The 72,089-nt window shown below is 42.4% G+C and overlaps 2 protein-coding genes and 1 long non-coding RNA gene across 4 annotated transcripts; 2 read left to right on the top strand and 1 right to left on the bottom strand.

Moving 5' to 3' along the window:
- Positions 1–13,204: 13,204 nt before the first annotated feature.
- LOC139551338 (uncharacterized) lies at positions 13,205–16,990 on the top strand. Its single transcript, XM_071362832.1, has 5 exons — positions 13,205–13,879; positions 14,022–15,327; positions 15,460–15,513; positions 15,615–16,019; positions 16,127–16,990. Exons 2-5 carry the CDS (start codon positions 15,129–15,131, stop codon positions 16,987–16,989), a joined length of 1,521 nt encoding a protein of 506 aa, XP_071218933.1. The 5' UTR covers positions 13,205–13,879; positions 14,022–15,128; the 3' UTR covers position 16,990.
- A 6,668-nt stretch (positions 16,991–23,658) lies between these two features.
- Positions 23,659–25,095, top strand: LOC139551337 (uncharacterized). Its single transcript, XR_011670256.1, has 3 exons — positions 23,659–23,829; positions 23,964–24,434; positions 24,576–25,095. It is a non-coding gene; the product is annotated as an uncharacterized lncRNA (long non-coding RNA).
- A 2,923-nt stretch (positions 25,096–28,018) lies between these two features.
- On the bottom strand, positions 28,019–51,511 carry LOC139550678 (oxysterol-binding protein-related protein 1). Of its 2 annotated transcripts, XM_071361732.1 has the most exons (13): positions 51,034–51,511; positions 45,201–45,276; positions 43,846–43,980; positions 43,605–43,702; positions 43,224–43,406; positions 42,832–42,939; positions 42,528–42,617; positions 41,924–42,050; positions 41,104–41,220; positions 40,384–40,507; positions 40,183–40,273; positions 39,999–40,019; positions 28,019–29,526 (listed from the first exon to the last, which is right to left on the bottom strand). In XM_071361732.1, exons 1-13 carry the CDS (start codon positions 51,093–51,095, stop codon positions 29,424–29,426), a joined length of 1,335 nt encoding a protein of 444 aa, XP_071217833.1. In that variant the 5' UTR covers positions 51,096–51,511; the 3' UTR covers positions 28,019–29,423. The 2 variants fall into 2 exon arrangements, with proteins under 2 accessions (XP_071217833.1, XP_071217834.1); XM_071361733.1 differs by lacking the exon at positions 39,999–40,019 and having other exon boundaries at positions 51,034–51,509.
- Positions 51,512–72,089: the final 20,578 nt, after the last annotated feature.

The raw sequence follows: 72,089 nt of genomic DNA, 5'->3' as shown, positions 1-72,089 counted from the left end.
TGCCAGTGCCCACTGCCAGTTACCACCACCAACAACAAACAACACTGTCAACATCAGTGCCCATTGCCAGTCCAATGAAGGGGGATTTCAACTCCACAGTCGGACCTGCATCCCCCACTGAGCCAACGTACAGTCCCCCCAATCTAACTGGGACAACAGCTGGTTCAGAACCAAAGGTGACGGTCAAATCTCCCCCAAACATAATGTCAGAGAAAATGAAGAACATTCTGATCCGCCAAGGATCAGAGAATCCTGAGCTCACAATTCTGCCCAGCAACAGGCAGAGTGCCCTGGTTCGCCTGGCGGGTCAGTTAGAACCAGGAGATATCCCTTCTTCTGTACCCGTCCGTTTTAATGCCATCCCTGGGTATGGGTCACAACCTGTGACACAAGTAGTTTCACATCCAGCTGCTGCTCCTACTGCTACTCCAGGGGACCTCATCAAGGCCTCCAGTCCTCCCCCAATGACAACGTCCCTACCTCCAATCCCTGAGAGTGCGTCGGGCTGCACCAGCCACTGTACCATCAAGATAAAGCTGGACAACCCCAGTGCAGGGATAGTGGTGCTGCAGAAGGTCAGCCAGCCCGCCCAATTCTCCAGCCCCCCCTTTGCAGGCCACAGATCAGACGTGGTAGGGATGTTACCCTTCAGCCATCCACCTGGGGTCAAGGTCACAGTGGTCAACCCTGCCCCTGTGGGAATGGTACAGCAAAGATGCAGCAAGGTATTCAAAAGGGAAACAGTCAACTTGGTGAAAAACATATTGTATATTCATTCTATGTTAGCAGACTGGATGTTTTACAAGTATTGACAACTAGGGTCCATACAGCATTACCAGCACTAACATCATCTATTCTGCTATCCCTTTATTACACACACTAACTATATACACTGAGTATACAAAACATTAACAACACCTGGTCTTTCCATGACATAGACTGACCAGGTGAATCCAAGTGAAAGCTATAATCTCTCACTTGTAAAATCCAAGGATTTTTAAGCCTTGAGACAATTGAGACATGGATTGTGTATGTGTGCCATTCAAAGGGTGAATGGGCAGGACAGAATATTTAAGTGCCTTTGAACAGGGTATGGTAGTAGGTGCCAGGCACACCGGTTTGTTTCAAGAACTGCAATGCCACTGTGATGTTCACCCTCAACAGTTTCCTGTGTGTATCAAGAATGGTCCACCACCCAAAGGACATCCAGCCAACTTGACACAACTGTGGGAAGCATTGGAGTCAACATGGGCCAGCATACCTGTGGAACATTTGACACCTTGTAGTCCATGCCCTGACGAATTTAGGCTTTTCTGAGGGCATAAAAGGGGGGGGGGGGGGGTCATCAGTATTCCAGTGGAGCCCATTACAGTGTGCTTGTGGTTGCCAGACCTCAGACCCACGTGCCTGTATTTATGGGGCCACAGTGTCCTCCTCCTGGGGTTGTGATGGTAAGGGCCCCATGGAGTATGCCTGGCCAACTGTGAACCCCAACCTTCCCTACCACTGATAGGCCTATGTTGCAGAGGTACTCCACCTTAACTTCTTATTTAAAAAAAAAAAACGATATACCCCTCTGTTGTGGCACCACTATGAATACTTCCAGAAAGCAAAGATTTCCTTTTAGTAGCCTCCTCCACTGCAACTACCCTGGGAAAGATGCCCCTCCCCTTTTTGACTACCAGTATATTGTCTGTTAACTGCTTTGTAAATTAGGTATCATACAGTAATTCACTGTTTTAATGAGATGGATTGATGTTTTGGATAAACAAGGATCTGCATTCAGTAATGACCCTTGGTCTGTTTTCACAGGCAGACAGCTAAACTTTACTTGACCCTTTGGTGGATCTTCAATTGCTAATAAAACCACTCCTTGCAAACATACAGCTGCTGCTTTTCTTGCTGTGTTTTATAACTTAGGCATCAACTGACACTGTAAATCTTAAAATAAATAACTACTGTTATTCAATAAGAGGTCGGAGAAAATCTTTGAATGAAAAAGTCAATAAATCCAGAGGGTTTTATAGATTTAGATAGAGGGTGAAAATATTTCCAAAACAACAGGGTGTGTTATAAATGTGTTTGAATCTCATTTAATATCAATCACAATGCTGATAAAGCCAATGGAAACCGATAACCTAACACATCTGTCAGATATCGACGTTTTATCTACTGTATGTAAAATCAAGCATTATTATGACGTAGCCTAAGCACTGTATGTAACCCCCCAATTGTGACACCGACGTCAACGCCAACTTTTACGCGCAAACGGACTGTATATAACCAACAACAAAATACGGCATGTTTGCCATGTTTTGAGAACCGTCCTGTAAACACAGCGATGAGGTAAGTGTGAAACGAGTAATTTATAAGTCTATAATATGACCTACGCTAGTCTAAATGCATCTAGGCTGTGTGCGGAATGGAATCAAACCTGAAATATTTAGCTCTCCGCTCTTCTCTTCATCTCACCACAATAGAGATAAGCAATAGCAGGTGCATCACGATTGCATTGACTTTCACACAAGTGTCTCTGGTTGCGAAAATGAACCACCCGTTGACGCTTATCCTACCTTGGGGGTTGAAGAGCTGGCTAGTTGCCGTCAGTCGCGCGGTCCTACTGGAGGAGCCTCCAAATGTCCTGGCGTTCATAGCGTCTTACTGCGGCCAGCTTCTGCAATTGAAGAAAGGTGCAGTGCTTATAGGAAAATTAATTCACACTTCATTAACAAATTCCCCAAACAATGTTTAGTATATTCATATGAACTCTAAGCTACATAAACATTTATCTGTGCAGTTGAATTACATGTAATTAGTTATGGTTTATTGTGCAGAACATCCAAATCTTGATATTCAAGAGCTCTCATACATCTTCAGAGATTTAAGGGGTAAGTCCTTCCTTGTTCCACAAGTCCAAAATACCAAAATGTATACCCTACACTTTCCATAATATTCCATAATTCCACTGAAAAGATGCAATAGATTGGTAATGTAATGAGATGTGTTTTCTAACTCCCATCTCTCTGGTGGGTCTGGGGTTGTGTTGTGTTTGGTAGGAGGTCACACTAATGACTACCAGGGAACCATCTCCTTCACTGGTCTGGCAGAATCTGTTTTGAGTGAATGCTCTCACAAAATATCTGAGGAACGAGACAACGCAGCACCAGGTCTGTCTGCATCTGATACATCATCAAGCCATGTACACTGTGAGGAGCCTGGCCACCAGGCCATGGAGGATAATGCGGTCAGCAGTTCAGTGGTCCAGTCTGCTGTGTACCAGAAAGATCCGTCAGTCAGCGGCGTGGTCGACGTTGAGAACACTGCGCTGATCCGCACTTCCAGGGCTCCGTCCGAGCATGTGATTATAGTTCACTCCGAGTGTCTCCCTGAGACGCTCATCTTCCACAGCAAAGCCTTGCCTCCATCCAACGGATCCCACACAACATGTGACCTGTACCCTGCTCCTAGTCCTGTCCCTGGTGATGAGGAATGGGAGGAACCAGAGGGAGTGTCTAGTGTGGTCATGTTTTATAAGGTTCCCTTGTTTGAGGACCTGCCTCACCCACCGTCCATGGGGGAACTCCCCTCTGTTGCTGCTGTGGAGACTGTGACTGATGAGGATATATCCTCAAGCAGTGACACATTTCCCTCGCAGGAGAAAATGTCTGGCACTCAATCTGTTCAGGTCTTTTTCTCAGCAGCCTCGGAGGTAGAATCATCTGGTCAGATGAGAAATTCAACAAGCAGCTTTGAGGATCTGGCTGTGGACAAGATATCTGATGTGATTATACCTCAGAAGGCCCCTTCCTATAAAGAGCTGCCTCAGTCAACATCACCTATGAAGCAAACTTCAGTTGTTTCCCCTGAATGTTCGGGAAGTGATATTACTGCAAAAGCTCCATCTGAAACAGAACTAGTTGATGCAGCACAGAGCGTGTCCTCAGTCAGGATACCCAGTAGAGAGGAGAGTGTGGGGAGAACAGCAGAGACACCAGAGAGACACACATCTCCCAGAGTATCACCAAGAGCTTCTCCACAAACTTCTCTTGTATCAGGTACAACTGTCATCCATACACTGAAGAATGAGTGACTAATAAGCTACTAATAAGAAAGGTTTTAGGTAAAATTGGCAAAACTTCTAAGGTGAAATGCGCCAAATTCTGTATCTGCATCCACAGCTCATGTTGGTGAATCCAGTCTGCCTAGGATTCCCCCTGCACCATCAATGGACAGACACCCAGTTTCTCAAAGAGTTTCTCCACAATCCAGTCAGTCCAGGATTCCCCCTGCACCATCAATGGAGGAACTACTGGTGTGTCCATCTGCTTCTGTTGGTAGAATTTCACCAGCAGTTTCAAGATCTTCAAGAAGTAGTTTGTCAGAAAGAGCTTCTTCTGAAACAGTAGTAGGGAGAACAGCAGAGACACCAGAAAAACACACATCTCCCAGAGTATCTCCACAAGCGTCTTCTGCGATGATTGATGATCAGGTGACTAATCCGGAGACATCTGAAAGATTACTGACAACCTCAACTCTGCATTCAGAAGATTTAAAGTTTGGTGAGATTATGTACTTTAATCAACTCTTACATTGATTGATTTGATGGGGGTCTATGTTGATATTATAGTGTGTTTATAGATATTGGAATGAACCATGGCTTAAGCCTTACAATTGATATTATTGTTATAAGCATGCATTTCCTTTCACAACTTGACCCATGGAATCACACAAACTGAGGAGAGACAAGCGTCACCTGGAACTACACAAACTGAACTTTCAGCATTGCATAGAACTACACAAACTGAGAAGAGACCAGCAACCCACAGAACTACACAAACTGAAGTTTCAGCATTGCATGGAACTACACAAACTGAAGAGGGACCAGCGTCCTCCCGAACGTTACCCTCAGCCTCTCCTCTGCCTGGTAATTTTGGATATGGAAAAATTACTCAGCTCGTTATCTATTCTATTCTTTGTATTATAATCTGATATTATCAAATTCCATTTATCTGTTGGGGTACATATACATATAAAAAACATGAGCTGGCGCACACCCAGAGGAAATTATTTTATGTGGAGGTGCTGACTAACGGCGAACATAACATGTTTTAGGATTCTGATGTTCCATGGCAGCACCGCCTTGTATTGGGAAAACATAATACATTTGAGGAATTATACACAGAAAAACTAGACTCATGTATATGTACCACATAAGATATAAAAAAAAAAGAGTTGCACATTCCACATATAAACTCCCAGTAAATTATTGGGTAAATCACCAACGTTTCAGCATTACTGAAGAAGGCACTTTGATGACGAAACGTTGGCGATTTACCCAATAAATTACTGTGAGTTTATATATGGAGTGTGCAACTTTATTTTTATAGCTTATGTAGTACATATACATGAGTCTTTCTATGTATGATTCCTAAAATGTATTAGGTTTTCTCACTACAAGGCGGTGCTGCCATGGAGCATCAGAATCCTAAAATGTGTTATGCTTTTCTCATTACCAGGCGACGCTGCCATGGAGCATCAGAATCCTAAAACGTGTTATGTTTTCTCACTACAGACGGTGCTGCCATGGAACATCAGAATCCTACTGAGGATGTTACTGAAGTAGCAGAGTGGGTCAAACAAGACAACATAGAAACCAGCAAATCATCCGACTTGGTCAGTCCTCAACATGTAGAGAATGCAGCAATAACAGAATTGGTCAGTACTCAACATGTAGAGAATGCAGCAATACCAGAATTGGTCAGTCCTCAACATGTAGAGAATGCACCAATACCAGAATTGGTCAGTCCTCAACATGTAGAGAATGCACCAATACCAGAATTGGTCAGTACTCAACATGTAGAGAATGCACCAATATCAAGATTGGCTTGTCCACCACATGAAGCGGCATTAACATTTGAAAATCCTCAAGAGAGTGTTGAAACAGAAGAGAATGTCGAAACATCAAATGTGGAGGTAACTTCCACACCCCAGCCTGAAGACACTACCAATGCTCCACCCTGTCCTGGGCCAGAGACACCACAGATGATCCAGGAAGAATCAGCCACCCAGACACCAGAGGAGGAGTCTGTCCAGGAGGAACTAACCACCAAGACACCAGAGGAGTCTTTCCCAAGAGTCCCCACACCTCAGTTCCTCTTGCCAGTTCATACTGCAGAGGGCCGTCAGCAGAACCGAACCAAACCTGCTAACCTGATCAAGATGGCTGTCGCTGAGAGGAACCACCTGATCAAGAGACTTGCCAAGTCAGACCCACTGAAGAACAGATTGGGTAAGGCCCGCAGTTCACATTGCAAGGGACAGTACTTTGTGTTTGGTGAGGGCATGGTAAACTATGTTGAGGTGATACATTAATGGCCTCTGCATGTTGTCTATTTCAGATGGGTCTAAGTCTGCTACCGGAGTGAGAGAAGTGTCCCACGCCACCAAGTTGATGAAGCAAAGGTCCCAGACAGCCCCACAGCCCAACATCAAACGAATGTTGAGCCTAACAGGTTATTATATATCTGATAAGATAAAAGATTACTGGCCCTAAAAACGTACTGTATGATATTTGCTAGTATCATTGATATTTTATTATTGACACCTCTGAAACATGTATTTTCTATCCACCTCATTTCCGAACGTTGCTATGGGCACAGCCAAACAACAGAAGTGATGGATTTGACTTCTGCTTTACTTCCCTACTGCAGCGTGCTGGTCGCAAGCTTGCGAGAGTAAATTATTTGAATTATTTGATTATAAGTATAATTTATATTTATGTAATTCAAGTTCACTAATGTTAGCTAGCTCTGTTGTGATAATAACGTTAGTTGTGTTGTGCCAGAGGTAAGCCAATAAATATAACAATAACTACACTGAACAAAAATATATATGCAACATGCAACAATTTAAAATAATTTACTGAGTTAGTTCATATAAGGAAATCAGTCAATTGAAATACACTGAACAAAAATATAAGCACAAATGTAAAATGTTGGTCCCATGTTTCATGAGCTGAAAAAAAAGATATCCGAAATGTTCCATTGCACAAAAAGCGTATTTATCTCAAGTTTTGTGCACAATTTTTTTACATCCTTGTTAGTGAACATTTCTTCTTTGCCAAGATTATCCATCCACCTGACAGGTGTGGCATATCAAGAATCTGATTAAACAGCATGATCATTACACAGGTGCACCTTGTGCTGGGAACAATAAAAGGCCACTTTAGAACGTGCAGTTTTGTCACACAACACAGTGCCACAGATGTCTCAAGTTTTGAGGGAGCTTGCAATTGGCATGCTGACTTCAGGAATGTCCACCAGAGCTGTTGCCAGAGAATTTAATGTTAATTTCTCTACCATAAGCTGCCTCCAACGTTGTTTTAGATACAACTAATGGAACTGTGGGTTTGTACAACCGAAGCATTTATTTCAATTGACTGATTTCCTTATATGAACTGTAACTCGGTAAAGTCTTTGAAATTGTTGCATGTTGAGTTTATATTTCTGTTCAGTGTAAATACTGTTTTAGGGCTGTAGGCTAAATATGTACCTGTCAAAGTGCAAGAAAAAAAGTTAACAGTTATGAATGGCAGATCCAGCCTGCACTCTGTGGTCCCTGGGCAGACAAAGCTCCACTATTTATAAGTAGGCCTAGGTGTACGGTTTTAGAGAAGAAAATTATTAAAGCCTATCTGTGCTACAACAACACAGTGCAATGAGGAATTTATTATTGTTATCAAGTGCGTACACAATTGTTGTCCATAGGCTATAAACTGCAGTGACGTAGGCTAATTTAGAATAACCTCCCAAATGACCTAGGTAAAATTTTTTATAATGGATAAAATCCACTGCTTTTATTTTTTGGGAAATGTCTTCTTTTGTTTTGCTGTCAATCTTCAATAGATCTTACACAAAGAAACGTACACTATGACAATTATATATCAAAAACAACGAAATGTACATTTTTTAAAAGCCGTGTATTTCTGTGCATCCTCTGGTGATTCAGAATATATAATTTTCATAATCATGGCACGCTTTGTCTTAGAGCAATTGAAGATTGAAAGCAAAAATAATAATAAATACCAAAAATACAAACCGAATATCCAATATATAACACATTTTACCTTGGTGGTCAAACTCCTCTTTTGTTTCATGCCAAAATAACTGCATAGGCCTACATCCTAGGCTTGATTATGCAACTATTTGGATCCGTTTGTGTCTATTCTCGACAGTTTAGAAAGTCCAGAAAGGTACATTAGCAGGCCACTCATATGGTGTATTTTGTCAGGATGTACTGTATATAGCCAGCTGTTAAGATATGCCTGCTACTATAGGAAAATATGGACTTCTCCTTTCCAACCCCCCGCCCGTTCTTAATGCTGTTGCCTATCTTACATACCGAGGTAAAGTTGGTTTTATATTCACACATTTGGACATTCAACAGACATTCAACAGACATTCATTCGACATTCGCCAAAATCCATTTCAAAATGTAAAAATCCATAACTAATTCACTGTTTGTCACAGAATCATCAAACTAGATATGATTTATTCTATAAATGCTAGCATACTTTTACAACCTTTTGTTTTATATAAATCAATAACGTTTTCACTGATTATGGCATAATCATCAAACTAGGTATGATTTTTCTATAAATGTCCAGTATACTTTTACAATCTTTGCTTTGAGTAGAAATTTAAGTTTTGATTTGGTAGAAATGCATAAAATCTCCAATATTGCATTTAAAGATGAAGAAATCTGTCAAGATCGTCGTAAGAACATTCGGACCAAAGCGCAGCGTGAAATCGGTTCGACATTTTTATCATAAGTGAACCGCACAACAAAACAATAAAGAAATAAACTACACGTGACGCTATGGAGTGCTCACAGGCAACTACACATAAACAAGATCCCACAAAAAAAACTGTGGAGAAATGGCTGCCTAAATATGATCCCCAATCAGAGACAACGCTAAACAGCTACCTCTGATTGGGAACCATACCAGGCCAACATAGAAATTAAACAACCTAGATTACCCACCCTAGTCACACCCCGACCTAACCAAAATAGAGAATAAAAAGGCTCTCGATGGTCAGGGCGTGACAAAATCAATAACTAATTTAGTGATTGTCGCAGAAAAAAGTGAAAATATGCATTTATTTGCAACAACTTTAAAGAAATTTTAATTTCAAGTGCAATTTGTTCTATATGAAGTTAGACAATGTTCACATAAAGTTGTACAATGTTTACAATCTTAAATTGTATGCCAAATCAATGGTTGCATTTTTAGTGCAACAGATCCACATTTTAAAGTAGTTACAAGGCACAACAGTCATTTATTTATACACCTCTAATTTAACAGCAAAGAGGTCTCTTCCAATCATTTTCTTTTTTGGCTTTGTTGAAGTCCTTCTTTGTCATCCCCAGACAAGCTGAATGGTACCATCTCCTGAGGTAATAGATTCAACTGTTCAACACTTACAGCCAAATGTTTAATACCCCGGGTATTCTCAGAACACATTCTGGAAAGTCTACAGATTCAGTGGTCACTTTATTAGGTACAACACCTTTGCATCTGGAACAGCGTGAATTCAAAACTGTTGATGAAACTGGAAAAGGAGATAGACTGTTTAAGTCCAGTTGGAGTTTATTACAGTCAATACAAGTTTTGTAACTTTTCTGAGTTACAAAAGACCATCCCAGACTGTGCTGTCATTTTGCACATTCTAAAGTTCAAACAAACAGTAACAGAATAGCTGAATACTTCTCTTCATGCTTTAGTGTCTAGCAAGCCAAGACCACTGGACTTGGTGTATGTAGGAGCAATGTATTTTCGTGAATAGGGTGGTGAACCTAATAAAGTGGCAACTGAGTGTAGATATCACAAACAACTTATTTTGAGCAGTGTCTGTCTGTTATACATTTGATCAATGGGTATAATGGTAAATCTGATCCCCAAGGTCCTCATAGGCTCACTTGGATGTATAGAGTTGGAGGTAAAGAAAAAAAGATGAAACTAGGACATTAAAACACTGGCAGAATTCTTTCATCCACATCCATTCACATAAAACATGTATTTGAAAGTATAAATACCCCTTTTAAAACATATGTTTTAAAGTTTTGTAAATACTTATTTCTGCAAGGAATGTGAATTGAAAGAGATATGATAATACCTATGTAGGTGATGTAGTTTATCCACTAGTATAATGTGTGATAGTTGCACACCTCCCTGCTGAATTATGTAGAGCTGATTTGGGCCAGTTATTTTATTTTTTCTTCATGATCTTTTGTTAAAAACCAAATGTTTACTTCGGCTTTGTGCTAGCAGTTTAAGAGAGAAAGAGAGCAAATAGCACAGGGACAGCCTGGTTGAAGTCCTAGTTTTTAATAGTTAGTGCCAGTAGATTGCAGAGGAGTTCACATACAGTTCAGAGGCAAATCATAATGTATACATTCAGCCCAAAAACCAAACATGTACCGTCCACTTCTTATATTAGTGCTTTTTTTTGTTATCCACCCTCTGGTATCTTTCAATACCCATGCTAATATATATATACAGTATATACAGTGGGGAGAACAAGTATTTGATACACTGCCGATTTTGCAGGTTTTCCTACTTACAAAGCATGTAGAGGTCTGTCATTTTTATCATAGGTACACTTCAACTGTGAGAGACGGAATCTAAAACAAAAATCCAGAAAATCACATTGTATGATTTTTAAATAATTAATTTGCATTTTATTGCATGACATAAGTATTTGATCACCTACCAACCAGTAAGAATTCCGGCTCTCACAGACCTGTTAGTTTTTCTTTAAGAAGCCCTCCTGTTCTCCACTCATTACCTGTATTAACTGCACCTGTTTGAACTCGTTACCTGTATAAAAGACACCTGTCCACACACTCAATCAAACAGATTCCAACCTCTCCACAATGGCCAAGACCAGAGACCTGTGTAAGGACATCAGGGATAAAATTGTAGACCTGCACAAGGCTGGGATGGGCTACAGGACAATAGGCAAGCAGCTTGGTGAGAAGGAAACAACTGTTGGCGCAATTATTAGAAAATGGAAGAAGTTCAAGATGACGGTCAATCACCCTCGGTCTGGGGCTCCATGCAAGATTTCACCTCGTGGGGCATCAATGATCATGAGGAAGGTGAGGGATCAGCCCAGAACTACACGGCAGGACCTGGTCAATGACCTGAAGAGAGCTGGGACCACAGTCTCAAAGAAAACCATTAGTAACACACTACGCCGTCATGGATTAAAATCCTGCAGCGCACGCAAGGTCCCCCTGCTTAAGCCAGTGCATGTCCAGGCCCGTCTGAAGTTTGCCAATGACCATCTGGATGATCCAGAGGAGGAATGGGAGAAGGTCATGTGGTCTGATGAGACAAAAATAGAGCTTTTTGGTCTAACTCCACTCGCCGTGTTTGGAGGAAGAAGAAGTATGAGTACAACCCCAAGAACACCATCCCAACCGTGAAGCATGGAGGTGGAAACATCATTCTTTGGGGATGCTTTTCTGCAAAGGGGACAGGACGACTGCACCGTATTGAGGGGAGGATGGATGGGGCCATGTATCGCGAGATCTTGGCCAACAACCTCCTTCCCTCAGTAAGAGCATTGAAGATGGGTCGTGGCTGGGTCTTCCAGCATGACAACGACACGAAGCACACAGCCATGGCAACTAAGGAGTGGCTCCGTAAGAAGCATCTCAAGGTCCTGGAGTGGCCTAGCCAGTCTCCAGACCTGAACCCAATAGAAAATCTTTGGAGGGAGCTGAAAGTCCGTATTGCCCAGCGACAGCCCCGAAACCTGAAGGATCTGGAGAAGATCTGTAGGGAGGAGTGGGCCAAAATCCCTGCTGCAGTGTGTGCAAACCTAGTCAAGAACTACAGGAAACGTATGATCTCTGTAATTGCAAACAAAGGTTTCTGTACCAAATATTAAGTTCTGCTTTTCTGATGTATCAAATACTTATGTCATGCAATAAAATGCAAATTAATTACTTAAAAATCATACAATGTGATTTTCTGGATTTTTGTTTTAGATTCCGTCTCTCATAGTTGAAGTGTACCTATGATAAAAATTACAGACCTCTACATGCTTTGTAAGTAGGAAAACCTGCAAAATCGGCAGTGTATCAAATACTTGTTCTCCCCACTGTATGTACACTACCATTCAAAGGTTTGGGGTCACTTAGAAATGTCATTTTTTTGGTCCATTTAAAATAACATCAAATTGATCAGAAATAAAGTGTAGACATTGTTAATGTTGTAAATGACTATTGTAGCTGGAAACAGCAGATTTTGATGGAATATCTACATAGGTGCACAGAGGCCCATTATCAGCAACCATCACTCCTGTGTTCCAATGTCATGTTGTGTTAACTGATCCAAGTTTATAATTTTAAAAGGCTAATTGATCATTAGAAAACCATTTTTGCAAGTATGTTAGCACAGCTGAAAACTGTTGTTCTGATTAAAGAAGCAATAAAACTGGCCTTCTTTAGACTAGTTGAGTATCTGGGGCATCAGCATTTGTGGGTTTGATTACAGGCTCAAAATGGCCAGAGACAAATAACTTATTTCTGAAACTCGTCAGGATATTCTTGATCTGAGAAAAGAAGGCTATTCCATGCGAGAAATTGCCAAGAAACTGAAGATCTCGTACAACGCCATGTGCAACTCCCTTCACAGAACAGCACAAACTGGCCCTAACCAGAATAGAAAGATGAGTGGGAGGCCAACAAGTGCTCAGCATATGTGGGAACTCCTTCAAGACTGTTGGATAAGCATTCCTTATGAAGCTAGAGAGAATGCCAAGAGTGTGCAAAGTTGTCATTTGAAGAATAGAAAAATATGCAATATATTTAGATTTGTTCATCACCTTTTTGGTTACTACACAATTCCAGATGTATTATTTCATAGTTTTGATGTCTTCACTATTATTCTACAATGTAGAACATAGTAAAAATAAAGAAAAACCCTTGAATGAGTAGGTGTGTTCAAACTTGACTGGTACTGTCTATATATACATCTCACAAAAGTAGTGCACTGGGCCATTAATAGTCCTTTTGATTGTTCTATCATACACTCTTAGCATAACATAACCTTGCTGTGGTGGGGTTTGTTTTGGGAGCACCATGATTCATGTGATCTATTACCATCTTCCTATTTCAGCAACGGAGGAGCAGCAGAACTTCCAGGGCGTCCCCGTTGGAGAAGGATACATAACTCCAGATATGTTCCCTGATCGGGAAAGCTCTATCAGCAAAGTCTGGACCCTTTATCACCTCGCTCAGGAGACAGGAAACGTGTCTTTGCCTGTGTTGTCCCAGGCGTCGTTCATTGGTCGTGCAGACATCGAAAGTGTTGGTCCAGAGCATGTCGTGTTGTCAAAGAGGACCTCCAACTATTCAGGTCTAGACTCAGGTCAACTCACGGGTGGACCGACACAGGAACATTCAGGCCAGACTGCGCAGACTGTCCGTAAATTAGACACTCCCGACACTCAGCAAATCAAAATCCCCAACTATCTCCTTGTGGAACGTTCATCTGGAATCTCGGACATAGCTTCTTCCCAAGAGAGAAAGCCAGCAGATCAAGAGAGTTGTGTGGTCAGCAAGGGACGCTGTACTGGTTTCCTGTCCTTCTCTGTGCCAATTGACAGTTTCTGCGGAGCAGAGTGGAGCTGTCGACCGCAGTTCCTGCAGATCACAACCGACGATGGAGACGTAGTCTATTCCCCTTCGTTCATACAGGCTATCAACCCATGCAGACCTGGTGCAGATGAGGTCGCGGAGAGGACAGACACACGCCCGACAACTTCACCCGCCCACATGGAATGGTCTTTTAGAATCAGCATAAAAGGTAAAGAAATGTAATGCTATGCTGTCCTCGTGCAAAATAAGATCTACGTGAATACTATTTTGTTGAGTGCATTGATTACAGTATTGTAGTATGTTATTTTGTCGTCATGGTAACTTTATTTATAAATTTTCTTCCAAAACAGGACAGAGTGTGGGGGATGATGAAGTTAACCAAGATAAGTGATGGATCAAATTTCAGTTTTTCCATCCGCATTGAACTCTTGTAATAAATGCAATTCATCTGAAGACTTAACTTTTCTGTTTGTTTTTCAATTAATTGGGTGTATTTATTTGTAAACAGTAACATGACAACTTAAATTTGCATAAATTAAACATTTCCAGATTTGTTTCCCCTCTATTCAGTTGTGAAAATAACACTTTTCTCAAGTAGGCGTTTTTTATATGCTTTACATTTGCAAGTTTGACTGTAAAATACAAAATAATTTTGTTATAAGCCTAAGTTACCAATCTAGGTTTAGATCATTTGGCAAAAAACAAAGTATTAATAATTGACAACCTTGGGAAAAAGCGGTGGTGTTATATTACTTGCGGAGAAATCAGCACCAGGGACAGCGCCTATTTAGCTAGTGGAGTGATGTGCTAGGACGATTTTTTGGCTGCTGTCTAGTGCAGATTTCTGCCAGTGCTTTCTGTTTTTCTTCATCCGCCACTGAAACAAAATGTCTCAAAGGTTCATAACTGATTTTATAAAGGTAATTGATTGCCTGGCTATTTGATTAATTATTTTATGGATTTATGTTTTTTTTCTTCATTTTTTATATATTTGTTTATCCATAAGTTATAACTTTTGAGAACTTCAGAGCTTCTTGTAATATGAATTCTAATGTAGCGAAAGGCCATTCCATTCCAACCATTATGACTTAGTTACTTCAGAACATTGGTAGGTCCGCGATAGCAACGAAAGTCGACAACTCAGACAACTCAAAATGAGCCGCTATGACCAATAACCTGTAAACTGATCCTACTCTCATAGATCGACAGACAAATTTACAATTTGAAAATTCAAGGTAAGTTTTCATATGTCTCGATTGTTATATTTTGCTACAGAGCCATGATCAGTTGAATGAATCTGCCTCATGGGCGATCAATTGCTAGTCTGGGTAGTCACAGTACAAGTCTGTTTAGCTAGCTATCATTCCACTCATATGCTAAACTGTCATGATACGGAGAACAAGGAGTGGAATGTTAGCAACACAGATTTGTACCCAGGCTAATCCGTTGCTACTTTAATGCGATGTTGCATTTACTTTGCGTTTCTTCTTGTTACAGTCCGCCACACGGTCATGTCTAAACACGTCAAACCTCTCATCCCAAACGGCCTGATAACCATTCTGTCAGGCTTCAGTCGAGCATACCTAAGGAAGAGGCCAACTGACCTAGGGCTATTTGCCATGTACTACTGTATGGAACTGCGGAAATACAGAGATGGTATATTAGCTCACCATGGTCCCACAGAGACAAAAATATGACTGATTACGTAGTGTACAGTGCATTTTATTATGTGTTAAGCGTTCTGTAGAAATACATCTGAACAAGATTTCATTTTGTTTTGTAATGCAGAAATACCGACCTATTCACCAAACAAGCTGGTGAAAGAATTTCATAAACATAGAGGTAAGTCCACAGATGATGCACCCTGTATTCCTATAGTCGTTGATGCAAACAAAACACATACTTTTGCAGTCACATTCCCAAACATTTTTCCCCCCACCCAGCCGAGAGACTCTGTGACAATGCCTATGAAGAGGAACTGTTGAAGTATGGATACAAAGTGACCTCTAAGGAGGATGTGACTTTTAATGCCCTGGAGATCACCTCTCAGGACCTGCAAATACTAGGCAGTAGTGAGAGACAGATCAACAGACGGTACTCAACTACCACTAGCCCATGTGGAGAACAAGTGAACAATATTACAGCTCCATCCGCCATGGACCAGCAGGTGAACCAAACCCTGGGGGCTGCAGCTATGGAGCTAGGGGCACTGGTTGGCAACATTGTCCCCACAACATCATCAAGCCCTTTTCAACCAACCAACAATAACGCCAACACCCAACATGTGGCACTGTCATCCTCCAAGGCAGTAGCAGGTCTGGCATCCACTGAGAACAAGACTGGTGAAGGTATGTGTGCTCTAAGATTCTTAGGCCCAACTATGTATGGTAAAATCAAATCTGCTTTGCACTAGGGATCTAATGTGTACCTCTCCCTCCCACTGTTTTCCCCACAGTTGCTTCACAAGTCAAACCTGGCTCAGCAGAGATATTGGCCAGCAGCAGCTGCGAGGCCAGTATTTCTGGACAGGCCTGTGTTCCCCAGCATTACACACCCACCAGCCAGGAGGGGGGGTATGCCTGTGCCCCCATGCCCACAGTGATACCCTGCTACCCCAGATTTCCCCAGAATTACCCGACATACCCTCCACCACCACCCTACCTCCCAGGCTTTCATCCTTATTATTTGGACCTCATGTCTGGCCAATATGTGCAGCCGTCCTGCAGATGCCAGCGATATGGCAGAGGGGTATATCGTCCCCCTGGTCAGCCAGTGCTGCCCCAGTGCCACCATGCCGCTCCACTGCCAGTGCCTCAGTGCACTGACCAGCACCTCAGCCCTTCTGCAAGCTGCATTCAAGTGGCTCCAACCATGGGGCCCTCCTGCCCCTATGGAGTGCAGAGCCCTTTCTCACGGTGCATCCCTGTGCCTGTCCTCGCCAACCACTTTGGCTCCCTTTACTACAGGCCCAAGCAGAGACCCAGGATGGCCACAGGTGTGCCTGGCTGCAGGAGCGAGTGCCTACCCACATCCAGACGTCTCAACTGCACTTCCTGCAACGTGAGTGACAGCTCTAGCTATGGGCCAGAGCCCGCCGCCCAGGCCTCCTATCATGGTGGACATCGAGGACAGTGTGGGGGTGACGCCATCCATGGACCAGTCCCTGCCGGTGCACTAAGGTCCCTGTATGCCCCTGTGCCGTGCCCCTTTGGACTGCAGAGAAGGGATGCCCCGGCTCAGCGCCCATGCAGCGCCCCGACTAGGAGGGTTGTTCCATTGACCACGCAGAACCAGAATAGCCCGTTCCCATCTGCATAAGGGACAGGTTTGGAACTAGTTATTCTGTGAATGGATAGCTGCACATTTTTTGATTGAATTTAATCTTATTAAGTCTTCAGTTTGATACAATTTTGCCTTGAAGCTTTTGTTAATTGGTAGTATAATTAAACTAGTGGAAAGTCTTCGTCATGGATATATGAATTTGTAGACACAGAATATTGTTAATCAGAATAAAGATTTCTCCGGTGGCTAAACTGCTGTTATTTTTCTCTTTACAGAATGCCCAGACAGACTGAACGCAAAGTCCTACAACTTTATCATCGATTTTTATGATCAATAAAGTATTTTGCAGATTAGTTTTTAATTATCATTATTGTAGAACTGAAAATAAGTGTTGTATGCTTAAAAGAGTGCCAGTGAGAACGACTGTGCTTTATTATGCGTAATTACGTAAGCATTTTCTACTGCTGATATGTCGTGGCATGTTGAATATTTAATTTTGCTGAAATGGATTATAATATTGTTGAAATCTAGGCTGCACAAAATACGCAATTGTTACATTCCTTTTCAATTTGTCCAATACATTTTTATGAGGTTAGTATCATTGTGACGTCACGCAGCCGCGGAATTTTATATCATGGATTTGAATCAATCCAATATTGTAGTCCTCGATGTGGCTCAAGAGGAGTTACGCCTATCTGCAAAGGTATGTTTTCACTAATCTAAAAAATATGAATCAATTTCGAATAATCTGACTTGATAAAAGTCTTAACCAATTAAATTGGCTGCATCCATTTGATTGTACAGACAGTGTACACTAGGCTGAGCAGGGTAGCCTGTCTGATTATCAGGTAAACAACCACTGCAGCTAAACCATCAACGACATTTTCCCAGATGGCTTCCAGGAGTACGCCACACTTCAAGCCCCCGTTGACCATCATCATCCCATACGGGCTGAAGAGTTGGCTAGAATGTCTTTGCAGAGCCATATTAATTGAGGGACCAAGGCAGATACCGGAATTTATTGCCGCCTATTGCGTTGAGCTGCTGGAATTTAGAGAACGTGAGTGGTGTGGACTGATGTAGATGCAGTCATATACAGTGTTTGCAAAAAACCTAAAAGTAGTTGATGTTTAGCAACACACAAGTTATTTGAAGTAGCCGAACCGTTTTTTTAGTAGACCCTAATAACATTTAAAGATTGTTATTGTTATTGGATTTATAAATTCATGATATATAGGTCTACCCATTGATTTTTGAAGACCATAAATGCCTCATGAGCTTAGTTAAACTGTCATACCCCATCAGAACCCCAAATATAAGCGTGTTTTACTCCAATGTTTGTACACAGTGTAGATGTGAACAAACACTGGATAGCCTCAAAACATGCTTAAAACTATCATTGTAATATCATGGATGGTCAGACCTTGCATCCATAGCTCTGTCTGAATTTTTGAGAGTGGTTATATTTTTCCAAGTCCATCCTTCAGCCTTTTACCAAAACAGAGGCGGGGCAACCACTTTGTTATTGTTTCAACTGCGGATTCTAGCTACATTTTGAATTCATGTAGGCTAGGCCTATAGTCTCCAAGCTCATTCTAACATGTTAAAGGCTATCTCTTTAAAGTGGAACAGGCAATTAACTCTATTTTCTTTTGCTTCAGGTAATCCTTTGATGGATACCAAGGATGTTACACATCTGTACCAGGAGATACGGGGTAAGGAATATTCAGCCAGTCATAGTGCACAATGTTATCTTTAGCATTATCATTGCACATTCATTGCATTTAACAATTTCATTAAAGCCCAATGTTTAAAATCAACCCGCACATAAAATGCTTTCAAATATATACAGTTGAATGTTTCACACACATGGCTCACAATTTATGGAATTATTATTCTTTCAATAGAGGCAAATTACGTCAAAGACTGGATAGTATGCCCAGTGCCACAAGCTGCCATAGACTGCTGCCTGGCTGAGGAGACCCTGTCAGTCAGCCAGAGGACCAATCCAAGGTCGGCCCAGGGGTTCAAGGTCCCCTTCAGCGAGCCCATGGGTGGGCCAGATAAGCAGGTTCAGACTCTGAGCAGTCTCCCTGGAGAAACCCACCATAGAGCCCACCCTGGAGATGGACCTCAGTCCAGCCCAACCGACCTTGGAGGTCAACCCAGCCCAGCTGTGGAAGAGGAGGCCCAGGCCCGGCCAGGCTCTGCTGTGCAGTCAGTCGTGTTCCAGAGAGCTCCATCATTGGACAGTCTACTGGAGGCCAACCACTCTCAAGTCTTGATCAGCGCTCCAACCGATGACGTCATCATCGTCCACTCTGCGAACCTTCAGGAGACCATTGTCTTCCGAAGCGACAGTCGTCCATATTCAGGTGTATCTCCCCGAGGTAGTTTGACTAGGATTCCTTCGGTTGGTGAGGTTGTTAAGATTGGGGTGAATGACACAACAGAGGTGATGTCTGATGTGGTGGTGTTCCACCAAGTGCCCTCAGTGGAGAACCTGCCCTGCACGCCGTCTGCCTTGAGTAATATCTCTTTAGCTGCTGAGGAAACAGTGGATCAGTTGATGAGAAGCAGAGAATTCTTACTGGAGAATGTGGTGTCTGGCTCGCCGTCCATTAAGATGGTGGCTTCAGCTGCAGCTTTGCAGCAGGCAAACACAGAGAAAGTATCCTCCTCAGAGATAGTGGGAGTCGGCGCAGCACGGACAGTGTCCTCAGTCAGGATACCCAGTAGAGAGGAGAGTGTGGGGAGAACAGCAGAGACACTAAAGAGATACACATCTCCACAAATATCTCTTCTGTCAGGTATAATATTAATCTATACTCAAAAATGTATTGCCAGTTTGGTACAAACTGTTTAGGGACAATGTATTACAAGATGTATAGTAATGTTTAATTCCTTTGCAATTGCATCCTCTCTGTCCTCACAGCTCATTCTCCTGAATATCTGAAGGCTACATACAAGCCATCCACCTCCAGCCTTGCCAGGGTTTCCTCTGCACCTTGTGGTGAGAGAGAGGCAGCAGCAACAATTTCACCTAAATCCAGTCTGGCCAGTGTTTCCTCTGTCTCTACTGGTGAGAGAGCAGCAGAACCAGCCTGTAAAGAAGTATTTTCTAATGTGGAGGAGACTTACACATTACCATCAACAGAGGACCTACTGGTGTCTTCAACTGCTTCAGTTGGTAGAATTTCACCAGAGGTGTCTGCAATATATTCCAAAAGTGTTTTATCAGGAAGAGCTTTCTCTGAACCAGAAATAGTTGGTGCAGCACACAGAGTGTCCTTAGTCAGGATATCCAGTAGACAGGAGAGTGTGGGGAGAACACCAGATACACCAGAGAGATGCACATCTCCCAGAGTATCTCCACAAGCATCTTTTGTGTCAGGTAACGAACATTTCACAGTTCTGAAAAATGAAAGAAAATGCATTATAGATGTTCTGTATTCTCTGTTGATTTGAAAAGTAATGTCTGTGTTTTATAGACTCTCCAGTGATGTTTGAAGAAGAGGACTGGTGTGTAATCACCACTCACTCTGCTTCAGTGAAGAAAGCAGTCCAATTGGCCCACTCAGAAAATATCTCTCCTATTACTTCACCCAGCATAGACCTGGCCTGGGAGGAGCTTCTGCAGACATCAGCATCCTTCGTGGATAAAGTAGCCCTCAAGGCTTTAGACATTGTGAACCAAAAATTACAATGCTCAGGGATGGAAATATCTGAATTGGCCTCATCCAACCCTGTGGTTGTGTCTCAGTCTCTTAACACTCTCTCTTATAAGGATCTCTCTCACTCGCTTTCAGCTGTAGAGGAATTCTCTACTGCCTCAGCAAGACGCTCAGAAGGTGACATCACTGAAAGAGCTCCCTCTGAAACAGCAGTAGAGGGAGAAGCAATCTCTGTTAGGGAGATTACACCAGCAGTGTCTGCAAGGTGTTCTGCCAGTAATGTATCAGAAAGAATTCCCTTTGAAACAGTAGTTTTGGGAGCAGCAGTGCTATCAGAGTCACCAACTGCACTTGTCTTTGTGGGTGAGGCTTCACCAGCAGTGTCTGCAATATGTCCTGCTAGTGACTTACCAGAAAGAGCTTCCTCTGAAACAGCAGTAATGGACTCAGCGCCCAGAGTGATGCACTCTGCACCATCAATGGATGAGCTACTGGTTTTACCAACTTCTGTTGATGCGTTTTCACCAGCAGTGTCTGCAAGATCTTCAAGAGGTACTTTGTCAAAAAGAGCTCCCTCAGAAACAGCAGTGGAGGGGGTAAGATATTCTGAAAGTGGTTTATCAGGGAGCGCTTTCTCTGAAACAGAACTAGTTGATGCAGCACAGAGCGTGTCCTCAGTCAGGATACGCAGTAGAGAGGAGAGTGTGGGGAGAACAGCAGAGACACCAGAGAGACACACATCTCCCAGAGTATCTCCACAGACATTTTCAGAGTCAGGTACAATATTCATCCAACTCTGTGATATACTACTAATAAGGTCCATGTCACTAATTTGGGTAAAATGTTTAAGAAAATGTCAGGATAGCATCACAACAGACAAAAAAAAAACTGGATTTCCTCAACTCATGCTGACGTTACTCCAACAGCTACAGGCTTGTCATCTAAGCCAGAGCCCCCTCTGAGTGATTGTCTAACAGAGTCAGGCTCTTTGGAAGTCATCTTTAATATGGAGGAGACTTATACAACACTATCTACGGGGGAGATTGTTCCTCCAACTCCTTCTGGGGATGGCATTTCTGCCTCTACTGGTGAAAGAGCAGCAGAATCAGCTTCTAGAGAACTGTTGTATATGGATGAGACATATAAACCACCATCAATGGTAGACCTACCAGGGTCTCCAGCTGCTGTTGGAGGCATTTCACCAGCAGTGTCTGATAGATGTTCACAAAGTGAAATGGCAGAAAAAGCTCCCTCAGAAACAGCATTAGGCAGACACACATCTTCCAGAGTACCTCCTAAAGTTCCTCCACAAACATCCTGGAGCTCAGGTACAGTTTTCAAATATCTTGAATGAAATATAAGGTTAGTTGTCATGTTAGTAGTCTGGGTGAAATGAATTTTAAAATACCACAGCATACTCATATAATGTAATCTGGTCTGTCTTTTCACAACCCATGTTGATGTTATTCCAACAGCTACAGGCTTGGCATCTAAGTCCAGTTTGGCCAGGGTTCCCTCTGTGTCTCTCAGTGGTGGTGCAAAAGAACCAGCTCAGATAGACAAAACACTGTCAATGGAGGAGCTACTGGCGTCTCCATTGTATTCTCAGTGGGCAATGTCACCAGCCGGTTCTGAAAGAGTGTCCTCAGTCAGGATACCCAGTAGAGAGGAGAGTGTGGGGAGAACAGCAGAGACACCAGAGAGACACACATCCCCTGGAGCTTCTCTAAGAGTTTCTCCACAAACCTCTCTTGTATCAGGTACAATTGTCATCCATACACTAAAGAATGCTCTAATAATAAGCTACTAATACAGCATTTTTTTGGTAAAAGGAGCAAAACTTGTAAGATAAAATGTATACATTACATGCCTGATTTTGTGTCTGCATCCACAGCTCATGTTGTTAAATCTCTGTCTGGTACAGACATTTCTCAACAATCCAGTCTGCCTAGGATCCCCTCTGAACCATCAATGGACAGATACACATCTCCCAGAGTTTCTCAACGAGTTTCTCCACAATCCAGTCTGGCCAGGATTCCCTCTGCACCATCAATGGAGGAGCTACTGTTGTCTCCATCTGCTTCTGTTGATAGAATTTCTACAGCAGTTTCAAGACGATCTTTAAGAAGTAGTTTGTCAGAAAGAGCTCCTTCTGAAACAGTAATAAGGTATACTGAAAGCGTTTTATCAGGAAGAGCTCTCTCTAAAACAGAACTAGTTGATGCAGCACAGAGAGTGTCCTCAGTCAGGATACTCAGTAGAGAGGAGAGTGTGGGGAGAACACCAGAGAGATGCACATCTCCCAGAGTTTCTCCTAGAATGTCTCCCAGAATTTCTCCCAGAGTTTCTCCACAATCCAGTCTGGCCAGGATTCCCTCTGCACCATCAATGGAGGAGCTACTGTTGTCTCCATCTGCTTCTGTTGATAGAATTTCTACAGCAGTTTCAAGACGATCTTTAAGAAGTAGTTTGTCAGAAAGAGCTCCTTCTGAAACAGTAATAAGGTATACTGAAAGCGTTTTATCAGGAAGAGCTCTCTCTAAAACAGAACTAGTTGATGCAGCACAGAGAGTGTCCTCAGTCAGGATACTCAGTAGAGAGGAGAGTGTGGGGAGAACACCAGAGAGATGCACATCTCCCAGAGTTTCTCCTAGAATGTCTCCCAGAATTTCTCCCAGAGTTTCTCCACAATCCAGTCTGGCCAGGATTCAATCAGCACCATCAATGGAAGAGCTACTGGTGTCTCCATCTGCTGCTGTTGGCAGAGTATCTCCAGCCAGGAGTGGAGTTTCTCTAGTAATGTCTCTAGGAATTTCTGCAGCCAATGTGGTTGGGCCAGTGTGTTTCAAAGATGTGTCACATATTATGCCGACTAAAATACCAGGTAAATATTCCATTAGAATACAGGAATTCAGCTTTAATAATTGAATACATGTTACGTTGTGCCAATTTCTTGTTTTATTGTGTTAAATCCATTTCTATATATTCATTTTTTTCAATATATGTTTGAAATTGAAAGTTTCAACTTTGATGTTGCATTATATTGTCATTTTAGAGAATCAGGGTTCGGCCTCCTCCGTCAGCATACCCAGTAGAGAGGAGAGTGTGGGGAGAACAGCAGAGACACCAGAGAGACACACATCTCCCAGAGTATCACCAAGAGCTTCTCCAAGAGTTTTTCCACAAACCTCTCGTACATCGGGTACAATTGTCATCCATATTTCTGAGGAATGCTCTACTAATAAGCTACTAATAAGACATTTTGAGGAAAAAATTGCAAAACTTGTAAGGCAAAATGTTTACAGTATGTGCCTAATTTTGTATCTGCATCCACAGCTCACGTTGGTGAATCTCTGTCTGGTACAGACATTTCTTCACAATCCAGTCTGCCTAGGATTCCCTCTGAACCATCAATAGACAGATACACATCTCCCAGAGTTTCTCAAAGAGTTTCTTCACAATCCAGTCTGGCCAGGCATCCCTCTGCACCATCAATGGAGGAGCTACTATTGTCTCCATCTGCTTCTGTTGGTATAATTTCACCAGCAGTTTCAAGAACATCTTCAGAAACAGCTCCTTCTGAAACAGTCATACGATATTTTGAAAGTGATTTATTAGGAAGAGCTTACTCTGAAACAGAACTAGTTGATGCAGCACAGAGAGTATCCTCAGTCAGGATACCCAGTAGACAGGAGAGTGTGGGGAGAACAGCAGAGACACCAGAGAGACAGACATCTCTCAGAGTTTCTCCTATAACTTCTGCAAGAGTTTCTCCAAGATTTTCTCCACAAACATCTCTTCTATCAGGTACAATTTGTAGAATTGTCTACAAATAGTTTGGCTGAAATGTTTACAGTATGTGACAAATGTATGCACGCATGACTGTAAGTCTCTTTAGATAAAAGCGTCTGCTAAATGACATTTTATTATTTGTATCTTCATCCACAGCTCAAGTTGGTGAATCTCTGTCTTGTACAAACATTGCACCACATACCAGTCTGCCCGGGATTCCATCTGCAGCATCAATAGAGGAGCTACTGATGTGTTTATCTGCTTCTGTTGAAAGAATTTCACCTGCAGTTTCAAGATCTTCAAGAAGTAGTTTGTTAGAAAGTGCTTCCTCTGAAAAAGCAACAGTTAAAGCAGTATACAGAGAAGAGAGTGTGGAGAGAACAGCAGAAACAACAGAGAGTCACACAACTCAACAAGTGTCTTTCACAGCTCCTTTGGCAACATCTAAGACAAGAGTCCTTTCTGATGTGGCAGTTTTGTACAGACCATCCATTGCTGAAGGCCTTTGTCTTGAGGTCTTGGACATGGAGTCTGACCAGGTGAAAACACCAATGAGTGACATCACTGCACAAGCTCCCTCTCACACTGCAGCAATGGAAACAGCTCAGGATACAGTCAGGATACCCAGTAGAAAGGAGAGTGCAAGGAGAGCAGCAGAAACACAAACATATTTTGAATCAGGCAAGTATCAAGATTAATACATTACTGAAATATTAGCAACGAAAACCAAAATATTTTCTAAAGATTTCTCTTCCCAATCTCATAGGATTATTGGACAACAGTACACAAGTTTCAGGAACTTCAGTCCGCCTTCATGAAGAGGTGACTGCCCACCCTACAGAAGTGCAGACCCTGCAACTTGGAATTTCTCTAGGAGTTTTTCTACCCAATATGGTTGGGCCTCAAAACACACAGTCACAGAGTGTGCAGACTGGACCAGGTATATTTCCCCTCAGAATTCAACTTTAATAATTGTTTTGAAGACATTTGGGGATTTCCCCTCCAATGCCAAAGTATTCACACCCCTCAACTTTTTCCACATTTTGTTGTGTTACAGCTTGACTATAAAATATATTAAATTCTGATTGTTTGTCACTGGCCTACACACAATACCCCATAATGTCAAAGTGGAATTATGTTTTTACACATTTTAACAAATTAATTAAAAATGAAAAGCTAAAATGTCTTAAGTCAATAAGTATTCATCCCCTTTGTTATGTCAAGCCTAAATAAGTTCAGGGGTAAAAATGTGCTTAACAAGTCATATAATAAGTTGCATGGACTGTGTGTGCAATAATAGTGTTTAACATGATTTTTGAATGACTAACTCATCCCTGTACCCCACACATACAATTATCTGTAAGACCCTCAGTCGAGCAGTGAATTTCAAACACAGATTCAAGCACAAAGACCAAGGAGGTAGAGGGGTAAAAAAAAACAAAGCAGACATTGAATATCACTTTGAGCATGGTGTGGTTATTAATTACACTTTGGATGGAGTATCAATACATACAGGCGTTCTCCCTACTCCGTTGCCGTAGAGGAAGGAAACAGTTACTGAGTTTAATGGCTGTGATAGGAGAAAACTGAGGATTAATCAACAACATTGTAGTTACTCCACATTACTAACCTAAATGACAGTGAAAAGAATCAAGCGTGTACAGAATACAAATATTCCAAAACATGCATCCTGTTTGCAATAAGGCACTAAAGTAAAACTGCAAAAAATTGTCTAAGAAATTAACTTTATGTCCTCAATACAAAGCATTACGTTTGGGGCAAATTCAACACGTCACTGAGTGTCACTCTTCATATTTTCAAGCATGGTGGTGGCTGCATCATGTTATGGGTATGCTTGTCATCGGCAAGGGTGTTTTTTTAGGATAATAAGAAATGGAATAGAGCTAACCCAGAGGAAAACTTGGTTCTTCTTTCCAACAGACACTGGGAGACAAATCCACTTTTCAGCAGGACAGTAACCTAAAAGACAAGGCCAACTATACACTGGTGTTACTTACCAATATGACATTGAAAGTTCCTGAGTTCCTAGTTACAGTTTTGACTTAAATCATCTTGAAAATCTATGGCAAGACTTGAAAATGGCTGTCTAGCAATGATCAACAACCAACTTGACACAGAGCTTGAAGAATATTTTTTTTAAATGTGCAAATATTGTACAATCCAGGTGTGCAAAGCTCTTAGAGACTTAACCAGAAAGACTCACAAATGTAATTGCTGCCAAACGTGATTGTAACATGTATTGACTCAGAGTTGTGAATACAGATATTTCTGTATTTGATTTTCAATACATTTGCAAAAATGTCTGAAAACATGTTTTCACTTTGTTATTATGGGATATTGTGTGTAGATGGGTGAGAAAAAAAATCATATTTAATCAATTTTGAATTTAGGCTGTAACACAAAAAAAATGGAATAAATCAAGGGGTATTAATACTTTCTGAATTCTTTGTATGTGTGGATTTTGACATTTTGAACTTTGTTGCATTCTATTGTCATTTTAGATTATCATGGCCCGCCCTCGCATAGCGTTCCTATTGGAGCAGGACGTGTCACTCCTGATGTTCAGCCTGCCTTCGAGAATTTTACCAATCAGGTCTGGACACTGTACCACTTGGCCAATGAGACGGAGGAGGGCACACTGTCCACTAACACTATCTCCCAGCCTCCGTTCAATGGAAGTGCTTTCATTCGCAACTTTGGGTCTGGACATGTGTTACTGGCAGAGAGGTCCCCTTCCCCTCAGCAGTCTGACCCCCAGTCCTGGTGTGGCCGACCCAGACAACAGCCCCAGCCACCACCTTTCCCAATGTACCCAAGAAGGGCCTTCACACCCAGGTCACAGAGATCAACCCTCCGCCCTCCACCCCAGCATCCAACTATGCTCAACCTGGAGATCAGCATCCCCAACTACTTCCTGTTCCTCGATGGCAACCAGGTGTCCCTGAGCCAGAGCGCTCGTAGTGTTCCGACCGCAATGTTTTCCAGGTCGAGATCTGCTGTGGTCAGGGCGGACGACCCCCCGGGGTACCTGTCCTTCTCCGTTCCAATGGAGATGGTTAGCGGAGGTTCCGGTCGGGACGGTCAGGCCCAGTCCCTGCAGGTCATCAGTGATGAAGGAAACACTGTTTACTCCCCCGCTCTCATACGCATTGTCACCTCTGAACCCACAGAGAAAGAGGACCAGGAAGGATCCGGGAGGTGGCCAACTAGTGCCCCATTTAATTGGTAGGGGACTGTTGTCTAGTATCAATAAACATGTGTGTATATAATTTAAAACGTTCTCCCTCTTCATTAAATAAACACATGTTTTAAGTGAGACTTTAGGCTAGTCTGAAGCTGAAAAAGTAAGGAAATTCACGAGCTCAACAAGGCCAAACTTCAACCATCCTCTTGGGCACAGACATCAATTCAACATCTATTCCATGTTGGTCAATGAACTGACGTGGAAACAACGTTGATTCAACCAGTGTGTGCCCCGAGGAATGTTAGTATTATGCAAGGAATTCAATCCACAATTTACATAATGCTACAGGGAAATGCAGATAGGGTGGTGGAAATAAGAGAAGCAGGACACAAACTAAGGTAACATGAAGCTTTTATTTAGCAACAATAGGAACAATCTTGATTCTGTAATGTGCTAAACACAAAGTGAGAGTAGCCTCTAGCTAAAACTGCAGGGCCAGTCTACTGTACTGATAATCCAACCTAAACTACCGCTTTACCAAGGTTACAACAGCAGCTATTCACAACCAAGGAGAGGAATGTTATGCAGTGGATGAGTGAGTTGAACAGTGGCCTGTGTGTCCCAAATTGCACCCTTTTCCCCAATAGGGCTCAGGTCAAAAGTAGTGCGCTATGTAGGAAATAGGGTGCCATTTGGGACATAGGCTTACTGTGTGTCTGTGGGTGTAGTGCAGCTAATGCTTGCATAGTCAACGTTGTGCTTGTACTGTATTTGCATTCAGTGTGTTAGGGGTAGTTAAAACAGTTACATGTACCTCTCAGATTTACATTTTTACTTTAGAGGAAACTTTTGCACACATAAAAATATATTCATATTGAGCCAAGTGGTCAAACTTTAAGTTCTCAAGTGTTATGGAAGCAAGAGCCATAATTCTAAGTACAGTACAGCTATTCTCCTCTATACATAGTATCCTAAATTCCTCAAGTACTACGTTGTATTACAGCTCAGAAGAATAGAAGAGCTCTATCCAATAATATGTACAGACATTTATGTCCTCAGCCATAGTTGCTGAGGTCCAAGCAGCTGTGATACAGTGTGTTATAATGACAGTTTAGTTTGTTAGCATATAGCAGGGACTGCATGAACTTGGAACAAGTCTATTTCACACACTATTTGAAAGCTCTATTTTCCTTAAATTGATACTGTAGCTGCACACATTTGTAAGTAACAGAACTGAGCACAACACATTCAAATGGACATAATTCTCACAAGTGTTTTGGTGAGAGATACTAGAGACACATCAAGAGGTGTGTCCCATTCAATCCACTCCATTCAAAACACTCCCATTGTTAAAATGACTGGCAGGTTACACCCTATAGTTTTATTATAATTCTATACACACTGGTCGATGACCATCGCTTATAGACTCATGAGGGCTTCACAATTGTGCTTTGAGTGAGACAGGAGATATGTTTAGGGACTGCTGAAGGGTTGTTGCCTTTACGGTCATTCAATTCCCAGCATCATCCTTACCCATGCAAAGGACTATAGCAGGTCCAGAGCAGGCTTTGAAATTATTAAAGCCAGAACTTTCCCTTGACCTTGCCTATGTTGACATTATCTACATCATAACACATTTTTCCTGACCGCATGACTTGACTAGGATGAACTTTCTCCCCCTTCGATGAACCCTCTGAGAAAAATGTCAAAGCTCCAGTGTCAGAATATAAAAAATTGCAGAGAGAGTTAAGACGAGGTGTGTACAGATAGAGATGTGTGTGTGGTGTGTGTCCTGTAGGTCAGTATATATCAGGCAGCAGGGAGTAGTTCCGGTCCCAGTAGCTGTTGGAGTAGAGCCAGTCCTGAGCTTTGTTGTGGGGGTTGGTGCCCTGGTGGAACCACCTATATGGGAGCAACAAGAGGAACCAAGTCAGGCATGAGTGTCCAGGCACAGGCATGAGTGTCCAGGCACATGCATGAGTGTTTTACATGATGATTGTGATAAATACAAACCCACACCAACAAACTTTGTAATATACAGTAGTCAACTCCTGATGGTGGGATTTAAACCAAATCGTATTTGTCACATGCGTCGAATACAACAGGTGTAGACCTTACCGTGAAACGCTTACTTACAAGTCCTTAACCAACAATGCAGTTCAAAAAATAGAGTTAAGAAAATATTTCCTAAATAAACTAAAGTAAAAGAAAATTGTAACAAGAAAATGACATAACAATAATGAGGCTATATACAGGGGGTACCGGTACCGTGTCAATGTGCGGGGATACAGGTTAGCCGAGGTAATTTGTAAAGTGACTATGCATAGATAATAATTGGGGGTCAATGTAAATTGTCCGGGTGGCCATTTGATTAATTGTTCAGCCGTCCTATGGCTTGGGGGTAAAAGCTGTGAAGGAGCCTTTTGTTCCTAGACTTAGCACTCCGGTAACGCTTGCAGTGCGGTAGCAGAGAGAGAACAGTCTATGACTGGGGTGACTGTAGTCTTAGAATTTTTTTGGGGCCTTCCTCTGATACCGCCTAGTATATAGGTCCTGGATGTCAGGAAGCTTTGCCCCAGTGATGTACTGGGCTGTACACACTACCATCTGTTGCGCCTTACGGTAAGATGCCGAGCAGTTGTTATACCAGGTGGTGATGCAACCGGTCAGGATGCTCTCGATGGTGCAGCTGTAGAACTGTTTGAGGATCTGGGTACCATTGCCTCATCTTTTCATCAGTCTCCTGAGGGGGAAAAGGTGTTGTCGTGCCCTTTTCACAACTGTCTTGGTGTGTTTGGACCATGATAGTTCGTTGGTGATATGGACACCAAGGAACTTGAAACTCTCAACCCGCTCCACTTCAGCCCTGTCGATGTTAAATGGGGGCCTTTTCCTATAGTCCACGATCAGCTCCGTTGTCTTCCTCAATATTGAATGAGACGTTGTTGTCCTGGCACCACACTGCCAGGTGTCTGACCTCCTCCCTATAGGCTGTCTCATCATTGTCTGTGATCAGGCCTACCATTGTTGTGTTGTCAGCAAACTTAATGATGGTGTTGGAGTCGTGCTTGGCCACGCAGTCGTGGATGAACAGGGAGTACAGGAGGGGACTAAGCATGCACACCTGAGGGGTCCTAGTGTTGAGGATCAGTGTGGTAGATGTGTTGTTGCCTACCCTTACCACTTGGGGGCGGCCCGTCAGGAAGTCCAGGATCCAGCTGCAGAGGCAGGTGTTTAGTCCCAGGGTCCTTAGCTTAGTGATGAGCTTTAGCTGGTCTGGTAGGATCGCGTCACTGGGCAGCTCGCGGCTGGGTTTCCCTTTGTAGTCCGTAATAGTTTTCAAGCCCTGCCACAACCGACGAGCGTCAGAGCCGGTGTAGTAGGATTCAATCTTAGTCCTGTATTGACGCTTTGCCTGTTTGATGGTTAATCGGAGGGCATAGCGGGATTTCTTGTAAGCGGCCGAATTAGTGTCCCGCTCCTTGAAAGCGGTAGATCTAGCCTTTGGCTCGGTGGGGATGTTGCCTGTAATCCATGGCTTCTGGTTGGGATATGTATGTACGGTCACTGTGGGGATGACGTCGTCGATGCACTTATTGATGAAGCCGGTGACAGGTGGTATACTCCTCAATGCCATTGGATGAATCCCGGAACATATTCCAGTCAGTGCAAGCAAAACAGTCTTGTAGCATAGCATCTACGTCGTCTGACCACTTCCTTATTGAGCGAGTCACTGGTACTTCCTGCTTTAGTTTTTGCTTGTAAGCAGGAATCAGGAGGATAGAAGTATGGTCAGATTTGCCAAATGGAGGGCGAGGGAGAGCTTTGTATGCGTCGCTGTGTGTGGAATAAAGGTGGTCTAGAGTTTTTTTCCCTCTGGTTGCACATGTGACATGCTGGTAGTGAGGTAAAATGGATTTAAGTTTGCCTGCATTAAAGTCCCCGGTCACTAAGAGCGCCGCTTATGGATTAGCATTTTCTTGTTTGCTCATGGCCTTATACAGCCGTTGAAAGAAGTCTTAGTGCCAGCATCGGTTTGTGGTGGTAAATAGACAGCAACGAATAATATAGATGAGAACTCTCTTGGTAGATAGTGTGGTCTACAGCTTATCATGAGGCATTCTACCTCAGGCGAACAATACCTCGAGACTTCTTTAATATTAGCCATCGCGCACCCGCAGTTATTGACAAATAGACACACACCCCCGCCCCTCGTCTTACCAGATATAGCTGCTCTGTCCTGCCGATGCACAGAGAAGCCAGCCAGCTCTATATAATCCGTGTTGTCATTTAGCCACATCTTGGTGAAACATAAGATATTACAGTTTTTAATGTCCTGTTGGTAGGATAGTCTTAATCGTAGATCGTCCAGTTTGTTTTCCAATGGTTGCACGTTGGCCAATAATACGGAGGATAGTGATGGTTTACAGTGAGGGAAAAAGGTATTTGATCCCCTGCTGATTTTGTACGTTTGCCCACTGACAAAGAAATGATCAGTCTATAATTTTAATGGTAGGTTTATTTGAACAGTGAGAGACAGAATATCAACAAAAAAATCCAGAAAAACGCATGTCAAAAATGTTATGAATTGATTTGCATTTTAATGAGGGAAATAAGTATTTGACCTCTCTGCAAAACATGACTTAGTACTTGGTGGCAAAACCCTTGTTGGCAATCACAGAGGTCAGACGTTTCTTGTAGTTGGCCACCAGGTTTGCACACATCTCAGGAGGGATTTTGTCCCACTCCTCTTTGCAGATCTTCTTCAAGTCATTAAGGTTTCGAGGCTGACGTTTGGCAACTCGAACCTTCAGCTCCCTCCACAGATTTTCTATGGGATTAAGGTCTGGAGACTGGCTAGGCCACTCCAGGACCTTAATGTGCTTCTTCTTGAGCCACTCCTTTGTTGCCTTGGCCGTGTGTTTTGGGTCATTGTCATGCTGGAATACCCATCCACGACCCATTTTCAATACCCTGGCTGAGGGAAGGAGGTTTTCACCCAAGATTTGACGGTACATGGCCCCGTCCATCGTCCCTTTGATGCGGTGAAGTTGTCCTGTCCCTTTAGCAGGAAAACACCCCCAAAGCATAATGTTTCCACCTCCATGTTTGACGGTGGGGATGGTTTCTTGGGGTCATAGGCAGCATTCCTCCTCCTCCAAACACGGCAAGTTGGGTTGATGCCAAAGAACTCCATTTTGGTCTCATCTGACCACAACACGTTCACCCAGTTGTCCTCTGAATCATTCAGATGTTCATTGGCAAACTTCAGACGGGCATGTATATGTGCTTTCTTGAGCAGGGGGACCTTGCGGGCGCTGCAGGATTTCAGTCCTTCACGGCATAGTCTGTTACCAATTGTTTTCTTGATGACTATGGTCCCAGCTGCCTTGAGATCATTGACAAGATCCTCCTGTGTAGTTCTGGGCTGATTCCTCACCGTTCTCATGATCATTGCAACTCCACGAGGTGAGATCTTGCATGGAGCCCCAGGCTGAGGGAGATTGACAGTTCTTTTGTGTTTCTTCCATTTGCGAATAATCACAGAAACTGTTGTCACCTTTTCACCAAGCTGCTTGGCGATGGTCTTGTAGCCCATTCCAGCCTTGTGTAGGTCTACAATCTTGTCCCTGACATCCTTGGAGAGCTCTTTGGTCTTGGCCATGGTGGAGAGTTTGGAATCTGATTGATTGATTGCTTCTGTGGACAGGTATCTTTTATACAGGTAAGAAACTGAGATTAGGAGCACTCCCTTTAAGAGTGTGCTCCTAATCTCCGTTCCTTACCTGTATGAAAGACACCTGGGAGCCAGAAATCTTTTTGATTGAGAAGGGGTCAAATACTTATTTCCCTCATTAAAATGCAAATCAATTTATAACATTTTTGACATGCATTTTTCTGGATATTTTTGTTGTTATTCTGTCTCTCACTGTTCAAATAAACCTACCATTAAAATTATAGACTGATAATTTCTTTGTCAGTGGGCAAACGTACAAAATCAGCAGGGGATCAAATACTTTTTCCCCTCACTGTACCTACTCGTCTGCAAATTTTTACAAGGCACCCCGTCCTCCTCCCCCTTTTTCTCTGTCTTTTCTTCACATGGATGACAGGGATTTGGGCCTTGTCTCGATAAAGCAATATATCCTTTGTGTCTGTCTAATTAAAGAAAAACATATTTGTCCAGTTCGGGGTGAGTAATCGCTGTTCTGATGTCCAGAAGCTCTTTTCGGTATTAAGAGACGGTAGCGGCAACATAATGCACCGAATGAGTAACAAAAAATGTGAAAATAGAAACAAAATAGCACAGTTGGTTAGGAGTCTGTAAAATGACAGCCATCCCTTCCAGCGCTTCAATTGAAAATGTGTTTCTCCATATAACTTGGGCCTTAAGTGTATTCATGCAAACTGGAACATGCAGATATCCTGGACAGGTGAATTGCACTGCAAATACAACATATTATTTTAGCTTATTCAATGTGTACTGTGCCTTCAGAAAGTATTCATACCCCTTGACTTATATTGTTGGAGCCTGAATTCATAATGGATTAAATAAAATAAAAATATCACCCATCAACACACAATACCCTATAATAACATAGTGAAACAACATGTTTTTAGAAATGTTTGCAAATTTATTGAAAATGAAATATCTCATTTACTTAAGTATTCATACCCCTGAGTCGGTGTTGTGTTCAAGACTACCTAAAGCAAGACCGACTCAATATCAAGATGTCCAGTAAATGTCCAGTATTTCTGTGTTCATATTTCAGAACAACACATTGATTCTTAAGACATTAAGAATAGTGAAAAAAAATGCATGCTGCGGAAAAATAGAGCCACTCTACAAATTATTACTAACCAAACACAGTGGGGAACAATGGGCCTTCTACGCCTTCAGAGAAGGGCTAAGGATTTATAAAATTATAATAATAATAATAATAATAATAATGATATTATTTTTTATTATGTTCTGATTTAATCTCTTCGGTTTTTGTTGGAAAGGGTTAACACTGAAGAGAAAAAAGATCCAATCATGATTTTTCTTTACTTGTCTCTGGGGAGATAAATCTAGCTAGTGTTAGGGTTAGTTTCCTCGTTTCCTTATCAATCAGTTACTCATTGGTGAAATTAGCATTATGACAATATCTTTAATTAAATAATTCAAAAACCTTTATTAATGCAATTGCAGACAGAAGTTGACAAACAGGAACATAGCATGAATGTTGCTGAGTAAGCTTTGCATCCAACAAAAGGTCTCCAGTGGTTTTATTAAACTCTAAATCGCGTCCTGGTGATGTCACTGCCTAGGTCATCATACTCTACTACTGGGACCAAAACCATGCCTACAAAGCTGTATAAACAGGGCCTTTATTGTTAGCTAAACACTTAGCAGTAAATGTCCCCTTCCCCCAAAGTTGATTTATTGTGGAATGTTTACCTGGTCTTATCTCCTTCACTCCCCTGCAGTTCTGTCTAAGTCACACATTTCTAAGAGGGGCCTCTTTATAATGAGGCAGAAAAAGAGAGAGAAAACTAAAATACAACTGTAGAACAATACTAAACTTCTACAATGAATATATATACAGTGGGGAGAACAAGTATTTGATACACTGCCGATTTTGCAGGATTTCCTACTTACAAAGCATGTAGAGGTCTGTAATTTTTATCATAGGTACACTTCAACTGTGAGAGACGGAATCTAAAACAAAAATCCTGAAAATCACATTGTATGATTTTTAAGTAATTAATTTGCATTTCATTGCATGACATAAGTATTTGATCACCTACCAACCAGTAAGAATTCCGGCTCTCACAGACCTGTTAGTTTTTCTTTAAGAAGCCCTCCTGTTCTCCACTCATTACCTGTATTAACTGCACCTGTTTGAACTCGTTACCTGTATAAAAGACACCCGTCCACACACTCAATCAAACAGACTCCAACCTCTCCACAATGGCCAAGACCAGAGAGCTGTGTAAGGACATCAGGGATAAAATTGTAGACCTGCACAAGGCTGGTATGGGCTACAGGACAATAGGCAAGCAGCTTGGTGAGAAGGCAACAACTGTTGGCGCAATTATTAGAAAATGGAAGAAGTTCAAGATGACGGTCAATCACCCTCGGTCTGGGGCTCCATGCAAGATCTCACCTCGTGGGGCATCAATGATCATGAGGAAGGTGAGGGATCAGCCCAGAACTACACGGCAGGACCTGGTCAATGACCAGAAGAGAGCTGGGACCACAGTCTCAAAGAAAACCATTAGTAACACACTACGCCGTCATGGATTAAAATCCTGCAGCGCACGCAAGGTCCCCCTGCTCAAGCCAGCGCATGTCCAGGCCCGTCTGAAGTTTGCCAATGACCATCTGGATGATCCAGAGGAGGAATGGGAGAAGGTCATGTGGTCTGATGAGATAAAAATAGAGCTTTTTGGTCTAAACTCCACTCGCCGTGTTTGGAGGAAGAAGGATGAGTACAACCCCAAGAAAACCATCCCAACCGTGAAGCATGGAGGTGGAAACATCATTCTTTGGGGATGCTTTTCTGCAAAGGGGACAGGACGACTGCACTGTATTGAGGGGAGGATGGATGGGGCCATGTATTGCGAGATCTTGGCCAACAACCTCCTTCCCTCAGTAAGAGCATTGAAGATGGGTCGTGGCTGGGTCTTCCAGCATGACAACGACCCGAAACACACAGCCAGGGCAACTAAGGAGTGGCTCCGTAAGAAGCATCTCAAGGTCCTGGAGTGGCCTAGCCAGTCTCCAGACCTGAACCCAATAGAAAATCTTTGGAGGGAGCTGAAAGTCCGTATTGCCCAGCGACAGCCCCGAAACCTGAAGGATCTGGAGAAGGTCTGTATGGAGGAGTGGGCCAAAATCCCTGCTGCAGTGTGTGCAAACCTGGTCAAGAACTACAGGAAACGTATGATCTCTGTAATTGCAAACTAAGGTTTCTGTACCAAATATTAAGTTCTGCTTTTCTGATGTATCAAATACTTATGTCATGCAATAAAATGCCAATTAATTACTTAAAAATCATACAATGTGATTTTCTGGATTTTTGTTTTAGATTCCTTCTCTCACAGTTGAAGTGTACCTATGATAAAAATTACAGACCTCTACATGCTTTGTAAGTAGGAAAACCTGCAAAATCGTCAGTGTATCAAATACTTGTTCTCCCCACTGTATATATATGTATATATTGTTAATCAGTAGTCTAAAACCCTTATAACCCCTCCCCTTCTATTAATAAAACATAAGCATAATCAATTTCTCTAATACATCAAACATTTTGGTTACACCCTTATCATGACCCCTAGGTGAACCCGACACTAGCTAAATCAGCCATTGGCTAGGCCACTAAAAGCTAGATAAAGGCATCTGCCATTCAACTTTATAAGGGCAAAATTTGGGAGTGATAGTGGAATCACATTTTGACTTAATGGATGGGATTGTTTTTACAGAAATGTATGGAAACATCTGCCTTCTTGAAGGCCAACGAGAAGTAGTTTTCCTACGGTCTAGCTACTGTAGCTAGTTATTGTTGTTGGCTAGTTTGCAGCGGCTGTAGTAGGTGTTATCAAAGAGGATGTTGCTAATTTGTTAGCTTCTCCCTTTTCAAGAATAACTTTCAACAAGAAGTTAAGTTTCAAATGATCATCATCTGATGAGTGGAACAGTTTTTTTTTTTTATAGCAGCACACTTACTGTTGTTAGCCATATCTTCCAAAATAGCTTGTGTGTGAAACGTTGTTGCATTTAAAGTGGAATTGACAGCATTTTAGCAACATGAAATCTAATTAAAATCTGTTCACATACACCCCCAGGAAGAATGACACTTTTTATGACAAGCGACCACTTAGATATGGTCATGTTTTCATAAATTCTTAAAATGTTTGGATATTACGTATACTAAGGCACCACTACACCACTGGCCCTTTGTGTTCTACAAAAAGTGCACTCCCCTACAGGAGTGCGCTGGTATTACGGTTGCTGTCCTTTCAGAATCACCAACCTCACACACACTGAAGGCCTATAGGTTCGCCACTGTACTAACCTGTCACACACTGAAGGCCTATAGGTTCGCCACTGTACTAACCTGTCACACACTGAAGACCTATAGGTTCACCACTGTACTAACCTGTCACACACTGAAGACCTATAGGTTCACCACTGTACTAACCTGTCACACACTGAAGGCCTATAGGTTCACCACTGTACTAACCTGTCACACACTGAAGGCCTATAGGTTCGCCACTGTACTAACCTGTCACACACTGAAGGCCTATAGGTTCGCCACTGTACTAACCTGTCACACACTGAAGGTCTATAGGTTCACCACTGTACTAACCTGTCACACACTGAAGGCCTATAGGTTCGCCACTGTACTAACCTGTCACACACTGAAGGCCTATAGGTTCGCCACTGTACTAACCTGTCACACACTGAAGGCCTATAGGTTCGCCACTGTACTAACCTGTCACACACTGAAGGCCTATAGGTTCGCCACTGCGCAAACATGTCTGTAATAGTTACAGTATAAAGGCTGTTAAGATAATGTTTCAAGAAAGTAGTATATATATTTGGCCTGGTGAAGCGGTTTTATGCGCTGACTTAATGGAAGCTGATATTATTATGAGTTTTTTACTCCGCTGGTCTCGGGAAGAAATTATGAGTCCTCACTGTCCGAGACCAAGTCAAGACCGAGTACAAATGTATCCAATACTGAGACATTCAATAAGTGGTCGGTCAAGTGCTACAACACTGCCCTGAGTCAATAAATCACCTTTGGCAGCGATTACAGCTGTGAGTCTTTCGGGGTAAGTCTCTAAGAGCTTTACACACCTGGATTGTACAATATTTGCATTCTTTAAAAATGTTTTTATGTTCTGTCAAGTTGGTTGTTGAACATTGCTAGACAGCCATTTTCCAGTCTTGCAACAGATTTAAGCCAATTTAATTCAAAACTGTAACTAGGCCACTCAGGAACATTCAATGTTATCTTGGTAAGCGACTCCAGTGTACACTGAGTATACAAAACATTAAGAACACCTGCTCTTTACATGACATAGACTGACCAGGTGAATCCAGGTGAAAGATACAACTCAATAGGAAGGTTTCCCTAATGTTTGATATACTCAGTATATATGTGGCCTTGTCTTTTAGGTTATAGTCCTGCTGAAAGGTGAATTTATCTCCCAGTGTCTGTTGGATAGCAGACTGAAGCAGGTTTTCCTCTAGGTTTTTACCCGTGCTTAGCTCTATTCCATTTATTTTTTATCCTAAAAAACTCCCTAGTTCTTTCCGATGACAAGCATACCCATAACATGACGGTAATCAGTGGTGTGTTGGATTTTCCCGAAACATAACGCTTTGTATTCAGGACATAAAGTTAATTACTTTGTCACATTTTTTGCAGTTTTACTTTAGTGACTTTATGCAAACAGGATGCATGTCTTGGAATATTTGTATTCTGTACAGGTTTTCTTCTTGTAACTTTGTCATTTAGCTTAGTATTGTGGAGTAACTACAATGTTGTTGATCTATCCTCTGTTTTCTCCTATCACATCCATTAAACTCTTAACTATTTTATTGGTCTCATGGTGAAATCCCCTAGTGGTTTCCTTCATTTCCGGCAACTGAGTTACCTTTGTAGTCTTTGTAGTGACTGGGTTTATTGATACACCATCCAAAGTGTAACTTTGTATATCAAAATAACTTCTCAACATTCTCAAAGGGATAGTCAATATCTTATTTATTTTTTTACCCTTTGCAAGGCATTGGAAAACCTCCCTGGTCTTTCTGGTTGAATCTGTGTTTGAAATTCACTGCTCGACTGAAGGACCTTAAAAATAATTGTGTGTGGGGATGAAGTAGTCATTCAAAAATCATGTTAAACACTATTATTGCACACAAAGTGAGTCCATGCAACTTATGTGACTTGTTAAGCAATTCTTTACTCCTGAACTTATTTAGGCTTGCCATAACAAAGGGGTTGAATATTTATTGACTCAAGACATTTCAGCTTTTCGTTTTTAATTAATTTGTAAAAAATTCTAAAAACGTAATTCCACTGACATTGTGGGGTATTGTGTGTAGGCCAGTGACACCAAATATTTATTTAATGCATTTTAAATTCAGGCTGTAACAACAAAATGTCGAAAAAGTCAAGGGGTGTGTGAATACATTCTGAAGGCACTGTACTTTTCAGGAGTCAACTACATTCAGGTTGTGCAGATGCATGATCAGTGTTTCAATCAATGCATTTGCTGCCATTCTAAAGCTGTCCTGAGGGAGGCAGTATAGTGCAGCATTCAAACAGTGAACCACAACAACAACCAAAAGACACAGCAGACAAGCAGAGCCAAACCTGGGGCCAAGAGCTGGGTTCCTTCACAATGACAACACGGGGGAGAGCAAAACACACAGCACATTATGACACAAATGTGGGATAATTAGCAAAGCAGGCCTAGCATAGTGTTAGCATACATCCAAGGAGAGTTTGCACAGCAGAAGCAACGGTTCCAGGAGGTGGAGAGGACCCAATCACTCACCTTGTTTTCCATTCCTCGGTTGATTTGGAGCGATTTTTCCGGGACAGTCTTTGTTTCTCCTCTACCCTCTTCTTCTCTGCACTTGCCGAGTCTGAGAAATATTTTAACATATCAAAATATACATTTCTGAACACCAGATGTGGACACAATGCTTTGATCATTCACAACAACACAATGCCATATATAACTTTATCACCATACCTATGTCTCCTTTCTCCATGTGTCTGATGTCAGGCCTGAGTCGACAGTCTGTGGGGGGTAGGACCCCATTCATGCCTTCCTCCAGCTCATTCAGCTGCATGGCAAATGTGGAGAAAGCATAGAACTACGAGAGAGAGAGAGAGAGAGAGAGTGGATTCGAAAAAAATCAATAACTGAGTCAAACTGACAACCAGTTGAATCACTCAAGAAGGCTAAAATATCATCAGTACATCCCAGATTTCTGCTTCTTAGTAATCCTCCTAATACAGTACTCTATTATGCCTGTGAGCCCTTCAGTTGTCTGGCCGGGGGGCTATCCCCTAGAACTGCTCTTGTCCCATTATCTCTCACCCCCTGCCGCTCCTCCCCTCTGCAGAGTTGTCTGGTCGGGGGGCTATCCCCCAGAACTGCTCTTGTCCCATTATCTCTCACCCCCTGCCGCTCCTCCCCTCTCACCTCTGCAGAGTTGTCTGGTCGGGGGGTTATCCCCCAGAACTGCTCTTGTCCCATTATCTCTCACCCCCTGCCGCTTCTCCCCTCTCACCTCTGCAGAGTTGTCTGGTCGGGGGGCTATCCCCCAGAACTGCTCTTGTCCCATTATCTCTCACCCCCTGCCGCTCCTCCCCTCTCACCTCTGCAGAGTTGTCTGGTCGGGGGGCTATCCCCCAGAACTGCTCTTGTCCCATTATCTCTCACCCCCTGCCGCTCCTCCCCTCTCACCTCTGCAGAGTTGTCTGGCCGGGGGGCTATCCTCCAGATCAGCTCACTTCCTGGGATGACCTGGACCGTGTCTCCGTCAGGCAGGGGCATCTCCTCTGGCTCCTCGTCTACACTGGTCTGGAGGGACAGACAGGGGGACACACGCAACCTTAAAACAGGTATGGCTTACAGTAGCTACTTATTGGGTCATATCAAGGGTTTTCACTCCAAAACTAGTTTAAAGGTTGCTTAAATACCACTCATTCATGAGCATGGAGCAAAGGGATCCATTTCAGGCAACATTTTCATGGTGCGAAAGCAATGTGTTAAGTGCCAAATTTACCATAAACCTCATTGTAATCTAGCAGCACGATTTAATTTGAAATGTTTCTTCAACAATGTGCGCCATTAAGAAGTTACTATTTATGTATTGCTCAGTTTACTAAACTCTAATCAAATATTCACCTCCCTATAACACACATTGTTCCATAAAAATTTGCAATGAAATCACACTGCCAGATTACAAGGAGGTTTATGGAAAGGTATTTTAAGATTTCAGCTAAATCACATTTTATTGCAATCTGGTGCCCGATGGCACAGTCGATGATGTGGCATGCAACCATTGGTTGATGCATGCAATGTCTGAGCATGTCATCTGAATCTATGAATAGTACTGAACAGCACTGGACTGACATAAGGTATAGTATATAGCTTATTTCACGTAGCAGATAAGGAAAATAATTCAAAGATTATAATAGTTACATAATCACCCCAATGGGGCTCGAGGCACTTCCTTGTTTTTGATATGGTGTGTTTCTGATTAGTGCACATCATACTGTACCTGCATGTTGCTTTTCTTCTCCTCTGAGTTCTTCTTGTCAGATTTCTTATGAGCATCAAAAGTGTCAGCGTCCACAGTGTATAAGCACTCGGTCCATTTACCGTAGATGGCACAGAGCTTCTTTTTGCTGCACACACAAGCGTCACACGGGGCCTCAAAATGTGTTGTAGACTTTTCTTTGGTAATTAGATGTCCCATCAGTGAGGAACACAATCCGGAAAGAATCAGGTTGTAACATTTATTTTAAAAAAGGTGCAATATGCAGAAATCGCATTTCCTGGTTGCTAAAATTCAGCTGAAGCTGGTGTACAAAACCGAAAGTAAAAGACGCATAAATGAACCTTAAGAATGGGAAGTATAGAAATAAGGCACATAGAAGAGATATACCGCTTCTTAGATTTGCTTTCCATGAGAATGACAGATCTATAACTCACATTGCTATGTGTATTTGGTTGGGTGGCCCAAAAAGCTACATATTGCAGCTTTAACCTTTATTTATCCAGGGAGTCCCATTTGAGGTCAGGATACCTTTTTACCAGGGAGACCTGGCCAGCAATGCAATACAAAAAACCTTAAATTCGTAACAAAAGAAAAGCCACAATACCTTTTATCTAGAATGTAGCCCTCCACTTTGTGCAGCTCTTTGCCAAAGAGGCCACATGGTTTGAATATCAGGCTGCATCTCTCTCCGGTCCTGTCACAGAAAGACAAGGCTTTGTTTTCATATTCTCGTTCACCATTTCCCACTGTGACACAATGCTTTCAAACAACTACCATGTAGCTGCTCAGTCTATCTCCTTTGTAATGGCAAGTATCTGTCCCAGTTCTGTTACACTGCTCAATCAACTGGAAACAAATGTGGATCCACACTACTGCACACACACACACGGCAAGGTAGTCTCCCTTACTTGTGGTTGATCACCTCCACATTGCCGTACTGCTCGATCCACAACTGGCCCACGATGATGTTGTGGACACAACAGGTAGGGTTTGTCCAGGTGTACGCTTCGTTGTATCTGCAGAGACGGAGAACATGTCATAGCAGCAGATAATCTCCAACCAATCACCAACCATGTCCACTTAGAGATGCCAAATCATACCAAACTACTTCAGGGAGATTACAAATGTCCTTTAAGCTTCAATTTATTAATTTCATTCAGCCTTCAGAAAAAACACCCAGAATAGATTTATTGCTAGCTTTACTGGGAGATAAAGGCCAATTCGAGAACACTCCAAGCCAAACCCTCAGTGAGGGAAAGCTACATGCACACTGTGGAGGGAATCTCAGCTCCAGACTCACTTTGGTAGCTCCAGGCTGATGATGCCTTTAGGCTCCGCCTCCACACTCTTTCCCCAGAACTTGAGTTTGGGGTAGATGGAGCCGTGGAACAGGAAGTCCTCCTGCAGGCCCTCAGCATGGAAGGCGCTGACGGGGGGGTGGTGGCTAACCTGCTCCGACATCCACCTGAACCCTAGGTCCTCTCTGAAGGGACAGGAGGGAGGGGGTTAATGGTACATACTTAGCCATCACCTTCTGTCTTCAAATGTCTTCAGACATCTGACATGTTGAGATGTATTTTGATGAGAGGTATTTTGAAGACGTCTTGAGTCACAAACTAGTACGACTAGTGGTACCAGACCAACTCACAACAAATACAGAAAAGTCAACCTAAGGTCAAACCTGATGAGCTCATAGGTTTCTCCCAGTAGTGGGTTGAAGGGTTTTCCCGTCCTCTCCCACTGTGAAGCTACAGCAGACACAGCAAACGCTGCAACACACTGAAACCATCACAGATGAACAGACGTTTGTAACGTTAATGGCTGTAGATGAGCACAGTAAAAAGAGTAGGTACTATGGCTGTAATTATGAGTGAAAACTCGTGTGTCTATCTAAGAGGATGATGATAATGGGTGCTCGCTACCTTCATCCTCTCCATGGAATCTGTGGTGGTGTTCGCTTGGTGGATGAGGTACGTGTGCTCCATGTACTCTGTAAGCCGCTGCAGGAAACTAAGGGGCTCGTTTAAGATCACTGGCATTGCTATCTTAGACAGCTCCTGGTTGGGGACAGAAGAGAGGAGCCGAAGAGTCAGAGACAGGGGTAAGAAAATACACAAGCAATGAAGTTCATTCACAGCCCACAGACAAATATACACTGAGTGTACAAAACTTAAGAAACACCTGCTCTTTCCATGACATAGACTGACCAGGTAAATCCAGGTGAAAGCTATGATCCCTTGGAGTCAACATGGCCCAGCATCCCAGTGGAATGCTTTTGACACCTACCTTGTACAGTAGAGTCCATGCCCCAACAAATTGAGGCTATTCTAAAGGCAAAAGGGGGGAGTGCGACACCCTCGGAAAGTGCCATTATTGATGGCGACTCTGGAGCAATTAGGGCTAAGTGCCTTGCTGATTGATACATTTTACCTAGTCGGCTCAGGGATTCAAACTTCAGTTACTGGCCCAACGCTCTAACCGCTAAGCTACACTGGCAAATAGAGTGAAATTCCCTGTAAAGCACACATAATGGTGTTTCGATGAGAGGTGTGAAATAGCATCAGCAAAAAGCTATAGTCTAGACCCCAGCCTGGAACACTGTTTGACACCAGTACTGACTGGTCTCTAGAGTGTCATTAAAGGCCCACATTTAAGCAGGAACCCTGGGCTAAAATAATAGAGTGCCATGGATCTAACTCATTAAGCCCCATATATAGGACAAACATAGTCAAGGTTGTTTCTCCATTGCCAATGGTGGCATTTTCCTCTACACCAGAGCTGTGTCCCAAATGGCACCCTATTTCCTATGAAGTGCATTACTTTTTACCAGGGCCCATAGGTCAAAGTATTGCACTACATAGGGAATAGTGTTGCCATTTGGGACGCAGCCCAGGATTAGGTGGAAATCAACCCTTTTAATTGGTGGATTTACAGGAAGTGTAGACTGTAGATCCAATCAAATTTCATCCAGAAAGTGGAGAGAGGGTATTAGGATCCCTACAGACCACTACTGACGGCCAGAGTATTTTACAGCAGGGTTTCTCAAACTCAGTCCTGGAAATCCTGTTTGTTTGTGTTTGAATTCTTGGCAGAGAGAAAGGCATGTTCGCTCACTGTTTGATTTAAACTTTTTTGGGGGGAACAGGAAACAGTGAACGAACATCCCTTTCTTTCTTTGCCCAGCCTGATACATTTGTATCCAGCTCTGGTGCTTTTTGGGATGTGCCAACACAGTACTGTACTTTTCTTTAAATAAATAATGAGTGTGAATTCTCACCATGCCAATGCATTTCTTCAGGATGCTCCAGATGCTGACATCATTCCTGGAGAACATGGGCGCTGGTAAAGACGTTCTGTGGGATAGAACAGAAACGGACAAACAACAAGGTCAAATCTAAATGTAGTACTCCCACTGAAACAGACACAGTCCTTGTTTGTATTCTCCTGACCCTGTCTCTTAGCCTGGTCCCAGATCTGTTTGTGCTGTCTTACCAACTACTATAGTCAACTCCTATGGTCATTGTCACGCAAAACGGCACAAAGAGATTTGGGACCAGGCTAGGAGACAGTGTCAGGAGAATACAAACAAGGACTATGGTGACAGAGTAATTGATGAGGGGTTTAAGCCAGAGTCTCTTACAGTGGCATACTTTCACCGAGACCTAGATTTAGCTACTGTATAGATAAGGCATAGCGCTCTTCCTCCTACATTTTAGCAACACTCCAGGCTATCACATTTATCAGATGGTGGTACAGTATCTTGTTGTTGTTGGTGAGGTGTGTCTCCACTTTTTAAGTATGTACATTTTGTATTTAAGGTTGTGTCCCTGGTTTTATGTTCTCGACTTTGTTCATGGAGAACCATGTTTAGAATATACAACTACGGTCTTTATCATTGTGTCTTCAGGACTGTTAACATTTTGGCATGTTTCTAAAATAAAAAATAGTCACCATTTAGTTATGCAAACAGCTGTATTACATTAACCTTATCTGGAATATCAGCGAGGGCTTGACGTACTATTTGGAAACTGAGTTGCCTCGTCTTGCCTTGCCATTATGAAACAGAGTTACCTGACACCTGACAGCTAATGAGCTAACTGTAGCTGCTGCGGTCAAGCCTCGTGCAATAACCATGATTAAATGGGAGAGTGTGCGTGTGTTCCTGTGTGTGTGTGTGTGTGTGTATGTATGAATTAGTGGTGCACGGGTCAGCGGTTTGTTCACCCGCCCGCAATTGCTAATAACCCATCTGCAATGGCCCGACTATATGTGATAAAGTGAACATCTGAAGCCCACACCCGACCCTAACCCGCAAATATAGAACATGTGATGTAGACTACAGAGACGGCATAACGATTTTTTGCCTTGGGGTGCAGGATTTATTTTTTGCCTCATTTAGATATGTTTCTGCTTATAATTTCCAACATATTGGTAGTCTATTTGTTAGTCAACTTGTCCATAATTAGATACATGCAGCTTCTCTTATGTCATTATATGTTGCCATAGAAGACTAAATAAACCTTTGCTTATGAGAATAATGTCATAAATGATAGAATGAATGCTTCAATCTAGTTGACATCAGTAATGTTTTCTGTCATGTCCGCTTCTTTCGCAGAGAAAATACGTTTAGGGACAGGGGAGAAGATGCAATTACTCTCCCCCCAAAAATGTTATATTTTCTGTGCAAAATATGGCTGAAATATTATCTGCTTTTATGATGCTAAACAAAAGAACACCTCTACAGACAGTCCCTAAATGCGCATTCGCATTCCCTCAAGATGCTGAAAGAAATCCCATTTTTCCATTCCTGTTTCCGAGTCAAAATGTACCTTTGATATATCATTTTACTGCAAGAAATGCTTAATTCTGCAGGAATAATATTAAGACTATGTGAGAGGTTATAGACCTACAATGAGTGTTCAGATTTCAGTTTCCATTTAACCCATCTGAACAGTATGCTACAGTTTCCTTGACGTGCCATAGGCCTATTTGAAGACCACGTCTTGTGCCTGTCAAATTGTTATAGCATCTCACAATCATCACACACAACATAGGATGATGGCAGTGCCGACTCTTTTACCACTTCACCAAATCTTTCCCAAACATTACTTTTCTGGCCCTCCCTTCTCTTTATTTTCAACTCTCCATTTCACAGCTTTTTATTTTATTGAATTAAATTCCGACATTGTTCTTTTTGCCTCAGTCGATCAATGTTAACTTTCACTGCCCGTTCCCAAAAGCGTTTGGTGTGTAGGCTATTTGGGGATTGGCGTGTAGGCTATTAGTATGCCAGATAGCCTCAAAATAATGAAAGAAAAACCTCAATGTTGCCTATGGATGCACAAGAATGATACATTTATGGATTTTTTGATGTATTATTTCCTCTTTATTCAACACGACCGCCAGACACCGGCCCTTCATCCACACTATATTTCATGACCTAAACCCACCTGCCCCGTGGATATAACCGTGGGGGCTGCGGGTTATGAGTCAACCCGCGCATCACTAGTGTGTGTGTATGTATGAGTCAGACGGTGTGTTTGCTCAGAGATGAGCAGAGAAGCAGCTACATACAATGAATACTGACGCTCCAACTAAACAGACGCAACAGGCAATTGAGAGAAGGAGGGAGAGGAGGAGAGAGGGAGATTGAGGAGAGATGGAAAGAGGAGGGCTGTGGGGATAAATCCTAACCCTCTTATCAACAGCGGAATGAGCAGGCCAGTGGAGCATGGCGAAGCAGTACTTCTGTCGGCTACACAACACAGCATAACATATTAGGCTGAATGAACTGACTCCTCCTGTAACTACGTACACTCAGTCTAAAGCTTCATTCACTTCCCATAGCTATGTTTTACATTTCCTGTCGAATCAAATCAAGCCTAAATTCGCCTTTTCGCATAATCAAGGACTTATCGTACGCTTGTGGGCCAAAGAGGATCACAAGGGATTACAAATTGAGGTATCAAATTAAAAACTAGTTCTCCTTAACATACTACAGTATGGTAGAACATTTTTCTTCATCAATCTACTCAAAATACACTATAATGATAATGCAAAAAACGGTTATTTTCTTTTAAAATCTGAGAAAAAAATAAATAAATAATGAAATATCCCATTGAAATAAAAATTCAGACCCTTTACTCAGTACTTTGTTGAAGCACCTTTTGCAGAGCTTACAGCCTCGAGTCTTCTTGGGTATGACGCACAAACTTGGCACACCTGTATTTGGGGATTTTTTTCCCATTCTTCTCTGCAGATCCTCTCAAGCTCTGTCAGAATGGATTGGGAGCATCGCTGCACAGCTATTTTCAGGTGTCTCCAGAGATGTTCAATTTTAGGACTCATCATTGTAGTCTGTACAAAAATGTGGGAAGGACCTCACTGTCTGTTAGAAGAAAGCTGCATTCTCTTATTTATTTATCAAGCAATCTTACAGAAACTCACTCTATATGTAACGTCATTAATTAAGATAAAAATCACAAGTTACCAATCCCATTCACAGGAATGGATAACACTAGAGATCCCTCTAGTCTCCACAGATTTGGGAAAATCTGAGTTTAGTTTTTATGCCCCTAATTTGTGGAACAATCTGCAAAGTTCACTGCAGTTAAGATGTGCAGGTGTTTCTCAGGCAGTTTAAATTATTGATTTGGCGCCTCTATGTAGTTGAATGTGATTGCTTTTATTAAATGTCTATTATTTTTAATTTTGTTGTTGTATTGTTTTATACACTTGTATGTTGTTTTAATATTTTGTTTTTATTGTCATGTGTACAGGGCTCTGGTAAGAGATTTTAATCTCAATGGGACTCCCTGTTTAAATAAAAGTTAAATAAAAATAAGACTAGGCAGTGAATACCAACCAAAGCGCATCCCAATTAGCATTAACCCATCATAATGCAACAAAATACTATATGCCAAAATGTCTATGAACCAACCTTATATCACGGACGAGGCCTCACTTGTTACGAACAGGCTCTTAGCCCGTAACAAAGAGGGTGACAACGCAGAGATAAAGAAATAACAATAATATATAAGTAACCAATATACAAGTAACAATAGTGTGTGTAGTCAGTAGTGTAAGTGAGTGGATGTGTGCAAAGATGCTGATAATGAGGGGTGTTGAGTGGTGCCAAAAACAAACAAACAAACAAAGAAGCCCCAAAATGCCACAACAAAAAAAACAACAGTGTGTCTGCGTGGAGAAAGTCTCCTTGATGTATGGGGGAAAGATGTATATGATGACCCTAACAGCTCCGCCCACCGACATCTTATTAAGGAAACAAGAAAATAATTAATCACAGGGGGAGGGTTGTGACAGGTATGACGCTACAAGCTTGACACACCTGTATTTGGGGAGTTTCTCCCATTCTTCTCTGAAGATCCTCTCAAGCTCTGTCAGGTTGGATGGGGAGTGTTTCTGCACAGCTATTTTCAGGTCTCTCCAGAGATGTTCGATCGGGCTCAAGTCTGTGCTCTTGCTGGGCCACTCAAGGACATTCAGAGATTTGTCCCGAAGCCACTCCTGCGTTGTCTTGGCTGTGTGCTTAGGGTTGTTGTCCTGTTGGAAGGTGAACCTTCGCCCCAGTCTGAGGTCCTGAGTGCTCTGGAGCAGGGTTTCATCAAGGATCTCTCTGTACTTTGCTTCGTTCATCTTTCCCTCAATCCTGACTAGTCTCCCAGTCCCTGCCGCTTAAAAACATCCCCACAGCATGATGGTGCCACCACCATGCTTTACCATAGGCATGGTGCCAGGTTTACTCCAGACGTGATGCTTGGCATTCAGACCAAAGAGTTCAATCTTGGTTTCATCAGACCAGAGAATCTTGTTACTCATGGTTTGAGAGTCTTTCAGGTGCCGTTTGGCAAACTCCAAGCAGGCTGTGATGTCCATTTTACTGAGGAGTGCTTCTGTCTGGCCACTCTACCATAAAGGCCTGATTGGTGGAGTGCTGCAGAGATGGTTGTCCTTCTGGAAGGTTCTCCCATCTCCACAGACGAACTCTGGAGCTCTGTCAGCATGACCATTAGGTTCTTGGCCACCTCCCTGACCAAGGCCCTTCTCCCCCGATTGCTCAGTTTGGCTGGGTGGCCAGCTCTAGGAAGAGTCTTGGTGTTTCCAAACTTCTTCTGTTGAAGAATGATGGAGGCCACTGTGTTCTTGGGACCTTCAATGCTGCAGACATGTTTTGGTATCCTTCCCCAGATCTGTGCCTCGACACAATCCTGTTGTCTCGCTGCTCTGCGGACAATTTCCTCCACCTCATGGCTTGGTTTTTGCTCTGACATGCACTGTCAACTGTTGGACTTAATATAGACAGGTTCCAATCAATTGAATTTACCACAGGTGACTTCCAACCAAGTTGTAGAAACATCTCATGGATGATCAATGGAAACAGGATGCACCTGCACCCCCCCCCCCCCGCACACACACCTCTTTCCACGCTCTTTGTTTCTCTAAGCTGGCAAGAACTAAATTATTCACTGTTCAATTGTTGGATTAAGAAAAAGGGCATGCCACCACCCTCATCCACGTAAAGAAAGTACATTGGCCAATCTTCAAAAAGATTTCTGCTCTGACCCAGTGTACGAAGTGCCAATAAGCCACTAGCCTGCTGAATCTGAATGACATAACTGTGGATGGAAAAACAAGAGAAACCTGTCTATGGGGCTTGGGTGCTCAAACAAAAAACACTGGAACAGAAAGACAGACAGACTGGGGTATCCCATTACATCCAGTATACTGCAGAGCCGCTGGCTGCTGACAGTCTATTCTGAACACAGCATAAGTCTTTGATGACTGTTGTGAAGTGATCAAATATTATAAATTATAATGACATTATTGACATTAGCAGTAACAACATTGTGACTGGTGAGTCTTTCCTACAAAGTAATTTCCTACAAAATGTCACATGTGATAAAAACACACTTTTGAAATGAAAAATAACGATCAAATAAAAATAATGGAATATACTAGAGTAATTGAGCCAAACACTGATACAATCCTTGCTATTACACACACTGGAGAAGAAAGGAGACAAGAAAACTAAGCTGGAAACCATGTGGGAAACAAGCCGTTACATCACATTAAGTAGAGCGTGATCCTACCTGTGCTTCTTTACTCCATTGCACTGGGCCTTCTGGTTACCATGGTTACCCTCCCCGGACATTCCGCTGGCGGTGGACGTTCCCTGAGGGTGGTACGGCAATGGAGGCTGCTGCTGAACAGAGGGGGCTTTCTCCCCTCTTCCTCCTCTTCAAACGAGTGTCCGACCACAAACAGGAAGCCGTTCAGAGAGAGAGAACGCTTGGTCTCGGAATCTGCAGGAGAAGGATGCCAGTGGCCAGAAAGACAGAGGGGGTCATGTCACCTTTGAGCTCAGTCCAAAACATGGTAAGCTTAGCTGAAACCTAGCCCAAAAACTCTATTCTTAGACCTGCAACCTGCCTGCACACTCCTCCACCCAGTAGTGACTGACTGAACTCGCTCTTCCTCCTCCTCTCCCTCCCTGGAGCCTGCGAAACCCCACCTGTGGGATAGTGTTCCAATGAGAAGCCACATAGATGCTCTGCTTCCTCCGGGTGCGGTGTCTGCTGTGGTTAGTACAGTACTCTGGCTCCGCCTCTAACCTAGACCTCACTCTACTGCTACTAGGGACAACACAGGTATTAACACCCAGGAAAAGGGGGAGGGGAAACAGAATCTCTAAACAATGAGGAGGAGCTGAGATACTGGGGTTACGGAGCTGGCATGACTAATCAAATATTCAAGAACTTAATGATAGTGGCAATACAAATGCATTTTTTTGGCATGCCAATAAAGCATTTAAATTCAAAAATTGAGCTGGCATGATCAGTTATGGGAACAACAAAGCTTCAAATCTCTTGTTATAGAGTAATGCTATTTATAAACGTGGGTCATGTGGCTTAATCCAAAACTAAAGTTCAATCAAAGAAATGGACATAATAAAGATACATCAACGCATTATGTAAACAAACAAGATACAGGTCTCATAATGCCTCCATAACATGCTGGTCGATCTTTATCATCATCTCATTATAGATACAGTAAGCATGGTATATTTATAAGAGGAGAGAGAGAGAGCTCTGACCAGTAGATAACTGTGGATGGATGAATAATGCAACAATCCTAGAGTAACAGGGATCACTTTGAAAGGCACAAACTGTATAGCACAGCAGCACGCTCCTATTGTAGCCTGTATACACTATCAACCACTATACTGCAAGGCACTAGGGCAGAGATCAACTAAATTCAGCCTTGGGACGATTTTCTTCTTGAGTGGTTGTTCAGGGGTCCGGAACATAATTAAAAATAATTTGTAAACTGCAAATTGACCGAAAGCAGCCAAACAGATCATATTTGAATAAAACAATTTGAAACCTTGCTTACATTTGTATACAATCACACATTTCTCTATTATGAGGGAATACTTTGGAACAGATTCCCAAAATTAAAATGACTTGGAGACGATTTTCTGGTGTTTTTGCAGTATTTTATGTCCAACAAAAAAATGTAAATAATCACCTGTGGGCCACCAGCTGGGGAACCCTGCTCTAAGGTACAGTGCATTTGGAAATTATTCAAACCCTTGACTTTTTCCACATTTTGTTACGTTACAGCCTTATTCTGAAATTGATTAAATTGTTTTGTTTCCCCTCAATCTACACACACTACCCAATAATGACAAAGCAAAAACAAGTTTAGAAATGTTTGCACATTTACAAAAAATAAAAAAACGTAAATATAACATTTACATAAGTATTCAGACCCTTATTCAGTCCTTTTTTGACTCACATTTGGCAGCAATTACAGCTTTGAGTCTTCTTGGGTATGTTACGAACCGGCTCTTAGCCCGTAACAAAGAGGTAGACAACGCGGAGATAACAAAAATATATTTATTAAATAAAGTAACCTATATACAAGTAACAATGGTGTGTGTAGTCAGTAGTGTACTGTAAGTGAGTGGATGCGTGCATAGATGGTGATAATGAGGGGTGTTAAGAGGTGCCAAAACAAACAAACACAAAGCCGCAAAATGCCATAACAAAAAACAGTGTCTGTGTGGACAGAGTCTCCTTGATGTATGGGGGAAAGGGGTATTTATCCCCGGGACACACCCGAGCCCAAGTGTGTCCCATTTTGCTGACGACCCTCACAGCCACACCCACCGACATCTTATTAAGGAAAACAAGAGCAGAGAGAAAGAATTTGGCAGACCAAGTGGGAGGGTCGTCACACGTATGACGCTACATGCTTGGCACACCTGTATTTTGGGAGTTTCTCCCATTCTGTCAGGTTGGATGGGGAGCGTTGCTGCACAGCTATTTTCAGGTCTCTCCAGAGATGTTCGATCGGGTTCAAGTCTGTGCTCTGGCTGGGCCACTCAAGGACATTCAGAGACTTGTCCCGAAGCCACTCCTGGTTTGTCTTGGCTGTGTGCTTGGTGTCATTGTCCTGTTGGACCCCAGAACACCACACCAACCAAAACCCCCAAAAATGTACTGTATATATATTCACCACGGCAGAATGTTTGTATTTAAGCTGCCCCACTGCCCCAACCAACCTCATCCTCCCCAGACCTCAGAAACCTTTGCGCACAGGAAGCAACCTTGAAGAGGAAATAAATAAAATGAGGACAGCAGGGAACAGATGACAGGACAACACAATACACAAAATAAACAGTGGCCGGTCACGTGAACGACATGCATATGTCACAACACTCAGGAACAACATGAGAAAACGTGTCCACCAGTATCTGTATAAACCTCTTCGTCATCCAGATAAACAGCACATCCCGACCAGACCTGAGACAACCCTATTCATAAGGCACTGAAAAGTGTCAGGTGCTGTTAAGCAGGCTGAAACTCATAACCGGGTACAGAGTGGAGGGTGTAATAAAGGCAGAGATTTTGCATGCCCCACGCATCAGTGACACCTGCCAATGACACCTGCTCACAAACTTCGCTGCTCCGACCTGATCAACACAGTCCTCCATCCGAGGAAGAGGAAATGAATCTGGCTTAGTGACACGGTTTACCTTACGGTAGTCAGGTAGTCTCCTGTGAAACCTACCTGGTGGCTAACAGTAACCACGGCAACCCCTCCTCCCAATCCTTATCTCTGTACAATAAGCTCTCAACAAAGACCTAAGTGATTGAAGGAAACGTTTCAGCGCTCCTTGACTCTGTGCACTATAAGTGCTAGCAAAATTGTGTTTAAAATGGAGTTGTTGGAGAACCAAACAGATTAGAGGTGAAATTAGAACCTTGGACACTCAACCAAACAGATTAGAGGTGAAACAGCGAGAAACTGAGTCAAAGCTTTTAGCACAGACTTAGTGGTGATAGACCGGAGAGGATAGGCAGCAGGAAACCTAGTGGTCTGACACATCACAGTGAACAGGTAACTACTACCATTCTTAGAGTGATTCTTAGAGTGAGGCTGACTACGGGAATAGGAAACAGCGGTACCAGCTTAAAAACTTCTTGTCACTACAGGGGGTGCTGTTTCAACTTCGACATTTTGCGTCTCCAAATTAAACTGCCTCGTACTCAATTCTTGCTCGTACAATATGCATATTATTATTACTATTGGATAGAAAACAATCTCTAGTTTCTAAAACCGTTTGAATTATGTCTGTGGGTGAACCAGAACTCTTTCTACAGCGAAAATCATGACAGGACATGCGAAGGTCAGAAAAATAGTCTCTGTTCTCAGATCAGTTTAAAGCTCTGTGTGTGGCCTATGGATCGAAATGAACTGCACCCGCCTTCCCCTGGATGTCAGTAACCAATGAGAAGTGGAATGGAGTCTCTACGTATTTCTCAGAGTTTATAAAAGGCAATGGAGTGACATGTACGTTCTTTTGGACGCTCGCCAAGGCGCAAGACAGGACATCAGAATGGCATGTTGAATAGCTCTTGTTATCGGCCCAAGATATATCCGTCTGTGATTTAATTCGATATAGGTGTTAGAAACATCATAACGAAGTTATTTGAAACCGATTTATATCAGTTTATGCGAGTATATTGCTATTTTCGGAATTTTCGTAGTATTGCGTTTGAGGATTTGGACATGTGTGTGCCACGTAGCTATTGTTAGCTGCTAGTTCCGAAGTTGAAGTGGACGTTTTACAACAAAGCAACGATTCTTTTGGACAAAAGGACACCTTGCCCAAGATTCTGATGGAAGCTCGTCCAAAAGTAAGAGCTATTTATGATTTTATTCCGTATTTATGTGGAAAAATGTAAACGCATTTGTCGGCCATTATTGCGGCACTAGTCTGGCTGTAACGCACACTGTATGTCTAGTAACGTTAATTTAAAAAATCTAAATCAGCGGTTGCATTAATAACCAATGCATCTTTCATTAGCTGTCCAACCTGTATTTTTTTAGTCAATCTAATCGATAAATAATCGTAAACTTAGGTGCCCTTCCAAGATGGCGCCGGCCAGAATGCATGCCATGTTTTGACTGATTACATAGCATAACCACGATTTGTGATGCTAAATATGCACATTTTCGAACAAACTCTATATGCATTGTGTAATATGATGTTACAGGACTGTCATCTGAAGAATTCTGAGAAGGTTAGTGAAAAAAATTATATATTTTGGTCGTGATAACGTTTTCGCTCTTTTTGCCTTGAATCAATGCTGGGGTGATGTTAGCTCATGTGGTATGCTAATATAACGATATATTGTGTTTTCGCTGTAAAACACTTAGAAAATCTGAAATATTGTCTGGATTCACAAGATGTTGGGCTTTCATTTGCTGTACGCTGTGTATTTTTCAGAAATGTTTTAAGATGAGTAATTAGGTAATACACGTTGCTCTCTGTAGTTATTCTAGTCGCTTTGGGTGAGTTTTGTGATAGTGGCTGCAATGGTAAACTGTGATTTATACCTGAAAAATGCACATTTTTCTAAAAAAACATATAGTATACCATAAATATGTTATCAGACTGTCATCTTATGAAGTTGTTTCTTGGTTAGTGGCTATATATATCTTTATTTAGTCGAATTAGTGATAGCTACTGATGGAGTAAAAAACTGGTGGAGTAAAAAAAGTGGTGTCTTTTGCTAACGTGGTTAGCTAATAGATTTACATATTGTGTCTTCCCTGTAAAACATTTTAAAAATCAGAAATGATGGCTGGATTCACAAGATCTGTATCTTTCATCTGGTGTCTTGGACTTGTGATTTAATGATATTTAGATGCTTGTATTTACTTGTGACGCTATGCTAGGCTATGCTAGTCAGCTTTTTTACTGTGGGGGGTGCTCCCGGATCCGGGTTTGGTAGCAGTGAAAGGTTAATAGCTTGATTAGGTTTACCCATTAATTGACAGGTGTGACAGGTTTTGATGAATGCAGAAACACCAGTGTCTCCTTGGGCGAGGCCCAAATCTCTTCAAACGCCCTCACTCAGTCTGAATACAGGGCTCTGCAAAGCCACTTTTGTGAGTCAAAACATACTTGTCCGTCAAAAACCACAGCTTCAGAGTCTTCAGTCTTCAATCGTTAATGTACGTGGCTATCCAATCAGGGATTGGGTCCTTAAATTGCGCTAGCATAATCAGATCACACAGCCCCTGGAAAGTGCGGTTATGAGAGGCGGAACACCAGCAATTAAACTGTGAAGATAACTCTTGCACAAACTCAACATGAGTCTGTTTATCAGCTGCTTTTAAAGTTTTAAATTGTTGGCGGTAAGCCTCAGGATCCAATTCATAAATCTGAAACACAGCCATTTTAACCTTAGCATTGCTGACACTGTTGGAGCTGAATATGCTTCCTGCGCTTTACCAGTCAACACACACTGCAACATTAAAGTGCGATCAGAATCAGGCCAACTCCTAGCGTCAGCAACGTGCTCAAACAACGAAAAGAACGTCTCAGGGTCTTTCTCATAAAATCTTGTCAACAGCTGTAAGTTTCCAACAATATCAAATGTGTCTGGGGCCCGACCGAGAGGGGAGCGACCCCTAGGTAAATCAGGGTCATCTTCCCTAAACAAACTCTCCCCCGAAAGCTTTCCATCCCTAACCAACGTCTAACCGCTCTTGTTGCAGCTTGATTTTAGCGTGCTTCAATTCCTGTTTAAATTCCAATTTCTTTTCATGCTTAACACGATCATGCTTTAGCGTAAAACAATATGCCTAAAAGGGGAAAAGAAAGGCTGTAGCGCCGAGTAGCAAATGGCACTACCCTACACAGCAGATTGCACTCACCTCCTCGCACCGTTGTCCCAACAGCGAGTAGTTTCCAGCCTGGGCAGGGGCCTGGAAACTAACCAATGTTCCTCTCTCCAACGCAGCACACAACCACCTCACGGGTGATCAACGCTGCAGGAATTGTATATACTTTGCCCTGTTCCGGGATGGGGTCCAATGCCCTGACTTTCAGTGCAACAATTGCCTGCTCACGGAGGGCTACAGAGAGGAAGTCGCTACTGATTTGCACAGGCTACTGAGAAAGCCAAGACTTGCAATTTTCTATTTTTTCTCCACTCAGAGGGCCGTGCATCGCGCTGGGCTGATGGGAGTCTCGCCATCGGGCAGGTTTTCTTGGGTGGACTGGCCGCTGCTTGGAAGTGATCGCTCACCAACGGAGAATGAAGTCGGGACCTTTGTTGCTGAATCGCGGGATGATCCTCTACTGAACCTGGGTGGCCATACAGGGAGACACGTCACCGCTCATAGTGGAGGTTGAGGTCGGCGTCCTCCACTTTGAGCCCTCTGCAGTGAAGTGATTCATGAATGAGCTGCCGACATTGAATAGCTTAGCTGCTCTGGAGCCTGATGTCTCAGCATCTTCTCATGGAGCGTCGGAGGTTCCTTCGGTTCCTTCTGTATCGGACTACATTGTGATGGCATCGCCGGGGACTAAGGTGGTTTCTGCTTCACAGGGGGTCTACGGTGGGCTCTGCTATTCCTATCATTTGTGTGTGGGGGGGGGGGGGCGAGTTGGGGCTAGGGTTGGGCTGAGGGTTACGGCTCTATATGGACAACTGCCATCAACCATTAGTATGGGAAGCTCCATGGTTAGATTGGTGGAAGTCCAAAAATACCTGTACAATTTGTTTTCCTGGAGCTAAGGGATTTGATTTATTAGATATCATGCCCACCATCAAGAAACAGATTTTTTTTTTTTTAAACCTCCACAAGTCTGGTTCATCTTGGGAGCAATTTCCAAATGTCTTAAGGTACCACGTTAATCTGTACAAACAATAGTACGCAAGTATAAACACCGTGGGACCACGCAGCCGTCATACCGCTCAGGAAGGAGACGTGTTCTGTCTCCTAGAGATGAATGTACTTTGGTGCGAAGAGTGCAAATCAATCCCAGAACAACAGCAAAGGACCTTGTGAAGATGCTGGAGGAAACGGGTACAAAAGTATCTATATCCACAGTAAAACGAGTCCTCTATTGACATAACCTGAAAGGTCGCTCAGCAAGGATAAAGCCACTGCTCCAAAACTGCCATATAAAAGCCAGACTATGGTTTGCAACTGCACGTTGGGACAAAGATCGTACTTTTTGGAGAAATGTCCTCTGGTCTGATGAAACAAATATAGAACTGTTTGGCCATAATGACCATTGTTATGTTTGGAGGAAGAAAGGGGAGGCTTGCAAGCCGAAGAATACCATCCCAACCGTGAGGCATGGGGGTGGCAGCAACATGTTGAGGGGGTGTTTTGCTGCAGGAGGGACTGGTGCACTTCACAAAATAGATGGCATCATGATGCAGGAAAATTATATGGATATATTGAAGCAACATCTCATGACATCAGTCAGGAAGTTAAAGCTTGGTCGCAAATGGTTCTTCCAAATGGACAATGACCCCAAGCATACTTCCAAAGTTGTGGCAAAATGGCTTAAGGACAACAAAGTCAAGGTATTGGAGTGGCCATCACAAAGCCTTGCCCTCAATCCTATAGAAAATTTGTGGGCAGAACTGAAAAAGCGTGTGCGAGCAAGGAGGCCTACAAACCTGACTCAGTTACACCAGCTCTGTCAGGAGGAATGGGCCAAAATTCACCCAACTTATTGTGGGAAGCTTGTGGAAGGCTACCCGAAACATTTGACCCAAGTTAAACAATTTAAAGTCAATGCTACCAAATACTAATTGAGGGCTTGCAAACTATTACACACTACAAAGGGAAGCACAGCCGCAAGCTGCCAGTGACACGAGCCTACCAGACGAGCTAAATCACTTCTATGCTCGCTTCGAGGTAAGCAACACTGAGGCATGCATGAGAGCATCAGCTGTTCCGAACGACTGTGTGATCACGCTCTGCGTAGCCGATGTGAGTAAGACCTTTAAACAGGTCAACATACACAAGGCTGCAGGGCCAGACAGATTACCAGGACGTGTGTCCGGGCATGTGCTGACCAACTGGCAGGTGTGTTCACTGACATTTTCAACATGTCCCTGATTGAGTCTGTAATACCAACATGTTTCAAGCAGAACACCACTGTGCCCAAGAACACAAAGGCAACCTTCCTAAATGACTACAGACCCGTAGCACTCACGTCCGTAGCCATGGAGTGCTTTGAAAGGTTGGTATTGGCTCAAATCAACACCATTATCCCAGAAACCCTAGACCCACTCCAATTTGCATACCACCCGAACAGATCCACAGATGATGCAATCTCTACTGCATTCCACGCTGCCCTTTCCCACCTGGACAAAAGGCACACTTATTTGAGAATGCTAGGTAGTGAGGGAAGGTAGCAACACATCTGCCACGCTGATCCTCAACACTGGAGCTCCCCAGGGGTGCGTGCTCAGTCCCCTCCTGTACTCCCTGTTTACCTACGACTGCATGGCCAGGCACGACTCCAACACCATCATTAGTTTGCAGACGACAAAACAGTGGTAGGCCTGATCACAGACAACGACGAGACAGCCTATAGGGAGGAGGTCAGAGACCTGGCCGGGTGGTGCCAGAATAACAACCTATCCCTCAATGTAACCAAGACAAAGGAGATGATTGTGGACTACAGGAAAAGGAGGACCGAGCACGACCCCATTCTCATCGACAGGGCTGTAGTGGAGCAGGTTGAGAGCTTCAAGTTCCTTGGTGTCCACATCAACAACAAACTAGAATGGTCCAAACACACCAAGACAGTCATGAAGAGGGCATGACAAAGCCTATTCCCCCTCAGGAAGCAAAAAAGATTTGGCATTGGTCCTGAGATCCTCAAAAGGTTCTACAGCTGCAACATCGAGAGCATCCTGACCGGTTGCATCACTGCCTGGTACGGCAATTGCTCGGCCTCTGACCGCAAGGCACTACAGAGGCTAAGCTGCTTGCCATCCAGGACCTTTACACCAGGCGGTGTTAGAGGAAGGGCCTAAAAATTGTCAAAGACCCCAGCCACCCCAGTCATAGACTGTTCTCTCTACTACCACATGGCAAGCGGTACCGGAGTGCCAAGTCTAGGACAAAAGGCTTCTCAACAGTTTTTACCCCCAAGCCATAAGACTCCTGAACAGGTAATCAAATTGCTAACCGGACTATTTGCATTGTGTGCCCCCCCAACCCCTCTTTTTATGCTGCTGCTACTCTGTTTATCATATATGCATAGTCACTTTAACTATACATTCATGTACATACTACCTCAATTGGGCTGACCAACCAGTGCTCCCACACATTGGCTAACCGGGCTATCTGCATTGTGTCCCGCCACCCGACAACTCCTCTTTTACGCTACTGCTACTCTCTGTTCATCATATATACTACCTCAATCAGCCTGACTAACCGGTGTCTGTATGTAGCCTTGCTACTTTTATAGCCTCACTACTGTATATAGCCTGTCTTTTTACTGTTGTTTTATTTCTTTACTTATCTATTGTTCAGCTAATACCTTTTTTGCACTATTGGTTAGAGCCTGTAAGTAAGTATATCACTGTAAGGTGAATACAACACCTGTTGTATTCGGTGCACGTGACAAATAAACTTTGATTTGATTTGGATTTGTATGTAAACTTCTGACCCACTGAAAATGTGATGAAAGAAATAAAAGCTGAAATAAATATCATTCTCTATCCTATTATTCTGACATTTCTCATTCTTAAAATAAAGTGGTAATCTTAAACTTCTTCAGGCTGCAAGCCCGACATCGGGATCAATATGACAACAGCCACTGCAAGTGCAGGGCGCGAAATTCAAAATCTATTTTTGTAAAATATTTAACTTTCACACATTAACAAGTCCAATACAGCATTTGAAAGATAAACATCTTGTCAATCCAGCCAACATGTCCGATTTTTTAAATGTTTTACAGAGAAAACACCACATATATTTATGTTAGCTCACCACCAAATAAAAAAGAGGACAGACATTTTTCACAGCACAAGTAGGATGAAGTAGCATGCACAAGCCAACCTAACTAACCTAAAACCAACCTAAATAACCTAGAAAAAACTACCTCAGATGACAGTCCTATAACATGTTACACAATAAATCTATGTTTTGTTAAAAAAAAATGCATATTTTAGCTATAAATCAGTTTTACATTACTGCTACCATCATAGCTACAGTAAGAAATCGCACGGGAGTAGCCAGAGAAAATACAGACACCAACGTCAACTACCTTATTACACATCAGAAAACATTTCAGAGAAATATATGGTGGATAGCTAATGAAAGAGAAAGATCTTGTGAATACAGACAATATTTCAGATTCTTTAAATGTTTTACAGCGAAAACACCACATATATTCATGTTAGCTCACCACCAAATACAAAAAGAGAGACAGATATTTTTCACAGCACCGGTAGCATGCAGCTAGCATGCAGCTAGCATGCAAAGCCAACCTAACTAACCTAGAACTAACCTAAATAACCTAGAAAAAACTCCCTCAGATGACAGTCCTATAACATGTTACACAATAAATCTATGTTTTGTTCGAAAAAGTTGAATATTTTAGCTATAAATCAGTTTTACATTACTGCTACCATCTTAGCCACCATCATAGCTACAGTCAGATATCGCACGGCAGTAGCCAGAGAAAACAGACACCAACGTCAACTTCTAATTTCACATCAGAAAAGATTTCAGAAAAATATATGGTGGATAGCTAATGAAAGAGAAAGATCTTGTGAATAGAGACAATATTTCCGATTTCTGAAGTGTTTTACAGCGAAAACACAATATATCGTTATATTAGCTTACTACAATAGCTAACACACAGCAGCATTGATTCTAGTCAAACGCTAGCGATAGCACAGTTCGACAGATATATGAAAAAGCATCCCAAATTGGGTCCTTATCTTTGTTGATTTTCCATCAGAATGTTCTCCAAAGGGTCCTTTGTTCAGAACCGTGTTCATTTGGACCTAGAACGAACGATGTCCCTGTTGAATTAGCATGACACACTGGCCATGCCGTGCTAACCTCTCCGTCTTGACAAAATTCTTGCGTCGCATCACGTCTAAAGTCCAGAATAAATTTCAATAATATAATTAAAGTATATTGAAAAAACATACTTTAGGATGATTTTGTGACATGTATCAAAGAAAATCGAAGCTGGAGGTCATATTCACCTATAACGAGTGTTTTCCAGGAGCGCAGTCCAGTTCCTACTTCGCGCCCAGAAAAAAATATAAAGTGCGCACTTATCACTCAAAGAGGTTCCTTTCAGTCCCTGACAGAGATAATCAAGTCCTTTTTTCTCTCACTTCCGCATGACAACCAGGGGAAGATGTGTGACGTGTTTGTACAGTCCTAAGTGCCAAGGCCTTTTATAGAGAGTATCTTGAAGAGAGACATAGCTTCTTGGAAATGTCACTTTTTCCAGAAAATGGGCTGTAAAAAGAGTTATGTTTCACTTAGAGAAATAATTAAACCTGTTTTAGAAACTAGAAGGTGTTTTATATCCAAAGGTAATAAATAATATGCATATTGTACGAGCAAGAATTGAGTACGAGGCCGTTTGAAATGGCCACCTCTTTCCACTGCTTATACTTACGGCTGATTTTTGAGCCATAAGAGGCTAACTGACCTAAAACAGGGAATTTTTACTAGGATTAAATGTCAGGAATTGTGAAAAACTGAGTTTAAAAATATTTGGCTAAGGTGTATGTAAACTTCCGACTTCAACTGTAAGTCAGTTTTTACCATCCCCTCTTTGGTCTCTATGAGAGTTCAACGTGTTGTATCTGAAAATGGTGACATTCCAAATAGTGCTAACCGGAGAAATGTAATTGCTATTCCTAATTTGTTTAATTTTCCTAATAGGTATAATCCGATCTTTGAGTCTCCTGTTGTTCTGAAATTTCAAAGTAATCCGACTTGTATTGAAACTCCGTATGATTTTAAATGCAGAAAAGGTTTGACATTTTTACATCTTAATATTCGTAGTTGATTTCCTAAAATGGATCATGCCAAGATCTGGGCCTCTCAGGCAGACCCTGATTATTTTATTGTATCTGAGACCTGGTTAACTGATACAACCCTGGACTCTGAGGTTTCTATGGATGGTTACAATGTGTTTAGGGCTGAAAGGAAAGGCAAAGGTGGTGGTGTTGCCATTTACACAAGGAATATTCTTTCCGTCTCCCTTAAAGGCTACCTCCAGTCCTTAACAAATTGAATTGTTAGCTTTAAGTCTTCAGTTGGGTTCAAACTCAAACAGTTATAGGAATGTATCGTCCACCCTCCGCCAAGAAGTGTTTACTAAACAAACTCACTGATTTATTTGCCATTTTCATTACCCCAGAGGTGTTGATTGCCTGAGATTTTAATCTTGCATGGGGAACGCAGGATGCTGACTGTTTAAATGATTTTTGTACTAATTTAAATTTGACCCTGCTGATTACAAAGCCCACTCATCCAAACTTAAAGGACCCTACGAAATCAACTTTGATTGACCTCATATTTAAAAATACTCCAGAGAAATATGCTTTGAGTGGGCTATTTGCTTTAGATATTAGTGACCACTGTCCCATTGTATGTGTCAGGGATATACAGATGCCTCGATCCAAACCTTGTCTTATCAACAAGAGGCATTTAAAAAAAAATCAATGAACAGGCCTTTTTTTGTGACCTTTATTTTGGTGACTTTGATTGTATTGCATCTAACCACTTCACAAATGTTTTTAATTGTAATGTAGATAAACATGCTCCCTTTATAAAAGGCTCGAGCCCAGACTGGCAGTGTTTTAGGCAATTTGAGAATTCTGTGTGTAAAACTAGTTCAAAAAGCAACATCAAATTATGTTAATACACTATCTGAATGTACAGGGAACCCAGCTAAATTCTGGAAAGCTGTTAAATCACTGAAGGGTTGTGTCTCCTCTTCTCTCCCCCAATAAATTAATTTAGATTCTGGCCCTATCACTGACAAAATTGATATCATTAATGCATTTAATCACCAGTTTTATCTCTGCAGGCTTTATATTTGAATGTATTTCAAAGCCAGCTCTTGAAAAGAGTAGTTTGGATGTAGATGGGGAAAATGCTGGTCAGGAGTTTTCTTTTCAGAAAATTCACTGATAAAGAAGTCCTGTATGCTTTGTTAACAGACAAAAAAAACATATACAAGGGTTGATCATTTGGAGCCTGGTCTGCTTAAGTGTGCAGCACCCCTTATTGCTGGCTCGGTAGCCCACATTTTTAATCAGGAAGTATTCCAACAGCATGGAAATCCACATATGTGCTGCCACTCCATAAGGGTGGGGATACAAATGATCTTGACAACTATCGCCCCATTTCAAGACTACAGTACCATGTTTAGCTAAGATTTGTGAATCCTTGGTTAATGTACAACTTTGTTCCTTTTTATCTGATGATTGTATTCTTAATATAAACCAAATCAGGGTTTAGGTCTGGGCATAGTACTACCACACCAACGAACGCGAGTTGTTAATGATCTTGTCAATGCCTTGGATGCTAAAAAGAGCTGTGCTGCCTTGTTCATTGACCTGTCAAAGGCGTTCGACACTTGATCATTCTGTATTGCTGAAGAAATGATCAAGAGTAGGCCTGGGATATACAGCCTGTTTATGGTTTCAGAATTATCTTAGCAACAGAACTCAGGCCATCTTGATAGATGGGGTTAAATCTGAAATTCTTGAGATTCAAAAAGGTGTTCCTCAGGGTTCGATTTTGGGTCCATTATTGTTTACTTCGTATATTAATGACATAGGAAACACTGTTAATACTTGTAACATTCATCTCTATGCAGTTTTGTATTCCTGTGCCACCTCAGTGCAGCAGGCCATTTGTGAACTTCAGCATGACTTTGATTCAATATAGAAATCACTTACAGATCTTAAATTAGTGTTAAATACAAGGAAAACCAAGCTCATGCTGTTCTCTAGGTCACAAAATGTTGAGACTCTGAGGTCCTGCATATTTGCGCTATAAATGGAGCCCAAATTGAGCTTCTTTCTCAGTATAAGTACCTGGGTGTCTGGATTGATGACAAGTTGTCCTTCGTAACGCATATAAAGAATCTGTCTAAGAAGCTAAGATTCATGATTGTTTTTGTTATATTGAAATAAAATTCAGCCTTAGTATTAAAAATAGGAGAAAAATTGTTTGAACAAAGCTGTATTGGATTTTGGTGATATTGTTTACAAGAATGCAGCAACCTGTTTTAAAACCCCCTGCACGCAGTCTACCATGCAGCAAAACGTTTTATCACCGGGGATAATTTTAGTACAAAAATGTGGGATGGACCTCACTGTCTGTTAGAAGAAAGCTGCATTCTCTTATTTATTTATCAAGCAATCTTACAGAAACTCCCTCTATATGTAACGTCATTAATTAAGATAAAAATCACAAGTTACCAATCCCATTCACAGGAATGGATAACACTAGAGATCCCTCTAGTCTCCACAGATTTGGGAAAATCTGAGTTTAGTTTTTATGCCCCTAATTTGTGGAACAATCTGCAAAGTTCACTGCAGTTAAGATGTGCAGGTGTTTCTCAGGCAGTTTAAATTATTGATTTGGCGCCTCTATGTAGTTGAATGTGATTGCTTTTATTAAATGTCTATTATTTTTAATTTTGTTGTTGTATTGTTTTATACACGTGTATGTTGTTTTAATATTTTGTTTTTATTGTCATGTGTACAGGGCTCTGGTAAGAGATTTTAATCTCAATGGGACTCCCTGTTTAAATAAAAGTTAAATAAAAATAAGACTAGGCAGTGAATACCAACCAAAGCGCATCCCAATTAGCATTAACCCATCATAATGCAACAAAATACTATATGCCAAAATGTCTATGAACCAACCTTATATCACGGACGAGGCCTCACTTGTTACGAACAGGCTCTTAGCCCGTAACAAAGAGGGTGACAACGCAGAGATAAAGAAATAACAATAATATATAAGTAACCAATATACAAGTAACAATAGTGTGTGTAGTCAGTAGTGTAAGTGAGTGGATGTGTGCAAAGATGCTGATAATGAGGGGTGTTGAGTGGTGCCAAAAACAAACAAACAAACAAACAAAGAAGCCCCAAAATGCCACAACAAAAAAAACATTGTGTCTGCGTGGAGAGTCTCCTTGATGTATGGGGGAATGGTGTGTTTATCCCCGGGACACACCCGATTGCTGATGACCCTAACAGCTCCGCCCATCAACGTCTTAAGGAAAACAAGAAAATAATTAGTCACAGGTATGACGCTACAAGCTTGGCACACCTGTATTTGGGGAGTTTCTCATTCTTCTCTGCAGATCCTCTCAAGCTCTGTCAGGTTGGATGGGGAGTGTTGCTGCACAGCTATTTTCAGGTCACTCCAGAGATGTTCGATCGGGTTCAAGTCTGTGCTCTGGCTGGGCCACTCAAGGACATACAGAGATTTGTCCCGAAGCCACTCCTGCGTTGTCTTGGCTGTGTGCTTAGGGTTGTTGTCCTTTTGGAAGGTGAACCTTCGCCCCAGTCTGAGGTCCTGAGTGCTCTGGAGCAGGGTTTCATCAAGGATCTCTCTGTACTTTGCTTCATTCATCTTTCCCTCAATCCTGACTAGTCTCCCAGTCCCTGCCGCTTAAAAACATCCCCACAGCATGATGGTGCCACCACCATGCTTCACCGTAGGCATGGTGCCAGGTTTCCTCCAGACGTGATGCTTGGCATTCAGACAAAAGAGTTCAATCTTGGTTTCATCAGACCAGAGAATATTGTTTCTCATGTTCTGAGAGTCCTTTAGAGATGCCATTTTGCAAACTCCAAGCAGGCTGTGATGTCCATTTTACTGAGGAGTGCTTCTGTCTGGCCACTCTACCATAAAGGCCTGATTGGTGGAGTGCTGCAGAGATGGTTGTCCTTCTGGAAGATTCTCCCATCTCCACAGAGGAACTCTGGAGCTCTGTCAGCGTGACCAGTAGGTTCTTGGTCACCTCCCTGACCAAGGCCCTTCTCCCCCGATTGCTCAGTTTGGCTTGGCAACCAGCTCTAGGAAGAGCCTTGGTGGTTCCAAACTTCTTCCATTTAAGAATGATGGAGGCCACTGTGTTCTTGGGCACCTTCAATGTTTCAGACATTTTTTGGTACCTTCCCCCAGATCTGTGCCTCGACACAATCCTGTCTCGGAGCTCTATGGACAATTCATTCAACCTCATGGCTTGGTTTTTGCTCTGACATGCACTGTCAACTGTTGGATCTTATATAGACAGGTGTGTGCCTTTCCAAATCTAGTTGTAGAAACATCTCAAGGATGATCAAGAGAAACAGGATGCAACGGATCTCAATTTCTAGTCTCAAGGAAATGGTCTGTATTCTTATGTAAATTTTGTATTTCTGTTTGTTTTTTTGCACACAAAAAAAAGTTTTCGCTTCGTCATTATGGGGTACATACCGAGGAAAAAAAATATTTAAATACATTTTAGAATAAGGCTGAAACGTAACACAATGTGGAAAAAGGGGACGGGCTCTTAATACTTTCCGAATGCACTGTACACAGTGCTGGAGCTAGCCACTACAGAGTGCTATATCTAATTCAGTACTCAAGCATTGGTAGTTCACATAAAGGCCAAGCATAGAGTAATTACTGTAGATAACAATTCCATTTCCTCTGGTTATCAAAATCAAATCAAATGTATTTGACACATGCTTCGTTAACAACAGGTCTAGTCTAACAGTGAAATGCTTACTTACGGACCCTTCCCAACAATGCAGAGAAAAAAAGGAGAAATAATAGAAAAATAACACAAGGAATAAATACACAATGAGTAACGATATATTGGCTTTATACACGGCCTACCAGTACCGAGTCGATTTGCAGGGGTACGAGGTAGATACAGTATGTACATATAGCTAGGTATAAAGTGAATAGGCAACAGGATAGATAATAAACAGTAGCAGCAGCGTATGTGATGAATCAAACAGGTTAGTGCAAAAAGGGGTCAATGCAGATAGTTAATTAGTTAACCAATACCTACCCAGACGAACTATTTGGCAGTCTTATGGCTTAGGGGTAGAAGCTGTTCAGAGTCCTGTTGGTTCCAGACTTAGTGCATCGGTACGATTGCCGTACGGTAGAGAACAGTCTATGACTTTGGTGGCTGGAGTATTTGACCATTTTTAGGGCCTTCCTCTGACACCGCCTGGTATATTGGTCCTGGATGGCAGGGAGCTCGGCCCCAGTGATGTACTGGGCCATATGCATTACCCTCTGTAGCGCCTTGCGGTCGGATGCCAAGCAGTTGACATACCAAGCAGTGATGCAGCCAGTCAAGATGCTCTCAATGGTGCAGCTGTAGAACTTTGAGAATCTGAGGGCCCATGCCAAATCTTTTCAGCCTCCTGAAGTGGAAGAGAAGTTGTTGTGCCTTTGTCACGACTGTGTTGGTGTGTGTGGACCATGATAATTCCTTAGTGATGTGGACACTGAGGAAATTGAAGCTCCACTACAGCCCCGTCGATGTGGATGGGGGCATGCCCAGTAGTCCACGATCAGCTCCTTTGTCTTGCTGACATTGAGGGAGAGGTTGTTGTCCTGGAACCCCACTGCCAGGCCACTGACCACCTCTCTATAGACTGTCTCATCGTCGTCATGTCAGGAAGTGCAGGATCCAGTTGCAGAGGGAGGTGTTCGGTCCCGAGCTTAGTGATGAGCTTGGAGGACACTATGGTGTTGAACGTTAAGCTATAGTCAATGAACAGCATTCTCACATAGGTGTTCCTCTTGTCCAGGTGGGAGAGGGCAGTGTGGAGTGTATTAGAGATTGCCTCATCTGTGGATCTGTTGGGGTGGTATTTGAATTGGAGTGGGCCCAGGGTATGTGGGATGATGGTGTTGATGTGAGACATGGCCAGCCTTTCAAAGCATTTAATGGCTACAGATGTGTGCTACGGGCGATAGTTATTTAGACACGTTACCTTGCTGGGCACTACTTGCTTCTTTCTTCAATAAGTAACATTGCATGCGTCAATGACATCAGACAGTGGTATGAAAGTGCTTTGAAATGTGCATGACCCATGTATGTGAGACCTTAGATGGCTTAAAGGTTCTGCACGGTCAATCCGACAACTGCAGTGGCCGTACACCATTTACAGTGATACGGCCTCTGCAGAACTCAGGGCATTCATAATTCTTGCGCTTTGTGGAGCAGAGCTGTTGTGAAGTAAGTTGTCAAGGAAGTGAGTTTGTGTTTATACAGGACCTCCCGCCCCCACCTACTGTCAACCAATCGTGTCAATTCAGAGCTACAGTATATGGAGCCCTCGGCATTGTTAGAACACTTGGGAGGTGCATGGCGATGCGGTACGGAGCTCAATTTGACCTCCGCAACCCTCCGGAGGCTCCGCAATTGCGTCACACCCTCCGTATGGAGCCTCGGAATCGCATTTTTGGAACAAGCATAAATTGGCTTTTAGCTTAAAATGTCACCTGCAACAGCTTGTTATTACTATGATCTAAGTTGCTAGAAATGTATATGTCCCATGTATGAGAGACCTTAGAACGATTAGGTTACATGTCTCTTGTATGTTTTTTTTATACAATACGTGCAACATTTCAGTTATGTCTAAATGTCATCCACCCATTTAAGTCATATTACAGGACTCTATGAATCTTGTATGTGTATTTGTTGCCATATGTATTACTTACAAGTTCCATGTAGAACATAAGAATCTTGTTAAATTCTTACATATCTTTTCAATAAGGGATAATATTTCAGCCTTAAGAAGAAGCAACAGCTAGCTGACTCAGCCTTGGGATTCATTAGCAGAGGCCATTTTGAGGTTGTTACTTCTCTGTGACACTAGTTCTAAGGGCAATTATTTGAGCCCAACATGGAGACAATTAGCCAGTGTAGCAGGTTGGGTAACCAGCCGTGTAATGCATCACTGGGATTGGTCATTAGACAGGAAGATGTGGAGGGAGGCTGGGGTGGCTGAGGTGCCCTGTGGACCTTCTGGGGCAATGGACCATGCTGTGGGCGCTTTAGCATGTGTGGTGAATTATGTTCCGAGACACATATTCTAAAGTTGCTCTTAACTTCAACTTGCTCTCTGTGTGATGTTCTCATCTGATAGAGCTGCCTATAGTCATGAGCTATCCATATACAATTGAGGTTTTATGATATTGCATAATCAAAGATGGTGAAAATGTGTGTTTACGAGGACCATCTGAAGGATAGGCTACCCATTGCTATGGCAGTCAGCAGAAAATCATACAACACAATTATTAACTCTCTGCCAAAGAATACTGCCAACCAGTTACAGTATAAAGGACAAAACAAAGAGTAAAATCTTCCTCAGCCCCAGAGCCTACTGTCTGCTGGAGAAATATGTGTTGCTGGAGCCTAAAGGTGTCTGTGCTGCTGATAAAAATAAACAATGCGTTTATATAGGATCCAGACTATTCTTCAACACAGGAACAACTCCACAGGGGAAGTTGTTTTCACTTCTGACAAGAGTGGGGACGAGCTATGGTTAGGGATCCAGGTAGTTTCAATGAACAATTCAGACAGAAGGACTCAACTCAGCTTTATAGTTAATTGCTGCAGAGCCACGTTAGTCAGCCCATTATTTATTCAAACCCACTCACGCTGCTGCTATATTGATTAATATTACCATTAATATGTATCTATTTTACCCGTATACATATACAGTACCCCCTGGACATTGTAATTATGGTACTGGCACTTATTTACTTTTTCTTTTCGTACTTCGTGTGTTTTCTTACTTTATATTATTACTTTATATTATTTCCTCTCACCTTGATACTGAATATTGAGAACTGAATTGTTGGGAAAGAGCTTGTAAATAAGCATTTCACTGTACTGTTTTACACCTGCTGTATCCTGTGCAAAGAAACGTTGAAACTATAAACTGGCTGTGTACTCCAGAAGCGTTAATAGATCGTTTTGTATAGAGATCTTTCAGAAATGATCCGAGTCAACAACAGTTAGAGGTCAAAGAAAAACAGAATAGCCTGCAATTAAAAATCTGAATACTCTGAATGAAAATATCAGATGTTGGAGAACTTATACTGCCCCTATTCCCTATATAGTGTACTTCTAGTGCTCTACCCATTAGGCTTTGGTCAAAAGTAGCGCACTATATAGGGAATAGGAGGCCGTTTGGGATGCATCCCAAGTGTTTAATGAAGACCAGTTGGATTTGACTGACCTGACAGGGCATCATAGAAGTCATCCTCTGTGAGTGTGTATAGTGTGGCTTTACAGAGGGACTGCTGGTCTACTTCCTGGTGCTCTGTAGCTAACGTCTGGAGAGCCTCTGACAGTAGCTTGTTCTTCTCTACTTCCTGTTCCAACTTCACACATACACACGTTGGCACTTTAGACGAGACATGGCACAGCATGCCATTACAAACACTATCCCACACAACATTAATTTGTTTTAATCGATCTGATAAACAGTGAAAGATGTTTTTGTGTGTTATTAATCACTCCCTCTGTAGAGTTTGTAGTTGAAGCTGCTCCTGACGGGTAGGCAGGCCATTGTTCTAAACCCCGTCCTACAGATCCAGTTTCCTCCACTCGGAACCAAACACCCCCATCTCAGAGAGCAATGTGGGCCAGGATCAAGTGTCTTTCCTGGGCAACCTGAGCTCGGTTGCTGGCCATTCCCCCCTGTCTGATGCTGCTGGTATGGATCCTCCACTAACAGGAGGACAGTAGTAAAAAGCACTACGACAAAACAACACTTAC

The sequence above is a fragment of the Salvelinus alpinus genome, chromosome 23, assembly GCF_045679555.1.
Source record: "Salvelinus alpinus chromosome 23, SLU_Salpinus.1, whole genome shotgun sequence".
In the NCBI taxonomy this organism is placed as follows: domain Eukaryota; kingdom Metazoa; phylum Chordata; class Actinopteri; order Salmoniformes; family Salmonidae; genus Salvelinus; species Salvelinus alpinus.
This window is presented reverse-complemented; position numbering and strand designations above follow the sequence as displayed.

Coding starts and splice junctions, on each gene's coding strand:
- LOC139551338 (XM_071362832.1), top strand. CDS start 15,129: ATGCGATGTTGCATTTACTTTGCGTTTCTTCTTGTTACAGTCCGCCAC. Junction 15,514..15,614: donor AGAATTTCATAAACATAGAG/GTAAGTCCACAG, acceptor CCCCCCACCCAG/CCGAGAGACTCTGTGACAAT. Junction 16,020..16,126: donor TGAGAACAAGACTGGTGAAG/GTATGTGTGCTC, acceptor TTTTCCCCACAG/TTGCTTCACAAGTCAAACCT.
- LOC139550678 (XM_071361732.1), bottom strand. CDS start 51,095: ATGTCCGGGGAGGGTAACCATGGTAACCAGAAGGCCCAGTGCAATGGA. Junction 43,407..43,604: donor GAAACCTATGAGCTCATCAG/GTTTGACCTTAG, acceptor CTGTCCCTTCAG/AGAGGACCTAGGGTTCAGGT. Junction 29,527..39,998: donor AACCCAGCTCTTGGCCCCAG/GTTTGGCTCTGC, acceptor GCTCCCATATAG/GTGGTTCCACCAGGGCACCA.